The 72089-nt window shown below is 37.0% G+C and overlaps 3 protein-coding genes and 1 pseudogene across 3 annotated transcripts; all 4 read right to left on the bottom strand.

Moving 5' to 3' along the window:
• Positions 1-792, bottom strand: part of LOC133990099 (GTPase IMAP family member 9-like) — a 5949-nt pseudogene extending 5157 nt beyond the window's left edge.
• Positions 793-18048: 17256 nt separating this feature from the next.
• LOC133990098 (GTPase IMAP family member 8-like) lies at positions 18049-23892 on the bottom strand. The gene is made up of 3 exons (XM_062428275.1): positions 23791-23892; positions 23392-23485; positions 18049-19763 (listed from the first exon to the last, which is right to left on the bottom strand). Exons 1-3 carry the CDS (start codon positions 23890-23892, stop codon positions 18049-18051), a joined length of 1911 nt encoding a protein of 636 aa, XP_062284259.1.
• Positions 23893-31080: 7188 nt separating this feature from the next.
• LOC133990097 (GTPase IMAP family member 8-like) lies at positions 31081-36403 on the bottom strand. The gene is made up of 3 exons (XM_062428274.1): positions 36379-36403; positions 32349-33994; positions 31081-31101 (listed from the first exon to the last, which is right to left on the bottom strand). Exons 1-3 carry the CDS (start codon positions 36401-36403, stop codon positions 31081-31083), a joined length of 1692 nt encoding a protein of 563 aa, XP_062284258.1.
• A 7516-nt stretch (positions 36404-43919) lies between these two features.
• LOC133990096 (GTPase IMAP family member 8-like) lies at positions 43920-57734 on the bottom strand. Its single transcript, XM_062428273.1, has 4 exons — positions 57713-57734; positions 57087-57134; positions 54710-55501; positions 43920-45646 (listed from the first exon to the last, which is right to left on the bottom strand). The coding sequence occupies exons 1-4, from the start codon at positions 57732-57734 to the stop codon at positions 43920-43922; spliced, it is 2589 nt and encodes an 862-aa protein (XP_062284257.1).
• Between the last annotated feature and the right edge of the window lie 14355 nt (positions 57735-72089).

The following is a 72089-nucleotide window of genomic DNA, read 5'->3' as shown; positions in this document are numbered from 1 at the left end:
AGCACCTATGCAGTGAGTACTGTTCCTTGTATGTCCACCCAATAGACCTATCTGTTGTAATTGGCCTTTTGGAAGCTGCCCTTTAGTAGACTTCTGACGGCTCAGGCGGCCACATAATCAAACAATAGTAGCAACCTCAGCCAACAGAGCACAGCCTGTGGGCATATACAAACAATCTTTGTTATCACAAGGAGGAAGTACAGATTACTTTGCAAAGTAAGTGCTTGGGGCAAACTGAATCCATGGATTTAGACTTGCAGGGAACGTTTCATATATGTTCACCTCAGGTTTTTGACCATTTTAACATAATCATCATAACAGTTTGACATTACAGAAAATCACACGTATGTGCCCTTAAAAACTGCTGCCATTGACTCTATTCCCAGGTTCTAAATAATTGCCTTTGGCTGGGTGGAACATTGTAAATACAGAATATTTATATATATATATTAATAAAAATAAAGATGGGGTGAGAGGAGGAATTTTAAAGTTGTCATTTGTACACAATTTCAATGCATAGGTTATTGGAGATCAGATATTGTACAAATGTGTTCACTTCCTGAAAATATTTGCCTGTATATCAAGATAATCTGTTATTGCTGTTGTTCAAACTTCATCTCAGCAACATGTGATCTGATTACTATCACACTCCTCCCATCTCTTCACTGAAAACTTCCTCTCCTTTGATGCCAGCAAAGAGGCGTTTGCTGCAGTTCAGTTCAGGTGAACACAGATGAAGAAATGTAGAGAAAATAGTTTACTGACCTCTTGGAGAATTAATTGACTTACCATGTTTCGTTTCTTTGGTATTTCTGATCATGTTTGGTTCACAGAGGCAGGGCAGGTGTGCTGCTGAAGAGAAGAGTTACGTGTCTGCAAATACACTACACCTCTTATAAAAAAGACTTCATTTACAAAACCACACCCACATCACACTGTTAACAACTAGCACAGTGAAATCAAGGTGTGTATAGTTTGTGTATAGATCAGATCTAAAAGCAAATAAAAGGGCATCCATATTAATTATACATTTACTGTATTTATAGGTTGAAAACTAAATTACTGTAAAACACCTTTGTGAGTATTATTGTACAAAGATTACTGCAGGCACATACGAATATTGTAGTAGTAGTACTGTACTTAATATATCATAAGTATTTTTTCTTCTTTTTGTCAATATTTTCATTTTTGTAGATTCTAAACAACACAGGAATAACTGTATATACAAATGAGGGAAAGATTGGTAATAGCTAGTTAAGTTAAAGTCTGCATCAAGACAAAACCAGCAAACAGATACTGATATCAGCACAAAGGAAAGTAATGCAAACGGTGTTGCTCTTTGTCGCCATCTGGAGGTTAAAAAATGTTACTGTTCAGCTTTCACTGCGAAAAGAAATAAATAAAAGTCCTTCACTTCCTGGTCAATTCAAACAGATTACACCCAGAATTCAGGTTTTAATTTAGTTAGAGCAAAATGTATTTCCTTGTAAATGTCTTGTTTAATGTTTGTCATTAAATTTAATGTATGGGTCAAATATCTTCTTCATGTAGCTCTTTATAGTTTGTTTGTAAGGAAAATATAAACAGCAAACTAAGAGGTGGTTAGTATAAAAAGTCTCCATGGCTGAAGACAGAAAGAAAGTGCTGCCTGCAGAAACATAATGTCCTCTGACAGAAAGAGAAGGCACAGTCCCGCCCACACAGTGAGATTGACACGTGATCTCTGAAAGAGGTGCAGTGTAGAAACATGTAAAAATCATGTAATCAAATTTGTGCATCAGAACTTTGTTTTTTTTTTAGGTATTTCAGCTCCACCTCCAGCAGCTACATGCTGTAACATGCTGCTCTAACACTGATGCTTCACTATTAATAATCTAATGCTGTCATATATAATAATATATCACCACTTTTCTGCAAGACAAGCAACTTTCACTTTTAACACTTTATGTAGATTTAGCTGATAATACATCTGTACTTTTTCTTAATCATGCACACAGGACTTTTACTTGTAACAGAGTATTGTGTTGCATTGGTACTTTTATTTAAGTAAAGGATTTGAGTACTTCTTCCCAAAAGTGTGATTAGGTAAATGCTGCTTCTCAGTGGCGGCTGGTGACAAAAATGTTTGGGGGGGCGCAGTTTGATGGTTGGTGGTCCTAGGGTTAGTGTCAAATAAGCCGTAGCACCACTTCATACCGCAGCAAAAAAATATAAATAAGAAAGAAAAACTAATCTAAAAACAACACAACATACTATAATGTCCCCTGGTTTGTCCCAGTATGGTATCTCTGACCCACAGAGAGAGGAATAAAAAATTATAACCAGACATGATAAAATGCCCATTTCACTCACGTCACCTAAAGATACCAGCAGTTAAAGCAGAGTTACCAATAAGGTAATATGCTTAAAAAGAGACACCACCTATATTTTAGTTATTGTGTCTTCAGTCCTGATTTCACTGTAATCTGTTAGTTGTTGCAATACCTAAACATGACAATAGATGGCGCATTAAGCACTATACACTGCTGTGATTAGGCATAAATTATTTAACTTATTTTAATAATGAAATGTACCCAAATCAACTGTAATAGTCAAAATTACTTCCATCATTTCTTATCCTGAATTTATGCATTTTAGTTTTTTACAGTTCATAGTTATGTCTTTTATAAAGTATTTTTTTAACACTTTACAATATTAATAACAGCAATGCAGCTACTACCTGATCTTTTATATGTCCTGTTGGAGCTGCTGGATGCAGCCACTGACTGAATCTATGTTCCTCTTCTGGAGCTTGGCATAGCAGAGGTCTACATGTGGCCAGATGTGGTGAAACAGCTGCAGAAAGAGCTCAGCAATGCTAAGTCTGCTAAAAACAACTTAGCTCCATGCTATTGTCTCGATGGCTGCAGCTTTCTGTTTGATTTTTTTCAGAGAGATGTTTTAGGTCTCGTTCCCCTGTCGTTGTCCACAACGTTTCGGTGCTGACACTTTGAAACAGCAAACAGATAAAGCAATAAAAGGAATAACTCACACTGCATCCAGCTAGCCAGCTCCGTTTATCATAACAGCAGCAGGAGAAACTCTCAGCTCCTCCATCACCTGCTGCTGCTTTATCCTCTTTCTCTCTTCTAGTGAAAGTCTTGTGAAATTATGTTTTTGTAGAGAAATTACAAAATAATCTTCTTTAATTTCCGCGGCTCCACTTTAACGTCATCTCCTGAACCTACCGTCAGCAGGAGTTTGGGTGACAGCAGCTGACGGGAAGGCTTGAATGACAGCCGGAACTGTCCAATCACAGTAGATTAAAAAACATGAAACAACAACAATTCGCTGCCAATAAAAGTGGGAGTGTCCGGGGCGGACTGAGCTGCGCCCCGTGGGCAACGTGACGCAGGCCAATGAGAGAGCAGCCTCAGGTCACATGCTTGTCAAAAGTTTGAGGGCTTGCATTGACTTCCATTAGTCCGGCGCCCCGCATACAGGAAGTACATATAGAAATTAATAAAATACCATTTGGAATCGATTTAAAATGAATGATGACAGGTGCTTAGAGGCTAACAGGACCATCTTGCTAACAAATACTATTTATTTCATAATTATTTAGCATTTTCTAATTCATTTATGTTTAATATGTTTAAGTAGATTTTGGCCAGATATTTGATGGGGGCGGCGCCCCAGCGCCCCGCATTGACCGGCCGCCACTGCTGCTTCTGCTATAAGATCACACAAATTGCTTTGAGGAATCTGAAATAAATACACAATAAGTTGAAACAAATGTAATTAATTGTTCTATTTTGTTATTGTGACTTTAAATCATGTTTATATTCATACTTTGTCATAGATTAGATAAAGCTGTTTAACTTAACTTTCAGTTATTTGCTTCACAAATAAGTAATTTGTCTTCTACTGGATCATTTACAGGTCATAGTGATTCCTGGCCAGTAGAGGGGGCCATTGTACAATGTCAGTATCCATGCAGGAGTGCATCCTGGTAGCAGCCAAGAACAGCACCTCCCTCTCCTTTGTATTCAGTCTATTTTTTATACTGACATTCCCCTGCATGACATATACTTTTCATTTACTGCACTATAATTCATGACCATGTCAATCACAGATGAAGGGACCTGAACCAAAAAGATGTTCTCTCATGGTCACAGTTTGATGTTCCTCCATTTTCCTACAAAGTCTTGTATTTTTGCAACATGAAATCTGGCCTTACCACCAGTAAGACCGAAATGTTTTTAAAAGTCTAAAAAGATTTTATTCTAATGCAAAGCCAAAATGGCTGAATCTTTAGTATGTAGAAATCAATTTTCAACACAACTGATTCCAAGTCATTTATATTTATTAAAAATAATAAGGACCTAAAATGTTTCCCTGTGGTAACCCACATGTTACTTACATGTTCAGTAAATGACCTCAAACCACAACCTCAATGATGCCTTACATCCTTACATACATTAGATTTCTTAAAAACATCAGTATAACATTATCCATTAAAACATATTACATTTCAAACATTGAACATTTAAACAATACATAATCCAAACATTCTTTAAAAAGTATTTTGACCTAGAGCACAATAGTAAGCTCCTAGAAAGAGGGTAGATGTTGGAAGGAAAATATCAAACATCAAAATCTAAGAAAACTGCAATTTTTACAAATCATGTCCTATAATAAAAGACTCATCCTTCCCAAAGAGAACAAAAATCTCCCCAAAAATTCCCATTACTGAATTAAATGCTTCACCAGATGTTTAAAAGGTGCCATAGGTGCTTTAGTTTGCATCCAAATCTTTATAAAACTGTATATATATGATACAATTTGTTCCATTATTGTACTGGTTTCCTCAGCTTCTTCTCTGGCCTGCTCTTCCTGTTTTTCTTTGAGTTTTTTTATTTCCTCTTCCTGTTCTCTTTCACGAGCATCCATCAACTCATTCTGCCTCTCTTTGTCAGCCTTCTCCTCCCTTATCTGTCGCTCATACTTTTCCCCTATTTCCTTCCTCAGTTCCTCCTGCTCTTTGCGGTTTTGCTCTTCTCTCTCTTTCAGGATTTGTTGTTTCTCCTCTTCAATCGCTCTCTCTGCATTTTGGAACATTTCAGTGGTGTAATAGCTTCCTCCATTCTGTTCATTTATTTTTTTTATCTTCTCGAGCAGCTTGCTGACCTGAGAACGATCTTCCATCTCTTTATTGAACACGTGATACTGGCCCTTACATTTGGCCACAAGTTCCTGCAGATCTTTGCTGTTCTTCAAGAACTCATCGATAGGTTTCCCTTTGAGCTGGTCACCATGGGTAAAGAGAACCATGCTGTATTTGTTGGCTTCCTCACCAAAGATTTCCTGAATCTTCTGCACTGTTTGCTTTTCTTCCTCTGTGAATCTGCCCAGTTTGATGACGACCAGGAAGATATGAGGTCCAGGTGAAGCATAAGCAATGCTCTGGGAAATATCTTTAACTGTTTTCTCTTCAGTGTTCCTGGTGTCAAACAGACCCGGAGTGTCGATAACAGCAACCCATTGTCCGTCCACCTCACCAAAGGCCTTTTCACAGTGTGTAGTCAAAGATTCAGGGGAGAACTGAGATTTAAAACACTTTTGTCCCAGAATGGTGTTTCCTGAGGCGCTCTTCCCGACTCCAGTCTTCCCCACCATCACAATCCTGATCACCTCATCATTGTTGTTGACTGTGGGACGGGTACACCTGAGGGCCAAAAAAGAAGGACAAACTTCACTCAGCTGTTGCTGATACTTTTCCTCTATTTCCTTCCTCAGTTCCTCCTGCACTTTGCAGTTTTGCTCTTCTTTCTCTTTCAAGATTTGTTGTTTTTCCTCTTCAATCACTCTCTCTGCCTTTTGGAACATGTCAGTGGTGTAGTAGCTTCCTCCGTTCTGCACATTTATATTTCTAATTTTCTTGAGCAGCTCGCTGACCTGTGATGGATATTTTACGTCATTATTGAACACGTGGTACTGGCCGTTACATTTATCCACAAGTTCCTGCAGATCTTCACTTTCCTTCAAGAACTCTTCGATAGATTTCCCTTTGAGCTGGTCACCATGGGTAAAGAGAACCATGCTGTATTTGTTGGCTTCCTCACTAAAGATTTTCTGAATCTTCTGCACTGTTTGCTTTTCTTCCTCTGTGAATCTGCCCAGTCTGATGATGATCAGGAAGATTTGAGGTCCAGGAGAAGCATAAGAAATGCACTGGGCAATATCTTGAACTACTTCCTTTTCAGTGTTCCTGGTGTCAAACAGGCATGGAGTGTCAACAATTGCAATGCTTTGTCCATCCACCTCACCAACAGCCTTTTTACAGTGTTGTGTCAAAGATTTAGGGGAGAACTCGGATTTAAAGCACTTTTGTCCCAGAATGGTGTTTCCTGAGGCGCTCTTCCCAGCTCCAGTCTTCCCCAACATCACAATCCTGATAACCTCATCATTGTTGAAGACTGTGGGAGGTGTAGACTTGGAGGCTGAAAAAAAGGACAAACAATCAATGTATATTCAAAAAATGTGTTAAATGAGTCCACATCAGGGATGGATAACTATGGCTGGTAAGGCTCAAGTGCCTACACAGTACACAGTTTTAGGGTACATGAGAGTTTCACGAGCAAGGACCACACCACCAATGAGATACGTTTGACAAATTTATTAACAAGATTTGAATGAATTGTTTGTGCTCTTAATGCGGTGTGGGGAGGCCGTATGAAGGATCCGTTGCTGCGCCCGGGCAACGAGGACCCCCTTGGAACCTATGAGAAAGGAGAGAAGAACAGAAAGAGAGGGCAGGGGGGTGGGGGAACTCGAATACGAGAGCGAAAGAGGGGGAAGAGGGGTTAGGCTGGTTTATATAGGAGCCGGAAGGGGTGTAATTGGGGTGTTTTTCCCGCTCCTGAAACTGCGCTTCATAAGCTTCGATTCACGAGCAAGGACCACACCACCAATGAGATATGTTTGACAAATTTATTAACAAGATTTGAATGAATCGTTTGTGCTCTTAATGCGGTGTGGGGAGGCCGTATGAAGGATCCAACACCGAGCGGATCTTCAGAATGGTGCGACGATGATACGTGGAGAAAGTGCTGTGTGACAAGGAATGATTAGGCACTTGTCTGAATTCGGCAATGAAGAGAGGCTCTAAGAGGAATCGATAATGAAATAGTTATGGTGACGAACTAGGACAACATGTGTTACATTGAACTTGTGAAAGGGCGTTGCTGATGAAATGGTCGAAGTGACGAGATAGGACGATGTGTAGCTTACGTTGAACATATGAAAGGGACGTTTATAAGGAAATGATCGAAGTGACGAGATAGGACGACGTGTAGCTTAAGTTGAACGTATGAAAGGGACATTTATAAGGAAATTATCGAAGTGACGAGATAGGACGAGGTGTAGCTTACGTTGAACATATGAAAGGGACATTTATAAGGAAATTATCGAAGTGACGAGATAGGACGAGCTGTAGCTTACGTTGAACGTATGAAAGGGACGTTGATTATGAAATGGTCGAAGTGACAAGAAAAGACGACGTGTTGGATACGTTGAATGTATGAAAGGGTGTTGATAAGGAAATGGTCGAAGTGACGAGATAGGACAACGTGTAGCTTACGTTGAATGTATGAAAGGGAGTTGATAAGGAAATGGTCGAAGTGACGAGATAGGATGACGTGTAGCTTACGTTGAACGTATGAAAGGGACGTCAATAAGGAAATGGTTGAAATGACGAGATAGGATGACGTGTACGGGCTTTGATAAATGAACGGAGTGATGATAGAAAGAAATGTAGGTTACGTTGAACGTGTGAAAGGAGCTGGATAGTGAATGGTCGTAGTGACGGGATAGAACGACAGGTAGGTTACATTAAACGTTTGAAAGGGGGTGGTCTCAGCTGGCCATTTGGCGGAGAGCTATCATCCACCATGGAACCCCAAAATTGGCTTGCATGGTTCTGTCTGATGAAGTTGCAGGAGTAGCACTTAGTAGCAATGACATACCGGTGTCACTGCCCTGGAGAGATGACTTGCAGGGATCGGTGTAGTCGAATATGGGTGATCCTGGTACCTCGATAAGGAGACAGCGGGGGCGCTGGTATCCCGGTGGCGAATGTCCCGGTTAAAGCAGAGTGCTGGCAGCCTTCAGTGCCAGGAGCCTTGACTAGAGCAGGCTGCTGCGGCAACCAGAACCGGATGTCCCCGATAAAAGCTGCCTGCTGTCGAACTAGGCGAGGATCCATGGTTGGATTGAGTAAACGGCGGGGTCGTTGACATCGAACATCCTGGCCAAATTGAAGTGGTGTAGATACAGTGAAAAACGGCAGGGGTTGTGGGCATCCCGGTGCCCGATGTTCACGTTGGTACGAAGTTCTGTGGTTGGACATATAAACAGCAGGGGTTGCAGGCATCCCGGTGCCTGATGTCCATGACTAAGCGAAGCGCTGCTGTTGGATTTAAGGAAACAGCATGGGTCGCAGGCTTCCCGGTGCCTGATGTCCATGACTAAGCGAAGCGCTGCTGTTGGATTTAAGGAAACAGCATGGGTCGCAGGCTTCCCGGTGCCCGATGTCCACGAGTAAGCGAAACGCTGCGGTCCAAGTGGGGAGACGGCATGGGTCGCAGGCATCGTGGACCCCGATGTCCATGACTAAGCGAATGTTGCGGCTGGAGTAAGGAAACAGCATAGGTCGCTGGCATCGTGGACCCGATGTCCACGAGTAAGTGAAACTCTGCGGTCTGAGTGGGAAGACGGCGTGGGTTGCAGGCAGCGTGGTGCCCTATGTCCCTGTCTGAGCGAAACGCTGTGGTCGGAGTGAGGAAACTACATGGTCGCTGGCATCGTGGACCCCGATGTCCATGACTAAGCAAATGTTGTGGCTGGAGTAAGGAAAGTAAATGAGTAATGAGTAATTGAGTAAATGTAATAATCTGACATTTAACAATATAGAACAAAATTGATTTAAATTTAAAAAAACAAACCAATTATCAACATAAGAATATTAATTTGTAGTTCTAAACATATTTAGTTTTTTTTTTATGTTATTCCTCTCTCCTACAGCGTCCATTATAATTACACGCAAATCGAAAATTATGCAAATTAGGTGATGACGTCATTTAGCGACTTCTAGCGACTTTTAGTACAGCCAATAGCTACTTTCCTTACAGAGGAGTTGGCAACACTGGGCTGTTGTTGCCGCCGAGTAAACAATGAAGCTTTAGTTTAATGTAGCTGAGGTTGATAGGGAATGCATCCTATGCAGTAATCATTGAAGGCGGGCGGCGGTTCGGTCGCTGATGTCGGGTCCGTTTGTGGATGTAAAGGCGGCCGGACAGAGGCGTGTGAGTTTGGCGTGGTGGAGAAGTACCTGGACTGTTGAAGCAGCGGAGGAGGGGAGAGTTGAAGCAGCTGCTCCAGCGGCTATGCCCGTTGCTTCCCTGGTTTTTTACCCTCGCTGGTGGAGGAAAGGAGCCGCAGATCTACCTGGAGTGTCACGTCAGGGGAGCGCGAGTTTAAAAGCCCACGAGGCCGGTATGTGCACTACTTAGAGCCGGGACGCCCGGCTGCGGTCCGCTGCTGGGTGAGGAGAGGAGAACCGGTTTCACACGAATCTTCAGTCAAGTCGGACGGGTTGATCTGCAGTTCGTGATCCGTGGTGAGTTGGCTCTTGGAGTTGTAAACGTAGCGTTTGTTCAAGTTTTGTTAATGCAATTATGCGGGAGGTACGATCTGTTTCTGGGATGACCATGAAAGCTTGACTGAGACTGTCTGCACGTGAAACTCGAATACGAGAGCGAAAGAGGGGGAAGAGGAGTTAGGCTGGTTTATATAGGAGCCGGAAGGGGTGTAATTGGGGTGTTTTTCCCGCTCCTGAAACTGCGCTTCATAAGCTTCGATTAATCTTTTAGTTGCTGACTACTCTTAATTCATTTTTCATCTTTATTTTTTAAGTATGTGGTGTCTTTGAGTATGCGTACCAAATCTTGTAAAAATGTGGGAATTTCAGTTCATGATCCTGGAGAAAACTGTACAGACTGGTCCGTCCTCTAGGTATTAAACACAGTGGATTTGTTTGGACTTACTGTGTATTATCTGTTATCTACAAAAGGTTTGGTAGATAAAACTTGCTGCTACAAAGTAAGTCTAAATATGACTGAATTTTGATTTATAGGATAGTCTATAGGATTATATTTAACACTTTGAGTTTTCCTTTTGAAATGTAAAGTGCTTTATAAATAAAATATATAGTTATTATTATTGTACTCCTCTGGATATTTGAAAGTCATAATTAGTGTTTTGAAGTATATACAATAACCTAAAGCATATAGGATTTTGATGCAGGCCAAACAATGTATGGATGGATGGTGTTGGTATGAATCTTCCTTAGAAATTGTGTTTTGATTCTCGGTCTGCAGTAAATGAAAAAAACATGTAGCAAAACAAATATAAAACCTCCATAGTTCAAAATCAAGTGAATTTACCTAGTTTGAAGTGTCAGACATCCTTTTTACAATGGTGGTCTGTGAGGAAAATATTTTATGGAGCTACAATACCGCAAGTGGCCTCTGGGAAAAACTGGCTGAAAGGCTGAGTAGCAGTGCCATATCCAGCTCTTATAATACCTCAATGGAAGCTCCCGGTCTGAAAAAGGAAGGTGATATGGAAGTGTCTTAAACCTGCGTTCTTTCTAAAGACCAACAGAGGGCGACTCCATTGGGAAAAAAGAAAGAAAAAGAAAAAGAACTCTGATTGTATGGAAGTCTCTTTTTTTTGGACCCTACTTCTCAAACAATGTATTACCTTAGTAAACATATTAGCCACAGATTGTGGTGACTATGTTGATTATGTACGTTATGTTTTGCAGCCCCAGATGAGATTAGGAGTATAGATTTAGCTATTTCTATTTCTAATTATACATAATACTTACACATAAATATGATGATCATCATGAATACAATGAATGCAGTCAGACTCCACCACAGACACCTGCAGGGAAGAAGTTCATGACTCAATTAGATTTGAATTCTGAGGATGTGAAGTTTAATTCGAGCATTGACCACCTCACACATCAACTCTATCTTTTCCATGTTAATTTGACTTTGTTTCTGAACTCCTGGTTGGTTTTTAGTACCAAAAATCAAACGTTAATCAACATAACTGCTGCAGTTCATCTGACGGCCACTAGAAGGCGAAAGAAAACTCTGGCTATTGAAATGAACTGAAAAAACATAAACCTTTTTTTTTTAAGCATAAAAGTAATTCCCATAGAGATTTGTATCTTAATGGCTAATTAGTTGAATTTATAGATGTTCATATATAGCATTTAGATACTATTGCTACTACCACTACTACTATTACTCCTACTACTAATAATATATAATATTGATGATGATAATAATAATAATGGTGATTGTGATTAAAGAAAAATAAAAAATAAAAAGAAGAATCATAACAATAATGATACACTTTACATTGTTAAACATGGATTAAAACTTCAGGAGTGTAATCAAATCTTATATAAAATACCCAACAAGATAAGAAAAACAAGATCTGAGAAGTTATTTAAAAGATGTCACTGATGCCTCCGATCCTCAAGCAGGCTCACAGTTTTTATTAAATTGTATTAATTTTAATGAAAAGTGCCTGTTTAAATCAATAGAAATCCAGAGTTTTACCAGAGTATAGAGTCGTTAAGATGAAGATGAAAAGCAGAAGGGTCTCTGTGATGATCTCTGAAAACATGAACACAAACATGTCAGCTCTTGCGAAGTGCAAAAAGGACAAGGGGGTAGCCCGAGTTGTTTTAATGAAAGTTATTGCTTTACTTATTTAAGTGCGATGACAAAATAAAAAATGTCAACACCGGAAAACATTTTCAAACAATACAACCATTGAATTGAAGGTGGCATAAATTGTGGATTCTGTAAACCATCCTTTTCTTCTTCTTCCAACAGATACTGTACCTCTATAAATCAAAATGAGCGTTGTAACTTTCCCTACCCAGAGAAAACCAAACTCTAAGTATCCCTGTAAAAAAGGCTGTGACCCTGTGCACCATTTGCTCAAATCTCTCATGTCTGACACTGCCCTGTGCACATTGACGCATCATGCTCACTGCGTGCCTGTACCTACAGAGTGAGACAGATTAATCCATATGTAGCCATGAAAGCTAGCTGGCAGGTTGTCATAGGCTGCAATACTTTATGAATGTTATAGTAACATGCTAGTTAACGCTATTGTACAAACTCATTTGCGTGTTTAATTTTATTTCGGCCAACATTTTTTTACTCAGTAACGGATGTGATTTAAAATGTGACATACTTAAGTAAAAGTAAAAGATTACACAAAAAAGCTACTCAATTACAGTAACGCAAGTAAATGTAATTTGTTGCTTTCGAACTCTGATAAATCATTCAAGTGCATCTTGTTAGTGCGGTCCTTGCTAGTGATATTATTTTCAAGGAGTCTTTTAAATTTCATTAGTGATCCATGTTTTCATTTCTTCTCTGCAGTTGTCCCATACATTAACTCACAGAAGAGGAATAAGGCCACAGTTTAACATGTTATTTGAGTTCTGAGTGTGCTGTTTCCACATGCTTGCTCATTGGGGAATGTTGGCTGTCTTTCAATTAAATTAAAGACTACAGTCTACACTTTTTTTAGTGCTTTTAATAAATAAAAAGTGAGTTTGTTGGTTCTCTGTAAGTAAGTTTGTTTACCATTCTTATGACTTTTTTTTGAAGGATTGGGGTTTGTTATACAGTATGTGTATTTCCCCATACTTCCACATAGTAAGTTATAAATATAAATAAAGTATAAACCAGATCTTGGTTTAGTAGATCTTTGGCTTTACAGTATATAGTATTGCGATTGATTTTGATATTTTAACTTTAATATAATTGATATGTGGTTTTCAACATAAAAAGAAATTAACTTTCTACATCATTATCATGAGTTCCTTATTTGAACGATTACCAAAGATTATAAATATAATTGTACTTATTGACTGTTGGTTTATTTGCATCAATCCAACTCTGTATCCAATAGTTGTTCCATGTTGTCCCAACAACAAAGAACATTTATATTATCTACAAATATAATATTTTTTAGTATTTCGGACACATCACATATATTATTTATGTCCAAAATAAACAGCAATGGTCACTTATCCCTGATATAACGTACTTAATAATTAACCATTGTCTACCATATCAAATGTTTTTTGAGATCCAGACATACCCTTACAGCATATTATTTATTTTTTATTGCTGTTGTTTCTTCTACAAAGTGCAAACACAGTTGTCATATTAGCTCTAAAACCATTGTGTTGGTAATACAGTACATTTTGTTTTGTGATGATTTCTTGCATAGACTATTTTTTGCTATACATACATTCAATGCTATTTCTAACCATGGACATGTCAAATCCATATCACTCTGTGGATTTCTTAATTATTGAGACTTTTAGCAGTGTCAATACTTTTTCATCATCTGTTCCCCTTATAAACGTAGATGCTTTAACATATATGTATTTACTTTCCACTTTGTCTCTGCTAAAAATCTTTGCAATCTCTCGCCAAACTAGGCAAAAAAATAAAATACAATAAATTCCTCTGTTGTTCTTTGTCAGGAAATGGTATCCTGCCTTCCCAGTTTCATTAATGGCATTTAATATCCTCCATGTACTTTTAATATTGTTTTGTTTTCCTCCAGTAGTTCATTGTAGTAATCATTTTTGCTGCTACTCATAATTCTAGTCAGTTTCTTTTTATATATTTTACATGTGTGTTCAGCTTCTTTTGTTCTTGTCTTTAAAAGTTCTTTGTATACTTTCTGCTTGCATGCATCCAGTACTTTTAGTTGACCACAAGCTTTTCAGCAAATTTTTGTTTCACAACTTACCAAACTACACTTTTAAAAAATATATATAGATCTGTTGTAATGGCCAAAAATGATTCATAGGCTTCATCTACATCTACCACATAAACTTCATTCCAGTCTTGTTTCAATAGGTCTTTTATTACTTGCACCTTCAGTTTTCATTCTAGTTGGCCATGACATTGAGGAGGATAGACTTATAATGTACATTGAATTGATTAACTCTGCTGTTGCATTGTGTTCTTGTGGATTTAGCAAGTCAATATACTATACACTTTTGAATAGGCCCATTTTGACAAACTTTTCCAGTAGACTATTTTATTTGCCACTAGATCCTAAACCCCCCCCCCCCCCCCCCCCATTCTGTAGGGCTTACCTTGTTGGGATGTCACTGAATTCATTCGTCCTATCTGTGGAGTTCGTTGAAGTCCCTGAGTTTGAGACCTTTCGCTGCCTCTGGTGTTGATCCATTTAGCTTAATGAATAATTTGCAGCTTGTTGTCTTGAATTTCATTGTTCTTTTTATGCGTGCTCTTCTTGCGATGTCCACGTTCTTTTAATATTCATTCACTGATGTACACAATGGCACCCTTTAGTTTCCTTCCTTGTCTGAGGAGCTTAATTGGTGAAGCGGATAATTATGGCTGGTGGTGCTTTCTGTTTTCGTTGGTAAGGTGTGCCAAGTTTCAATGTCACTGCAGTCGACAGTAATGTCAGATGTGTGGACCGTGTGCCTGGTAGGCTGATTTTATAAACCCTGCAGCTGTGAAGAAACAGACACATAAAACTTTAGTTTGCATTCAACTCGGCTTAAGGACTTATTCTGCAGCGTTTGCGTCTAAAGGGTTTTGCGCCATCTTGTGACTTGTTTGAGTATTGCACTAACAACTTGGTTGTGCAATACTAAAGCAGAGTAGGCTACAATGAAATTAGCGTCTCTACTACACGCAAATAAAACTAAAGGGTTTAAAAACATAAAAAAAGGAAAAAAGCAAATATAAGGGTGTCAATATTTAATAATTGTTTAACGAATGAGCTGTACCATAGTCCCGTAATGAACTGTACAATAGACCCACTTTTCAACATTATGCCATTTGTAATATAGTGCAGTGCCTGTTCAAAGCGTGCATGTCGTATTATTTCTCATTATTTCTCAAGAACCACATATGTTCATCAAAAATGTCTCAATTAAAACATTAAGGATTTAATAAATTGTCAGAGTGCAAGAGCCCTGCCTTGCTGTGATGTGACAGTGTTCATATCAACCAGTCCCTGCTGCATTCACACATGGAGCTGCTGTTCACTTATTTATTAAACGTTCATTAAACAAGCTTTAACTCAGATCAAACTGTCAAACTAGGCAATGCTGGCCAAATATGAATCAAGATGCTGTTGCTGCATTGCATATTTCTAGCCTCACATATTTTATGTAGGCCTACTGTTCAGCTGTAATAGGCTATATGAAAATGGCCCCATTTTAAAAAAGGAAAAGCCAGAATCAAGCAGCAGTGCAACATAGATTATGATTTAAGATATCTAACTACATTTTAGATAAGAAGAATTAGGTTATCAATTAGGTTTCACAATATTTATTCACATGTTTACAGTTGTATTTTTGGACATTATCTCTTTTTGTTTGTTTGTTTTTTGGATGTATTAAATTACTCTGATTGGCTATTTATTCACAAAGTTTCTCATTCAAGTAACAAGTTAATTCTGTCTCTTCTTAGTCCACTAGATAAATTAATATTATGAGAACAATTATATATTGACTTACCTTGTTTTAATAGGTTGCTGATTATTTTTGTTTTAAACAGGGAAGAGCAGATCAGCTGCTGTAGTGAAGAAGTACATTTCAGAGTATATCTGTGACTCTGTCTCTTTTTAACTTCATGCAACAAACCACACCCATAAAGTACACCAACGTAGAATGGCATTTGTCCTCTGAGGTAATAGACCAAAGAACAATTCAGAGATATGGGTGCATAGAAACACAAGTGTGGAAATATTTAAATTCAGTTGTTTTTTTGTATAATTAAAATGCATAATGTCAAAATGACAAGGCGCCATGTGTCATCATATAATAATCCCAGTATGGCAGCATCATCAGAGTATTTGTAGTTTGTGGTAATGGGTTAAGGGCTCAAGCCGTTGTTTGCCTTTGTTGCCCGTGGTATGATGGCTTCAGATTTTCCACATTTTAGCAATATAGAGAAACATTAAAATGGTTTAAAATGTTTACAACCAGACAAACATTTTTCCCAACTATGTTTGACACGACACTCATCTTTGTAAAGTGGTTTACTTTACGTATTTCTTTTCTCACTCTCATATGTTTACAGCTGTTAAGTGAAACATTGTGATTCATACGTATGATTGTACCATTTTATTTTTAGCACAGCTTGAATATCCAGTCTTCCCTGTTCAGAGCTCTTCCTGATAAAGAGTACATGTTGTTTAGATCTACCATCAGCATTTACAAGAAATGGCACACCCTCTTTTAACATGCATGTAAAGGTTCAGCTGGCCTTTTCAATTCGAGTGCAGCCGGCCTCATCAACTAGGTTTAGGATCTAGTGGCAAACCTTACCATTCAGCAAAGTAGCCAACTTCCTGGAGATCCCTACTAATAGAGGCTCCAAACAGATATAGATGAATTATGATGTTTAGATATGAAACTGTGCTTGCAATTTCTGTAATAAAAGACTCACAAACCAGACAGTATGTTTCTGGTGTAGTATCACACTTTAAAGGGTAAAATACCAACAAAAATACAGTTGCAGCACAGTTGGACTCATCTCTACACACACAGTCGAAGAATAAAGTCATTGTTACTTATTCTCAATTGTACAAATATATTCATATATTTGCATCACCCATCTTTTGTGGTAGTTATATTTTATTATTTTGTTTAGATACTTGTTTTTTTCTCTTACCCTCTCATTTTCAGTTGTTATGCACCACAACACCAAGGCAACAGAGGCTACCAACAGAGCACAGCCTGTGGGAATACTCGGACTATGATGTCATCATAAGGAGCAAGTACAGGTAACTTTGCAAACAAAGTGTTTGGAGCAAACTGAGCTCCTGGATTAAGACTCGCAGGGAGCATTTACACATATGTTTACCTCAGGATTTGAAATTTTTGACCATTTTAACATAAACATCCAACACAACGACTGCATGAAATTACAGAAAATCACACTTATGCTACCTTAAAAATTGTTGCCATTGACTCTAATCCCAGGTTGTAAAGAATTGCCTTTGGCCAGGTAGATTTACACTCAAACAAACAAGGCTGGGTGGAACATTGTAAATACAGTTTGTTTGTTTATATAGATATTAATATAAATAAAGATGGAGTGAGAGGAGGAATTTTTAAAAAAGTTATAATTTGCACAGAAAATCAATGGAAAGGTTATAGGAAATCAAATTTTGTACAAGTAAATTCACCCCCTGGAATTATCTGAAAACATTTTGTCTGTGGATGAAGAAACTTAATCTCAGCAACATGTGATCTGATTACTATCAGACTCCTCCCATCTCTTCACGTCCCTCTCCTTTGATGCCAACAAAGACGTTTATGTATATATATTACATTCACTCTTTTCAACTTCCTCATAGTCATTTTATTTGTTGCAGTTATTGTTTCTCATTATCTCCAGATGCTTTGATACAATTTCTGAAATAAACACTTTACACTTTTTAATCTGTACAAAAGAAGCTGATTTTATTAATATTGCAAACATGCATCAACATTCAGAAAAACACTCCTGATCAAAGTTTTCATCTACAGATTAATTTCTATCACTCTGTTACACTATCATGTCAGCTCTTTGGAAGAAAATGATAAACGCTCTACTGACTTAAACAGTGATAATTACAACTGAATCAAAATTCACGTTTCTTAACATTTAAAAAGTGGTGTAAAAAGATTAAACATATTATCAGATGTGATGGAATAACAACTAGCCTCCATTTTGCTGTAGTAATTAATCACACCTGTTGATACCACCAGTAATACTAATGTATGTTTTATATAACTTTAAGTTTTCATTCTTATGCAAAGCTAAAATGGCTAAATCATCAATAAAAAAAAATCAATTTTCAACACATAAAAATATATCATCGCACTGCAGCAGTGAAACAGCTTGAGTTACAGATTTCTCACAAAGTCATGAAGTCCTTAACAAATTTAACACATTTTACAAAACCGTTAACTAACCACTGAATTATTGAGGGGCTTTCCTCAGCTTTTCGTCTGGCCTGCTCTTCCTGTTGTTTTTTTTTTTTTTTAATTTCTTCCTCCTTTTCTCTGTCATGAGTTTCCCTCAACTCTTTCCCCCTGCCTCTGTCAGCCTTCTCCTCCCTCATCTGTCGCTCATACTTTTCCTCTATTATCTTTAGAAGTTCCTCCTGCTCTTTGCGGTTTTGCTCTTCTCTCTCTTTCAGGATTTGTTGTTTCTCCTCTTCAATCGCTCTCTCTGCATTTTGGAACATTTCAGTGGTGTAGTAGCTTCCTCCATTCTGTTCATTTATTTTTTTTATCTTCTCGAGCAGCTTGCTGACCTGAGAACGATCCTCCATCTCTTTATTGAACACGTGATACTGGCCGTTGCATTTGGCAACAAGTTCCTGCAGATCTTTGCTGTTCTTCAAGAACTCCTCGATAGGTTTCCCTTTGAGCTGGTCACCATGGGTAAAGAGAACCATGCTGTATTTGTTGGCTTCCTCACCAAAGATTTCCTGAATCTTCTGCACTGTTTGCTTTTCTTCCTCTGTGAATCTGCCCAGTTTGATGACGACCAGGAAGATATGAGGTCCAGGAGAAGCATAGGCAATGCTCTGGGAAATGTCTTGAATTGTTTTCTCTTCAGTGTTCCTGGTGTCAAACATGCCCGGAGTGTCAATAACAGCAACCCATTGTCCATTCACCTCACCAACAGCCTTTTCGCAGTGTGTAGTCAAAGATTCAGGGGAGAACTGAGATTTAAAACACCTTTGTCCCAGAATGGTGTTTCCTGAGGCGCTCTTCCCAACTCCAGTTTTCCCCACCATCACAATCCTGATCAGCTCATCATTGTTGTAGATTGTGGGACGGGTACACCTGAGGGCCAAAAAAGAAGGACAAACTTCACTCAGCTGTTGCTGATACTTTTCCTCTATTTCCTTCCTCAGTTCCTCCTGCTCATTGCGGTGTTCCTCTTCTTTCTCTTTCAAGATTTGTTGTTTTTCCTCTTCAATCGCTCTCTCTGCATTTTGGAACATTTCAGTGGTGTAGTAGCTTCCTCCGTTCTGCACATTTATATTTCCGATTTTCTTGAGCAGCTCGCTGACCTGTAATGGATATTTTACGTCATTATTGAACACGTGGTACTGGTTGTTATATTTGGCCACAAGTTCCTGCAGATCTTCACTTTCCTTCAAGAACTCCTCAATAGATTTCCCTCTGAGCTGGTCACCATGGGTAAAGAGAACCATGCTGTATTTGTTGGCTTTCTCACCAAAGATTTTCTGAATTTTCTGCACTGTTTGCCTTTCTTCCTCTGTGAATCTGCCCAGTTTGATGACGACCAGGAAGATATGAGGTCCAGGTGAAGCATAAGAAATGCACTGGGCAATATCTTTAACTGTTTCCTTTTTAGTGTTCCTGGTGTAAAACCAGCCCGGAGTGTCAACAACTGCAATGCTTTGTCCATCCACCTCACCAACAGCCTTTTCACAGTGTTGTGTCAAAGATTTAGGGGAGAACCCAGATTTAAAGCACTTTTGTCCCAGAATGGTGTTTCCTGTGGCGCTCTTTCCAACTCCAGTCTTCCCCACCATCACAATCCTGATCACCTCATCATTGTTGAAGACTGTGGGAGGTGTAGACCTGAAGGCTGAAAAAAAGGACAATCAATGTATATCGAAATAGAGTCCACATCAGGGATGGATAACTGTGGCTGGGAAGGCTCAAGTTGTGTCTACACAGTACACAGTTTTAGGGTACATGAGTGTTTAATCTCTTTGTTGCTGAATATTTTTAATTCATTTTTCATCTTTATTTTTTAGTATGTGGTGTCTTTGAGTATGGGTACCAAATATTGTAAAATGGCCCTTAGAGACTTTTAACAACTATAATGGATAATTTGTACTATTTTAATATTTTGTAAATATTGTCAGTCTTTATGGTTCTAGTATCAAGTAATTTATCAACACAGCCAACTTATGCTGTATGTACAATGCGGGAATTTCAATGTACTGTATATGTTCGTGATCCTGGAGAAAACTGTACAGACTGGTCCTTCCTCTAGGTATTAAACACAATGGATTCGTTTGGACTTACTGTGTATTATCTGTTATCTACAAAAGGTTTGGTAGTTAAAACTTGCTGCTACAAAGTAAGTCTAAATATGGCTGAATTGTGATTTATAGGATAGTCTATAGGATTATATTTAAACTGTCGGTCTGTAGCAAACTGAGAGACTAAATATAACATAAAAATGTGTTTGATTTTGGAGAAGACTGTGTGTCCCCGCCTCTACCAAATTAAGCCATGGAAATACAGTAGTACTGTGTCTGCATGTGTGAGAAAAGGTGGTCTGAGCAGGTTAAATAGCTCCATTTATATAGTGTGTTTATCCAAAGGGCAAGCCCATGGATGTATGTTATGGAGGACCACAAGGGTCACTGAAAAAGTATAAAGCATTTCATTAATTAATAACTAATTTAATTACATTTTTAATTGTACAATTAGTTATTATGCTTGGGGTCCTCCACACAAGGACTGTTTAAAAATGTAAAACTTCCATGGTTAAAAATCAATCAAAAGTTCAAAGATAATTGACCTAGTTTGCAGTTTGAAGTGTCCAGTCAACAGACATCTTTTTTACAATGGTGGTCTATGAGGAAAATATTTTTGGACCGCAATACCACGAGTGGCCACTGGGGGGAATTGGCTGAAAGGCTGAGTAGCAGTGCCATATCCAGCTCTTATAATACCTCAATGGAAGCTCCAGGTCTGAAAAAGGAAGGTGATGTGGAAGTGTCTTCTTCTTTATAAGGACCAACAGAGGTGACTCCATTGGGAAAAAGGACTCTGATTGTATGGAAGTCTTTTTTTTGGAACCCTACTTCTCAAGTAATGTATTACTTCAGAAAAACATATTAGCCACAGATTGTGGTGACTACGTTGATTATGTACATTACGTACAGTCCCAGATGAGATTAGGAGTATAGATTTAGCTATTTCTATTTCAGTGTGTTTTCAGTTAATAAAGGTTAATTATAATATTTTGGTCACCTAAAAAAATCTTGTTCAGCTTTTGGTTGTATTAAAAGACCTTCTACCAAACAATTTATGTTCAGTCTGGTTCACTTTTTCCAGTAAATCAATGTTCTTTCAATACCAAACAATTTGGGGTACATAATCTTGCCCAGGGAGACAGGAATAGTTGGGGATTGAACTGCCACTTTCTAATTATACATAATACTTACACATAAATATGATGATCATCATGAATACAATGCATGCAACAGTCACACTCCACAACAGACACCTGCAGGGAAGAAATTCAAATTAGATTTGAAGTTTAATTTCGAGCATTGACCACCTCACACATCGACTCTGTGTCTTTTCCATGTTGAATTGATGTTGTTTCGGATCTCCTGGTTGGTTTTTAGTACGAAAGATCAAACATTAATTAACTTTATCTGCAGCAGTTCATCTGACAGCCACTAGAAGACAAAAGCAAACTGACTATTGAAATGAAAAACACAAACTGTCAATTGTAAACATAAAAGTAATTGCCATAGAGGTTTGGCTTTTAATGGTTAATTAGATGAATTTATAGATGTATCTTTTTGTTCAATTATTGTATTCAGATACTATTGCCAATACCACTACTCCTACTACTAGTGCTAATAATAATAATAACAATAATACTATAAATATATAATATTTATGATGGTAACAATAATAATAATAATACAAATAATAATAATAATAATAATAATAATAATAATAATAATAATAATAATACACTTTACATTGTTAAACAGGGATTAAAACTTCAGGAGTGTAATAAAATCTAACAATTAAAATTATACGAAATGGAGGAACTGAATAAAATACTCAACAATATAACAAAAAACAAGATTTGAGAAGCGATTTAAAGATGTCACTGATCCTCAAGCAGGCTCACAGTTTTTATTATATTATATCAATTTAATGAAACGTGCCTGTTTAACAGATTACTAGATTAAAGAGCTGTTAAGGGGAAGATGGTGAAGATGAAAAGCAGAAGGGTCTCTGCGGTGAACTCTGAAATATGAACATAAACATGTCAGAGACAATCCTCCAAGGTTTTTATCACAAATGCAATTTCACTAACCAAGACCACATCAACAAGAACATGAATTTGAGAATAACAGAAGAGAGCTGAGATATTGATTGATGGATTGGTTGGGGGACCAAAGGAAGGGATTAAGGATGGAGGGATTAAGGATGGAAGGGTGAAGAGTGAGGGTTGAGCAATGAGGGGATGATGGGATGAGAGGTGAAAGTAAAGGACCATGTGATGGACAGTTAAAGGGAAGAAGGGACGGTCAATGATGAATGTGTGGTAGTGTGGTAGTTTGTCAATGAGATGACGACAGCTATAAAAACATGTAGCAGTAATTGATTTTGATATTTTAATTTTAATATAATTAAGATGCGGTTTTCAACATAATGTATTATCTATTGTCATTCAGAAATGTACTGTCTACATCATTTATCATGAGTTTATTATTTGAACAATTACCAAAGATTATAAATATCATTGTACTTAAACTGAGTGTTGGCTTATTTGCATCAAACCAACTCTTTATCTTTTTCAAATCCTTTTTCACTCTATCCAATAGTTGTTCCCAGTTGTCCCAACAACAAAAAACATTTGTATTATCTGCAAATACAATAATCTTTAGTATTTTGGACACTTCACATATACACTGCCTGGCCAAAAAAAAAGTCGCCACCAAAAAAAAAGGTCACACACTCTAATATTTCGTTGGACCGCCTTTAGCTTTGATTACGACACGCATTCGCTGTGACATTGTTTCGATAAGCTTCTGCAATGTCACAAGATTTATTTCCATCCAGTGACTCCCATGATGCACTGAGCTCCTCTCTCCTCCTCTTTCTCTCTCTCTCTATCAATCAATCTATATCCATTAACATACTACTAACGCATTCAATAACCCACATCCAGTCCCGGACCTACTAGCTTCAATGTTTATTTTCAATGTGCTTTTCTCTCCTATCCTTCCTTTCTCTCCTCTCTACCCCAACCGGTTGAGGCAGATGGTTTTTCTTGCCACTGTCACCAAATACTTGCTCATGTGGGAATGTTGGGTCTCTTTAAAATTAAACTTGAAGAGTACGGTTTAGAACCTGCTCTATGTGTAAAGTGCCTTGAGATGACTTTGTTGTGATTCAGCACTATACAAATAAAGATTGATTGATTGATTGTTGCATTCATTTTTCACCAAGATCTTGTATTGATGATGGGAGAGTCGGACCACTGCGCAAAGCCTTCTCCAGCACATCCCAAAGATTCTCAATGGGGTTAAGGTCTGGACTCTGTGGTGGCCAATCCATGTGTGAAAATGATGTCTCATGCTCACTCTTTCACAAATTGAGCCTGATGAATCCTGGCATTGTCTTCTTAAAATATGCCTGTGCCATCAGAGTAGAAAAAATCCATTGATGGAATAATCTGGTCATTCAGTATATTCAGGTAGTCAGCTGACCTCATTCTTTCATAATGTTGCTGAACCTAGACCTGACCAACTGCCGCAACCCCAGATCATAGCACTGCCCCCACAGGCTTGTACAGTAGGCACTAGGCATGATGGGTGCATCACTTCATCTGCCTCTCTTCTTACCCTGATGCGCCCATCACTCTGGAACAGGGTAAATCTGGACTCATCAGACCACATGACCTTCTTCAATTGCTCCAGAGTCCAATCTTTATGGCAAATATCCATAGCAAATTGAAGCCTTTTTTTCCGATTAGCCTCAATGATTAGTGGTTTTCTTAAGGCTACACAGCTGTTCAGTCCCAATCCCTTGAGTTCCCTTCGCATTGTGCTTGTGGAAATGCTCTTACTTTGACTATTAAACATATCTCTTGTCAGGACCAATCCAGATAATAAACTAAATAAAATACAATAAATACCTCTGTTCTTTGTCAGGAAATGGTATCCCGCCATCCCAGTTTCATTAATTACATTTAATATCCTCCATGTATTGTAGTAGTCCTTTTTTGCTGCTAGTCATAATTTTAGGCAATTTGTTTTTATATATTTTATATGTGTGTTCAACTACTTTTGTTCTCGTCTTTAAAAGTTTTTCGGCTTACATGCATTCAGTACTTTTTCCTCCATAGAGATCTGTTGTAATGGTCAAAAATGATTCATAGGCTTCATCTACATCTACCACATAAACTTTATTCCAGTCTTCTTTTATTACTTGCACCTTGTGTACTGTTTAATTATTATCAAGGTTTACATATTTTTCTCGGTCAAAGTACAGGCCTGTATAATTGCAAAGACAGGCAGATGATCACTTATGTCATTTATATTATCAACACTTTGAGTTTTTAGTATAGACTCATAGATTAACTCTGCTGTAGCATTGTGTTCTTGTGGATTTAGCAAGTTAATGATGAAGTTACTCAAATACTATACACTTTTGAAAAGGCCCATTTTGACAAACTATTCCAGTAGATGATTTAACAGTTGAACAGTGGATGGACCACTTCTGACTGGGCCCTCCAAGTCAACTGTACCTCCCCCTGATCCAGGATCTGGGATAATTGACTGGTCTACCCCCCCACCCCTCTGTTTGTCTTACCTTCTTATTGTATTGTCACTGGATTCATTCGTCGTATTTATGCATTTCGGTGATGTCCTTTTTTTTGAGACCTTTCGCTGCCTCTGGTGTTGATCCATTTAGCTTAATGAATAATTTGCAGCTTGTTGTCTTGAATTTCGTTGTTCTTTTTATGCGTGCTCTTCTTGCGATGTCCACGTTCTTTTAATATTCATTCACTGATGTACACAATGGCACCCTTTAGTTTCCTTCCTTGTCTGAAGGAAAACTAACTAACTGTGCTTCCTTTCTCTTGGTGAAGCGGATAATTATGGCTGGTGGTGCTCTCTGTTTTTATTGGGCAAGATGTGCCAAGTTTCGATGTCACTGTTGTGCCTGGTAGGCTGATGTCATAAACCCTGCAGTTGTGAAGAAACAAAGATGCACAAAACTTGAGTTTGCATTCAACTCCACTGCAGGAATTATTCTGCAGCCCTTGCCTCTAAAGGGTTTTAAGTTTCTCCTAAGTGCTTTCTGCCATCTAGTGGTGTGTTTGAGTATTGCACTAACAAGTAGATTATAATGAAAGTAGCATTTCTACACACAATAAAATAAAAACAAGGTTGTCTATTAACACATTTAACTTATTGTTTAACCAATTACCTGTACCACAGTCCCACAAGGAACTGTACAATAGACCCACTTTTCAACATCTATTTATGCCATTTGTAATAATTAGTGCAGTGCCTGTTCAAAACGTTTGGAGTTGGCAGATTTCTTATTATTTCTAAAGAACCACTTATGTTTATCAATTAGTTTATCATTTAGCCCTGCCCACGCTGAAACAGAAGAAACTCAATGCGACCATAAATGACAGCAAAATGTAGTAGAGACGGTTTATTTATGTTATTCAAACAATTTATGTGCACTCAGTTCATTTCAGATTAGTGTGAGTGTCTATTTCATTTTGCTGCCATGTATGTGGGCGGAGCTGAGCACTCTGTGTGTGTGCTCTGGTGTGGCAAGAAGCCTACATGACCTTACCTGCTCCCTAGTTATCATTGGTAAGAATTGGACTGCAACTAGGTAAATGGGAGATTTTGTAGTAAGAGTTCTATTGCAAAAATGTAGTTGTAGATATCTGAAACTGCAAGACCAATACATGAATGACAAAAGTGATGTAATTTGTCTCAGGAAGAATGACGTGGTTATCTGAAACAATAGTTGAGGATAGGAAGAATGTCTTTATGGATATCTGAATTGTTGACTAGGAAGAACTGAATTAAAGATAATTGCAATTTTAAATCTCTCTCTCTCTAAAACTGAAAGAAAATAATATAATTTTTACCACTCATTTTTATGCATTCACAATTTAATAGCCTAGTGTCATTGCTGACTTATGCCTGATTTCAGTCAAAACATAACATCTAGTCCACTAGATCAATTAATATTATGAGAACAATTATATATTGACTTACCTTGTTTTAATATATTGATTATTTTTGTTTTAAACAGGGAAGAGCAGATCTTTGACACTGCCTCTTTCTAACTTCATGCAACAAACCACACCCACATGTTCAGTTGTTATGCACCACAACACCAAGGCAACAGAGGCTACCAACAGAGCACATCCTGTGGGAATACTCGGACTATCTGATGTCATCATAAGGAGCAAGTACAGGTAACTTTGCAAACAAAGTGTTTGGAGCAAACTGAACTCCTGGATTAAGACCTGCAGGGAGCATTTACACATATGTTTACCTCAGGACTTGGAATTTTTGGCCATTTTAACATAAACATCCAACACAACGACTTCATGAAATTACAGAAAATCACACTTTACCTTAAAAACTGTTGCCATTGACTCTAATCCCAGGTTGTAAAGAATTGCCTTTGGCCAGGTAGATTTACACTCAAACAAACAAGGCTGGGTGGAATATGGTAAATACAGTTTGTTTATATAGATATTAATAGAAATAAAGATGGAGTGAGAGGAGGAATTTTTTCAAAAAGTTAAAATTTGCACAGAAAACAAATGGAAAGGTTATAGGAAATCAAATTTTGTTGAGTAAATTCACCTCCTGGAATTATCTGAAAGCATTTTGTCTGTTGATGAAGAAACTTAATCTCAGCAACACCAGATCTGATTACTATCACACTCCTCCATCTGAACACAGATGAAGATATCACCCTGTGTTTTATACTAATTGTAAGTGTCTTATAATGTTTTAAATCTGTTTCTTGGTCTTGATTTTAGGCTGCCAACTCACACCTGGCCAGGGACAACAGATGAAAACTAGCCTTTGGGCTAATTCTGGCATATTTACAAATATGTTTATTAACATGCACTGTCCCTGACAAATAAACTAATAAAAAAAATTAAAAGAGAGAAAATAGTTTACTGGCCTCTTGGAGAATTAATTGACTTACCATGTTTGGTTTCTTTGGTATTTCTGATCATGTTTGGTTCACAAAAGCAGGGCAGGTGTGCTGCTGAAGAGAAGAGTTATGTGTCTGCAAATACACTACACCTCTTAATAAAAAGACTTCATTTACCAAAGCACACCCACATCACACTGTTAACAACTAGCACAGTGAAATCTAATGTAGGTGTGTATAGTTTGTTTATAGATCAGATCTAAAAGCCAATAAAAGGGCATCCATATTAATTATACATTTACTGTTTTTATAGATTGAAAACTAAATTACTGCAAAACTGCTTTGTGAGTATTATTGTACATAGATTACTGCAGGCACATACAAATATTGTAGTAGTAGTACTGTACTTTATATATCATAAGTATTTTTTCTTTTTTTTTTTTTAAACCTGCAGTATGCAGTGTCAATATTTTCATTTTTGTAGATTCTAAACAACACATTAATAACTGTATGTGTGAAGCAGCTGTAAGATGGTTGCTCACAGGCCGAAGAACACCAATCACACCAGGAATCAGGATCAGGGTGTTTATTCTAAAGGAGCAGCACAGGGCACAGTCAGCATACCCACACACTCTGTCTCCTGCAGCGAGTCACACAATATGCAATGAGAAGGACCGTCGTTAAATTTAAATAGTTACAGCCGTTTTTGGCGAGAAAATACAAAGGCAAAACACAATAACATGGTAATAAAGGTTTACTGTTATGTTACATGCAGTTTCGGCCAGAATAACTGACTCTTAAAGTGCTAGCTTAACAGAGAGCATCACAATACACTTCTTACCAGCACAATAGCTGTAGTGATTTTGCCGGGATTTTGGACTGATTTCACTCATGCATTCTTTGTGTTTCACTAATTAAGCCCCCCCATGCTACAACAGGTGAACCGGAACTTTAAAAACGCTCAACAACTCGCAACTAATATAAAACAATGCACAAAAATTCAAACTCTACAATAATGGAACACCACACTCAGGTTTTGACGAAGTTCACAAGAATAAAAAATAAAATAAAATGAACAAAATAACATAATACATATTGACACATGTGCAAATGAGGGACAGATTAGTAACAGCAAGTTAAGTTAAAGTCTGCACCAAAGCCTGCAAACAGATACTGATATCAGCACAAAGGAAAGTAATGCACACGGTGTTGCTCTTTGTCGCCATCTGGTGGTTAAAAAATGTTACTGTTAATCTTTCACTGCGAAAATAAATAAATAATGGTCCTTCACTTCCTGGTCAATTCAAACAGATTATACCCAGAATTCAGGTTTTAATTTAGTTAGAGCAAAATGTATTTCCTTGTAAATGTCTTGTTTAATGTTTCTCATTAAATTTAATGTATGGGTCAAATATTCTTCTTCATGTAGCTCTTTATTGTTTGTTTGTACGGAAAATATAAACAGAAAAACTAAGAGGTGGTTAGTATAAAAAGTCACCATGGCTGAAGAGAGAGAGAAAGTGCTGCCTGCAGAAACTTAATGTCCTCTGATGGAAAGAAAAGGCAGCACAGTCCGCCCACATAGTTTGATTGACGTGATCTCTGAAAGAGGTGCAGTGCAGAAACACCAATCTAAAAACAAGTAAACTGATCGTTCAAACTAGCTTCACCTCAAGCAGCTGCAACAGTAACATGCTGCTTACACACTGATGCTTCAGTAAAAATGCAATTTAACATATTTAATGTATCCCTTGTTAGCAAAACATTCACTTTTCACACTAGATTTAGCTTATAATGCGTCATTTTGATGTACTTCAACTTATAATGGAGTGGGGTTTTTTTTTACATACGGGGAGACTGGGGATGGTTGTAACAAAGGGATAGTTGTAAAAGTGTCAATTTCACTGATAAGGGATGAAATAACAGTCTTGTGATCAATTTAATTTATAACCTCTCCCTACCTGACCTTGCATGTGAATTTGCATGGCTGTGTGAAGAGATGTGCCGATTTTCCAGCAAAAATATAATAATATAATTATGTAACTTGTAGAATAGGTTCTTAGATAAAATGTGAGGCATTTTATCTATGCTAATTTCAAATCACCATGTTGCTGCATCCATTTCCGCAATGGCTGACAGGGTTGGGAATGGTTGTAATACATTTTAAGAAAGTGTTACAACCATCCCAAGTCTCAGATTTTTATCTATCCTACTCCATTTTTTCAGTATGCCCAGACAGTGGGAGAGGAAAACCAACAGGTGTGTGTCTGCACTGCAAATTGTCATTATGATCTGACAGTAGAATGAGATACAGATAAACTGTGAAAGAATCCACTGTCTCTGGGTCCATCCAGTGGTCGTAATGTGATTTGCAAGAATCCACGGCTCCGAAATCAAAATAACATCAATCATGCTTTTGCACACGCTGCTGGCAGGGAGGAAAAAGAAGGGACCTGGAAGTTGTACTTAATCATATTTTCTGGCTAAGTCCACTTTTTCTCATAACTACATACGGCAGCTTTAAGGTTGTATCAAATGACGTGTGGCAGGGAAAGTTATGGTGCATTCCAGTTGGTGATGGTTGGGCTGCATTTACACACAAACACACACACACACACACACACGTGCAGTCACTCTGTAGTGCGCGCTCTTGCTCACTCGCTCCAGATTCCGAGAGATTGGATCTCATTTGCGGGCGTCAGGGAGCCGCTATCAATATGCGGGAGACTCCCGGAACTTCCAGGATAGTTGGGATGTCTGCATCAGTGAGGTCAATCAGCAAAGACTACTCTATCTGGCATGTGGCACTGAGCAGATACTGCAAGAAATTGGCAAAACCTCAGAGATCAAGGTATCAAGAAAACTGCCGGCATGTACAGTACAATAATTAACTCAATAAAGTAATAATAACTTATAAAGTGTGATCATGTGGGCTATTGTAGCAGCCATAAAATCTTCAGTGCGCAGCAAGAGGAGGTGTTGACTGGTTGCTTGATTGAGGCAGCAGACTTGTACTATGGACTCACTCCACACTAGCATGGCCTACTGTGCATCTAATAGGTGCAATTTATTGTGTCCGAAATAGGAATTGGTTGCTACGGTCTGTATCAATTCCACTGCATTACACTGATTACTCTGATTAGATAAAACCAACACACACACACACACACACACACACACACACACACACACACACACACACACACACACACACACACACACACACAGAGATACACGCACACACACACACACACACACACACACACACACACACACACACAGATACACACACTCCAGTTCATGTTTTATAATTTCAGACAAACATACTGTGCAAACTTGTTGGTTCATTAATTATCAAACAACTTCCTGGAATTTGAAGGTGATTATGATGAGCTGCTTCTGACCTCCTGGTGAAGGTTTCAGTTCATATGTGTTTGTGTCAGTTGTTATTATTAGACGGTAGTGTTGTAGTACTTGAGATCGGTCTTGGTTTTGACTTGGTCTCGGATTAGGTGGTCTTGACTATGTACAACACTATCAGACGGTGGTCTCTAAGACAGCTCTTCTAATGTTACAAGGATCCACACCACTAACACTGTTCCACTGTTTTGGCACATGCACATTTAACTTATTTAGATGTGTATTTTGTAGGGTGGTCTCAATTTTTAATTCTTTAATTTTGCTGCCAGAATTTACCCCAGGTTGTGTTACAGCATACGCTGGTAGTGGGGTGGGTTGTAACAATGGCATATCAAATACTGAATATAGTGATATAGTTGGAGAAGTTGAAAACATTGCTATTTGCAGTATACAAATGAGGATAATGTTTGTTAACATTTGAGTGCTCGATCACAAAAATTCTGCAAGTTCTGAGTGCTGACACGAAAAGTGTTACAACCATCTCTGGTCTCCCCTACTATACTTTTACTAAAATTAAGGCTCTGAGTACTGCAGTTCAGGTAAATGCTGCTTCTGCTATAAGATCACACAAGTACACTGTTCATCTACAAACATGAGAAAAATTGTAATACTGAGTTTGATACAGAAAAATCCTGGTAACTCATTTATATAATCATAAACCTTTGAAGATATAAGTATATATTATAGTTAGTCACAGTTTCCAATCTTGATCCTCATGAAGGAATTTTATTTGTTGCAGTTGTTTCACATTATCCACTCCAGAGGAGTGATGTAATTTACCACTGACTGTGTTGAAATAACCACTGACCACTGTTTTCTTTTTATTGTTAAATTTTTTATCTGTACTTTGAAAGACAGATGAAATCAACTTCATTTTGTAAACATGCATCAACATTCCGAAAAACAGTCCTGATCAATGTTTTTATTCATGATTTATTATTAATTTCACAATTAATTTCAAGAGTGATGATTACGAAAAAATCACAATTCATGTTTCTTAATATTTAAAAAATGGTGTGAACAGATTAAACATATTAACAGCTACAATGAAATAAGAACTAGTCTTCGTTAAATTCCAAGAAACAACACAGTTAAGTATACAGGCCACACAACAGTTTAAATGTTTAATGAATTAATGTAATCTTTTATCTTATTTTATCTTGTCTTTCACTTTATGTCACAGTGGTTAAATACATTCTCGGCCATAAGGTAGATGATTTTGTTCACATTTTCGAATGGAAATTCAATATTAATTGATAAAAAGAGTTTGTGTTTGCAAGAGCTTAAATCTAATCAACCGATTGAAGGAAGAGAACATCACAATCCTGTCCACCATGTATAGTAATAAACATTAGAAAGTAATGGAGTTAGAATAGTCCTGTTAAATTAAGTGTTTCACATCTGTTTTCTCTAAGGCTTCCACCTGGTGATGTCTGACACTCAAGTTACTAGATGACAAAAAGGCCAATTATTGAATGACTTCTTCATTAGAAACATGTAAGTTTGTTTGATGCATTTTAAACAGATACACCATCTGCAAAGTGCAGTAGCAGTTGCAATTAATCACACCTGTTGATACAACCAGTAATACTGTCTTTTTGTCTTTTTTATTACTTTAAGTTTTCATTCTTCTGCAAAACTAAAATAGCTGAATCATCAGTATATAAAAATCACATTTCAACACATCAATGCAAGTCATTCACATATATTAAATATATATAATTGCACTGCAGCAGTGAAACATATTGTGTTATAGCTTTCTCAGTAAGTCAAAAATTACTTTACCAAATTTAACAACTTCTATAGTACTGTTAATTAACCACTGAATTACTGAGGGGCTTTCCTCAGCTTCTCGTCTGGCCTGCTCTTCCGGTTGTTTTTTTTTTTTTTTAATTTCTTCCTCCTTTTCTCTGTCATGAGCTTTCCTAAACTCTTTCTCCCTGCCTCTGTCAGCCTTCTCCTCCCTCATCTGTCGCTCATACTTTTCCTCTATTTCCTTCCTCAGTTCCTCCAGCTCTTTGCGGTTTTGCTCTTCTCTCTCTTTCAGGATTTGTTGTTTCTCCTCTTCAATCGCTCTCTCTGCATTTTGGAACATTTCAGTGGTGTAGTAGCTTCCTCCATTCTGTTCATTTATTTTTTTTATCTTCTTGAGCAGCTTGCTGACCTGAGAACGATCCTCCATCTCTTTATTGAACACGTGATACTGGCCGTTGCATTTGGCAACAAGTTCCTGCAGATCTTTGCTGTTCTTCAAGAACTCCTCGATAGGTTTCCCTTTGAGCTGGTCACCATGGGTAAAGAGAACCATGCTGTATTTGTCGGCTTCCTCACCAAAGATTTCCTGAATCTTCTGCACTGTTTGCTTTTCTTCCTCTGTGAATCTGCCCAGTTTGATGACGATCAGGAAGATATGAGGTCCAGGAGAAGCATAAGCAATGCTCTGGGAAATGTCTTGAATTGTTTTCTCTTCAGTGTTCCTGGTGTCAAACATGCCCGGAGTGTCAATAACAGCAACCCATTGTCCATCCACCTCACCAACAGCCTTTTCACAGTGTGTAGTCAAAGATTCAGGGGAGAACTGAGATTTAAAACACCTTTGTCCCAGAATGGTGTTTCCTGAGGCGCTCTTCCCAACTCCAGTCTTCCCCACCATCACAATCCTGATCAGCTCATCATTGTTGTAGATTGTGGGACGGGTACACCTGAGGGCCAAAAAAGAAGGACAAACTTCAATCAGCTGTTGCTGATACTTTTCCTCTATTTCCTTCCTCAGTTCCTCCTGCTCTTTGCGGTGTTCCTCTTCTTTCTCTTTCAAGATTTGTTGTTTCTCCTCTTCAATCGCTCTCTCTGCATTTTGGAACATTTCAGTGGTGTAGTAGCTTCCTCCGTTCTGCACATTTATATTTCTGATTTTCGTGAGCAGCTCGCTGACCTGTGATGGATATTTTACGTCATTATTGAACACGTGGTACTGGTTGTTATATTTCGCCACAAGTTCCTGCAGATCTTCACTTTCCTTCAAGAACTCCTCGATAGGTTTCCCTTTGAGCTTGTCACCATGGGTAAAGAGAACCATGCTGTATTTGTTGGCTTTCCCACCAAAGATTTTCTGAATTTTCTGCACTGTTTTCTTTTCTTCCTCTGTGAATCTGCCCAGTTTGATGACGACCAGGAAGATATGAGGTCCAGGAGAAACATAAGAAATGCACTGGGCAATATCTTGAACTGCTTCCTTTTCAGTGTTCCTGGTGTCAAACAGGTTCGGAGTGTCAACAACTGCAATGCTTTGTCCATCCACCTCACCAACAGCCTTTTCACAGTGTTGTGTCAAAGATTTAGGGGAGAACCCAGATTTAAAGCACTTTTGTCCCAGAATGGTGTTTCCTGAGGCGCTCCTCCCGACTCCAGTCTTCCCCACCATCACAATCCTGATCACCTCATCATTGTTGAAGACTGTTGGAGGTGTAGACCTGAAGGCTGAAAAAAGGACAATCAATGTATATCCAAAACAATTGTTAAATGAGTCCACATCAGGGATGGATAACTATGGCTGGGAAGGCTCAAGTTTTGCCTACACAGTACACAGTTTTAGGGTACATGAGTGTTTAATCTCTTTGTTGCTGAATATTCTTAATTCATTTTTCATCTTTATTTTTTAGTATGTGGTGTCTTTGAGTATGGGTACCAAATATTTTAAAATGGCCCTAGGAGACTTTTGACAACTATAATGTATACTTTGTACTATTTTAATATACTTTTGATTCATCTTTGATATTGTCAGTCTTTATGGTTCTAGTATCAAGTCATTTATCAACACACCCAACTTATTCTGTATGTACAATGTGGGAATTTCAGTTTGTATGTTCGTGATCCTGGAGAAAACTGTACACACTGGTCCTTCCTCTAGGTATTAAACACAGTGGATTTGTTTGGACTTACTGTGTATTATCTGTTATCTACAAAGTAATTGTACTCCTCTGGATATTTGAAAGTCATAATTAGTAGCATATAGGATTTTGATGCAGGCCAAACAAGTTATGGATGGATGGTGTTGGTAAGAATCTTCCTTAGAATTGTTCCTTGCCCATTGTTTCTAGGTCTGCAGTAAATGAATCAATACAAGGACTGTTTAAAAATGTAAAACTTCCATTGTTCTAAATCAATCAAAAGTTCAAAGATAATTGACAGTTTGAAGTGTCCAGTCAACAGACATCTTTTTTACAATGGTGGTCTATGAGGAAAATTATTTTTGGATGGGATTTTAACTGCAATACCACATGTGGCCACTGGGGAGAATTGGCTGAAAGGCTGAGTAGCAGTATCATATCCAGCTCTTATAATACCTCAATGGAAGCTCCAGGTCTGAAAAAGGAAGGTGATGTGGAAGTGTCTTCTTCTTTATAAGTACAAACAGAGGGCGACTCCATGAGGAAAATAGAACTCTGATTGTATGGAAGTCTTTTTTTTTTGGACCCTACATCTCAAGTAATGTATTACTTCAGAAAAACATATTAGCAACAGATTGTGGTGACTACGTTGTTTATTTACATTACGTACAGTCCCAGATGAGATTAGGAGTATAGATTTAGCTATTTCTATTTCAGTGTGTTTTCAGTTAATAAAAGTTAATTATAGCATTTTGGTCACCTAAATAAATCTTGTTCAGCATTTGGTTGTGTTAAAAAGACCTTCTACCAAACAATTTATGTTCAGTTCGGTTCACTTTTTCCAGTAAATCAATGTTCTTTCAATACCAAACAATTTGGGGTACATAATCTTGCCCAGGGAGACAGGAAGAGTTGGGGATTGAACTGCCACTTTCTAATTATACTGTACATAATACTTACACATAAATATGATGATCATCATGAATACAATGCATGCAACAGTCACACTCCACAACAGACACCTGCAGGGAAGAAATTCAAATTAGATTTGAATTTTGAATATGTGAAGTTTAATTCGAGCATTGACCAAATCACACATCGACTCTGTGTCTTTTCCATGTTGAATTGACATTGTTTCTGATCTCCTGGTTGGTTTTTAGTACGAAAGATCAAACATTAATTAACTTTATCTGCAGCAGTTCATCTGACAGCCACTACAAGACAAAAGCAAACTGACTATTGAAATGAAAAACACAAACTGTCAATTGTAAACATACAAGTAATTCCCATAGAGGTTCGGCTCTTAATGGCTGATTAGATGAATTTATAGATGTATCTTTTTGTTCAATTATTGTATTTAGATACTATAGTCCACTTCCACTACTACTACTCCTACTACTAGTGCTAATAATAATAATAATAATAACAATAATACTATAAATATATAATATTGATGATGATAAAAATAATAATGGTGATTGCGATAAAACAATTATAATAATAATACAAATAATAATAATAATAATGATACACTTTACATTGTTAAACAGGGATTAAAACTTCAGGAGTGTAATAAAATCTAACAATTACAAATAATATGAAATGGAGGAACTGAATAAAATACCCAACAATATAACAAAAAACAAGATTTGAGAAGCGATTTAAAGATGTCACTGATCCTCAAGCAGGCTCACAGTTTTTATTATATCAGTTTTATGAAAAGTGTCTGTTTAACAGATTACCAGATTAAAAAGCCGTTAAGAGGAAGATGGTGAAGATGAAAAGCAGAAGTGTCTCCATGGTGAACTCTGAAATATGAACATAAACATGTCAGAGACAAACTGCCAAACTTTCTGATTAGTGGATGAACCACAGTCACCTCCAAGGTTTTTATCACAAATGCAATTTCACTGACTGATCCTGCACCTGGGATAATTGACTCGTTTACCCCCCACACCCCTCTGTAGGTCTTACCTTGTTGTGTTGTCACTGGATTCATTCGTCGTATTTATGGAGTTCGTTGAAGTCCCTGATTTGGAGACCTTTCGCTGCCTCTGGTGTTGATCCATTTAGCTTAATGAATAACTTGCAGCTTGTTGTCTTGGATTTTGTTTTGTTTTCTTATTATACGTGCTCTTCTTGCGATGTCTTCGTTCTTTATATATTCACTGATGTACACAATGGCACCCTTTAGTTTCCTTCCTTGTCTGAAACGTATGTAATTCCTTTCTCTTGGTGAAGCGGATAATTATGGCTGGTGGTGCTCTCTGTTTTTATTGGGCAAGATGTGCCAAGTTTCGATGTCACTGTTGTGCCTGGTAGGCTGATGTCATAAACCCTGCAGTTGTGAAGAAACATAGATGCAAAACTTGAGTTTGCATTCAACTCCACTGCAGGAATTATTCTGCAGCCCTTGCCTCTAAAGGGTTTTAAATTTCTCCTAAATGCTTTTTGCCATCTAGTGATGTGTTTGAGTATTGCACTAACAAGTAGCTTACAATGAAGGTAGCATTTCTACACAAAATAAAATAAAAACAAGGTTGTCTATTAACACATTTAACTTATTGTTTAACCAATTACCTGTACCATAGTCCCATAATGAACTGTACAATAGACCCACTTTTCAACATCTATTTATGCCATTTGTAATAATTAGTGCAGTGCCTGTTCAAAACTTTTTGAATTGGCCGATTTCTTATTATTTCTAAAGAACCACATATGTTTATCAATTAGTTTAGCATTTAGCTCTGCCCACGCTGAAACAGAAGAAACTCAATGCGACCATAAATGACAGCAAAATGTAGTAGAGACGGTTTATTTATGTTATTCAAACAATTTATGTGCACTCAGTTCATTTCAGATTAGTGTGAGTGTCTATTTCATTTTGCTGCCATGTATGTGGGCGGAGCTGAGCACTCTGTGTGTGTGCTCTGGTGTGGCAAGAAGCCTACATGACCTTACCTGCTCCCTAGTTATCATTGGTAAGAATTCGACTGCAACTAGGTAAATGGGAGATTTTGTAGTAAGAGTTCTATTGCAAAGATTTAGTTGTAGATATCTGAAACTGCAAGACCAATACATGAATGTCAAAAGTGATGCAATTTGTCTCAGGAAGAATGACATGGTTATCTGAAACAATAGTTGAGGATAGGAAGAATGTCTTTATGGATATCTGAATTGTTGATTAGGAAGAACTGAATTACAGATAATTGCAATTTTAAATCTCTCTCTCTCTTTCCCTCTGTCTCTCTATACCTCTCTCTGTCTCTCTCTCTCTCTAAAACTGAAAGAAAACAATATCATTTTTACCACTCATTTTTATGCATTCACAATTTAATAGCCTAGTGTCATTGCTGCCTGATGTCAGTCAAAACATAACATCTAGTCCACTAGATCAATTAATATTATGAGAACAATTATATATTGACTTACCTTGTTTTAATATGTTGATTATGTATGTTTTAAACAGGGAAGAGCAAATCTTTGTCACTGCCTCTTTCTAACTTCATGCAACAAACCACACCCACATGTTCAGTTGTTATGCACCACAACACCAAGGCAACAGAGGCTACCAACAAAGCACAGCCTGTGGGAATACTCGGACTATCTGATGTCATCATAAGGAGCAAGTACAGGTAACTTTGCAAACAAAGTGTTTGGAGCAAACTGACCTCCTGGATTAAAACCTGCAGGGAGCATTTACACATATGTTTACCTCAGGACTTGGAATTTTTGGCCATTTTAACATAAACATCCAACACAAAGACTGCATGAAATTACAGAAAATCACAGTTATGCTACCTTAAAAATTGTTGCCATTGACTCTAATCCCAGGTTGTAAAGAATTGCCTTTGGCCAGGTAGATTTACACTCAAACAAACAAGGCTGGGTGGAACATTGTAAATACAGTTTGTTTATATAGATATTAATAGAAATAAAGATGGAGTGAGAGGAGGAATTTAAAAAAAGTTATAATTTGCACAGAAAATCAATGGAAAGGTTATAGGAAATCAAATTTTGAACAAGTAAATTCGCCTCCTGGAATTATCTGAAAGCATTTTGTCTGTTGATGAAGAAACTTAATCTCAGCAACATGATCTCTTTACTATCACACTCCTCCATCTAAACACAGATGAAGATATCACCCTGTGTTTTATACAGTACTTATTGTAACTAACTTGTCTTATAATGTTTTAAATCTGTTTCTTGGTCTTGATTTTAGGCTGCCAACTCACACCTGGCCAGGGACAACAGATGAAAACTAGCCTTTGGGCTAATTCTGGCATATTTACAGATATGTTTATTAACATGCACTGTCCCTGACAAATAAACTAATAAAAAAAATGAAAAGAGAGAAAATAGTTTACTGGCCTCTTGGAGAATTAATTGACTTACCATGTTTGGTTTCTTTGGTATTTCTGATCATGTTTGGTTCACAAAAGCAGGGCAGGTGTGCTGCTGAAGAGAAGAGTTATGTGTCTGCAAATACACTACACCTCTTAATAAAAAGACTTCATTTACCAAAGCACACCCACATCACACTGTTAACAACTAGCACAGTGAAATCTAATGTAGGTGTGTATAGTTTGTTTATAGATCAGATCTAAAAGCCAATAAAAGGGCATCCATATTAATTATACATTTACTGTTTTTATAGATTGAAAACTAAATTACTGCAAAACTGCTTTGTGAGTATTATTGTACATAGATTACTGCAGGCACATACAAATATTGTAGTAGTAGTACTGTACTTTATATATCATAAGTATTTTTTCTTTCTTTTTTTTTTTAAACCTGCAGTATGCAGTGTCAATATTTTCATTTTTGTAGATTCTAAACAACACATTAATAACTGTATGTGTGTAGCAGCTGTAAGATGGTTGCTCACAGGCCGAAGAACACCAATCACACCAGGAATCAGGATCAGGTGTTTATTCTGTAGGAGCAGCACAGGGCACAGTCAGCACACACACGCACACACACACACACACACACACACACACACACACACACACACACACACACACACGCTGTCTCCTGCAGCGAGTCACACAATATGCAATGAGAAGGACCGTCGTTAAATTTAAATAGTTACAGCCGTTTTTGGCGAGAAAATACAAAGGCAAAACACAATAATATGTTAATAAAGGTCTACTGTTATGTTACATGCAGTTTCGGCCAGAATAAAGGACTCTTAAAGTGCTAGCTTAACAGAGAGCATCACAATACACGTTTTACCAGCACAATTATTTGTAGTGGTTTTGCCGGGATTTAGGACTGACGTCACTCATGCATTCTTTGTGTGTTTCATTAATTAAGCCCCCCCATGCTACAACAGGTGAACCGGAACTTTAAAAACGCTCAACAACTCACAACTAATATAAAACAATGCACAAAAATTCAAACTCTACAATAATGGAACACCACACTCAGGATTTGACGAAGTTCACAAGAATAAAAAATAAAATAAAATGAACAAAATAACATAATACATATTGACACATGTGCAAATGAGGGACAGATTAGTAACAGCAAGTTAAGTTAAAGTCTGCACCAAAGCCTGCAAACAGATACTGATATCAGCACAAAGGAAAGTAATGCACACGGTGTTGCTCTTTGTCGCCTTCTGGTGGTTAAAAAATGTTACTGTTAAGCTTTCACTGCGAAAATAAATAAATAATGGTCCTTCACTTCCTGGTCAATTCAAACAGATTACACCCAGAATTCAGGTTTTAATTTAGTTAGAGCAAAATGTATTTCCTTGTAAATGTCTTGTTTAATGTTTCTCATTAAATTTAATGTATGGGTCAAATATTCTTCTTCATGTAGCTCTTTATTGTTTGTTTGTACGGAAAATATAAACAGAAAAACTAAGAGGTGGTTAGTATAAAAAGTCACCATGGCTGAAGAGAGAGAGAAAGTGCTGCCTGCAGAAACTTAATGTCCTCTGATGGAAAGAAAAGGCAGCACAGTCCGCCCACATAGTTTGATTGACGTGATCTCTGAAAGAGGTGCAGTGCAGAAACACCAATCTAAAAACAAGTAAACTGATCGTTCAAACTAGCTTCACCTCAAGCAGCTGCAACAGTAACATGCTGCTTACACACTGATGCTTCAGTAAAAATGCAATTTAACATATTTAATGTATCCCTTGTTAGCAAAACATTCACTTTTCACACTAGATTTAGCTTATAATGCGTCATTTTGATGTACTTCAACTTATAATGGAGTGGGTTTTTTTTTTTTACATACGGGGAGACTGGGGATGGTTGTAACAAAGGGATAGTTGTAAATGTGTCAATTTCACTGATAAGGGATGAAATAACAGTCTTCTGATCAATTTAATTTATAACCTCTCCCTACCTGACCTTGCATGTGAATTTGCATGGCTGTGTGAAGAGATGTGCCGATTTACCAGCAAAAATATAATAATATAATTATGTAACTTGTAGAATAGGTTCTTAGATAAAATGTGAGGCATTTTATCTATGCTAATTTCAAATCACCATGTTGCCGCATCCATTTCCGCAATGGCTGACAGGGTTGGGAATGGTTGTAATACATTTTAAGAAAGTGTTACAACCATCCCAAGTCTCAGATTTTTATCTATCCTACTCCATTTTTTCAGTATGCCCAGACAGTGGGAGAGGAAAACCAACAGGTGTGTGTCTGCACTGCAAATTGTCATTATGATCTGACAGTAGAATGAGATACAGATAAACTGTGAAAGGATCCACTGTCTCTGGGTCCATCCAGTGGTCGTAATGTGATTTGCAAGAATCCACGGCTCCGAAATCAAAATAACATCAATCATGCTTGTGCACACGCTGCTGGCAGGGAGGAAAAAGAAGGGACCTGGAAGTTGTACTTAATCATATTTTCTGGCTAAGTCCACTTTTTCTCATAACTACATACGGCAGCTTTAAGGTTGTATCAAATGACGTGTGGCAGGGAAAGTTATGGTGCATTCCAGTTGGTGATGGTTGGGCTGCATTTACACACAAACACACACACACACACACGTGCTGTCACTCTGTAGTGCGCGCTATTGCTCACTCGCTCCAGATTCCGGGAGATTGGATCTCATTTGCTGGCGTCAGGGAGCCGCTATCAATATGCGGGAGACTCCCGGAACTTCCAGGATAGTTGGGATGTCTGCATCAGTGAGGTCAATCACCAAAGACTACTCTATCTGACATGTGGCACTGAGCAGATACTGCAAGAAATTGGCAAAACCTCAGAGATCAAGGTATCAAGAAAACTGCCGGCATGTACAGTACAATGATTAACTCAATAAAGTAATAATAAGTTATAAAGTGTGATCATGTGGGCTATCGTAGCAGCCATAAAATCTTCAGTGCGCAGCAAGAGGAGGTGTTGACTGGTTGCTTGATTGAGGCAGCAGACTTGTACTATGGACTCACTCCACACTAGCATGGCCTACTGTGCATCTAACAGGTGCAATTTATTGTGTCCGAAATAGGAATTGGTTGCTACGGTCTGTATCAATTCCACTGCAACACTGATTACTCTGATTAGATAAAACCAACACACACACACACACACACACACACACACACACACACACACACACACACACACACACACACACACACACAGACACACACACACACACACACACACAGATACACACACTCCAGTTCATGTTTTATAATTTCAGACAAACATACTGTGCAAACTTGTTGGTTCGTTAATTATCAAACATCTTCCTGGAATTTGACAGTGATTATGATGAGCTGCTTCAGACCTCCTGGTGAAGGTTTCAGTTCATATGTGTTTGTGTCAGTTGTTATTATTAGACGGTAGTGTTGTAGTACTTGAGATCGGTCTTGGTTTTGACTTGGTCTCGGATTAGGTGGTCTTGACTATGTACAACACTATCAGACGGTGGTCTCTAAGACAGCTCTCCTAATGTTACAAGGATCCACACCACTAACACTGTTCCACTGTTTTTTCACATTTAACTTATTTAGATGTGTATTTTGTAGGGTGGTCTCAATTTTTAATTCTTTAATTTTGCTGCCAGAATTTACCCCAGGTTGTGTTACAGCATACGCTGGTAGTGGGGTGGGTTGTAACAATGGCATATCAAATACTGAATACAGTGATATAGTTGGAGAAGTTGAAAACATTGCTATTTTCAGTATACAAATGAGGATAATTTGTGTTAACATTTGAGTGCTCGATCACAAAAATTCTGCAAGTTCTGAGTGCTGACACGAAAAGTGTTACAACCATCTCTGGTCTCCCCTACTATACTTTTACTAAAATTAAGGATCTGAGTACTGCAGTTCAGGTAAATGCTGCTTCTGCTATAAGATCACACAAGTACACTGTTCATCTACAGACCTGAGAAAAATTGTAATACTGAGTTTGATACAGAAAAATCCTGGTAACTCATTTATATAATCATAAACCTTTGAAGATATAAGTATATATTATAGTTAGTCACAGTTTCCAATCTTGATCCTCATGAAGGAATTTTATTTGTTGCAGTTGTTTCACATTATCCACTCCAGAGGAGTGATGTAATTTACCACTGACTGTGTTGAAATAACCACTGACCACTGTTTTCTTTTTATTGTTAAATTTTTTATCTGTACTTTGAAAGACAGATGAAATCAACTTCATTTTGTAAACATGCATCAACATTCCGAAAAACACTCCTGATCAATGTTTTTATTCATGATTTATTATTAATTTCACAATTCATTTCAAGAGTGATGATTACGAAAAAATCACAATTTATGTTTCTTAATATTTAAAAAATGGTGTGAACAGATTAAACATATTAACAGCTACAATGAAATAAGAACTAGTCTTCGTTAAATTCCAAGAAACAACACAGTTAAGTATACAGGCCACACAACAGTTTAAATGTTTAATGAATTAATGTAATCTTTTATCTTATTTTATCTTGTCTTTCACTTTATGTCACAGTGGTTAAATACATTCTCGGCCATAAGGTAGATGATTTTGTTCATATTTCCGAATGGAAATTCAATATTAATTGATAAAAAGAGTTTGTGTTTGCAAGAGCTTAAATCTAATCAACCGATTGAAGGAAAAGAACATCACAATCCTGTCCACCATGTATAGTAATAAACATTAGAAAGTAATGGAGTTAGACCTTTGTGGATCTGCTAGTATGTAGAAAAATTGTCCTGTTAAATTAAGTGTACCACATCTGTTTTCTTTAAGGCTTCCACCTGGTGATGTCTGACACTCAAGTTACTAGATGACAAAAAGGCCAATTATTGAATGACTTCTTCATTAGAAACATGTAAGTTTGTTTGATGCATTTTAAACAGATACACCATCTGCAAAGTACAGTAGCAGTGGCAATTAATCACACCTTGATACAACCAGTAATACTGTCTTTTTGTCTTTTTTATTACGTTAAGTTTTCATTCTTCTGCAAAACTAAAATAGTCATAAGTCATTCACATATATTAAAAATATATAATCACACTGCAGCAGTGAAACATATTGTGTTATAGCTTTCTCAGTAAGTCAGAAATTACATTAACAAATTTAACAAATTCTATAGAACTGTTAATTAACCACTGAATTAATGAGGGGCTTTCCTCAGCTTCTCGTCTGGCCTGCTCTTCCTGTTGTTTTTTTTTTTTTTTAACTTCTTCCTCCTTTTCTCTGTCATGAGCTTCCCTAAACTCTTTCTCCCTGCCTCTGTCAGCCTTCTCCTCCCTCATCTGTCGCTCATACTTTTCCTCTATTTCCTTCCTCAGTTCCTCCAGCTCTTTGCGGTTTTGCTCTTCTCTCTCTTTCAGGATTTGTTGTTTCTCCTCTTCAATCACTCTCTCTGCATTTTGGAACATTTCAGTGGTGTAGTAGCTTCCTCCATTCTGTTCATTTATTTTTTTTATCTTCTCGAGCAGCTTCCTGACCTGAGAACGATCCTCCATCTCTTTATTGAACACGTGATACTGGCCGTTGCATTTGGCAACAAGTTCCTGCAGATCTTTGCTGTTCTTCAAGAACTCCTCGATAGGTTTCCCTTTGAGCTGGTCACCATGGGTAAAGAGAACCATGCTGTACTTGTCGGCTTCCTCACCAAAGATTTCCTGAATCTTCTGCACTGTTTGCTTTTCTTCCTCTGTGAATCTGCCCAGTTTGATGACGATCAGGAAGATATGAGGTCCAGGAGAAGCATAAGCAATGCTCTGGGAAATGTCTTGAATTGTTTTCTCTTCAGTGTTCCTGGTGTCAAACATGCCCGGAGTGTCAATAACAGCAACCCATTGTCCATCCACCTCACCAACAGCCTTTTCACAGTGTGTAGTCAAAGATTCAGGGGAGAACTGAGATTTAAAACACCTTTGTCCCAGAATGGTGTTTCCTGAGGCGCTCTTCCCAACTCCAGTCTTCCCCACCATCACAATCCTGATCAGCTCATCATTGTTGTAGATTGTGGGACGGGTACACCTGAGGGCCAAAAAAGAAGGACAAACTTCAATCAGCTGTTGCTGATACTTTTCCTCTATTTCCTTCCTCAGTTCCTCCTGCTCTTTGCGGTGTTCCTCTTCTTTCTCTTTCAAGATTTGTTGTTTCTCCTCTTCAATCGCTCTCTCTGCATTTTGGAACATTTCAGTGGTGTAGTAGCTTCCTCCGTTCTGCACATTTATATTTCTGATTTTCGTGAGCAGCTCGCTGACCTGTGATGGATATTTTGCGTCATTATTGAACACGTGGTACTGGTTGTTATATTTGGCCACAAGTTCCTGCAGATCTTCACTTTCCTTCAAGAACTCCTCGATAGGTTTCCCTTTGAGCTCGTCACCATGGGTAAAGAGAACCATGCTGTATTTGTTGGCTTTCTCACCAAAGATTTTCTGAATTTTCTGCACTGTTTGCTTTTCTTCCTCTGTGAATCTGCCCAGTTTGATGACGACCAGGAAGATATGAGGTCCTGGAGAAGCATAAGAAATGCTCTGGGCAATATCTTGAACTGCTTCCTTTTCAGTGTTCCTGGTGTCAAACAGGTTCGGAGTGTCAACAACTGCAATGCTTTGTCCATCCACCTCACTAACAGCCTTTTCACAGTGTTGTGTCAAAGATTTAGGGGAGAACCCAGATTTAAAGCACTTTTGTCCCAGAATGGTGTTTCCTGAGGCGCTCTTCCCAACTCCAGTCCTCCCCACCATCACAATCCTGATCACCTCATCATTGTTGAAGACTGTGGGAGGTGTAGACCTGAAGGCTGAAAAAAAGACAATCAATGTATATCCAAAACATTTTTCAAATGAGTCCATATCAGGGATGGATAACTATGGCTGGGAAGGTTCAAGTTGAGCCTACACAGTACACAGTTTTAGGGTACATGAGTGTTTAATCTCTTTGTTGCTGAATATTCTTAATTCATTTTTCATCTTTATTTTTTAGTATGAGTTTGAGTATGGGTACAAAATCTTGTAAAATGGCTCTAGGAGACTTTTAAGAACTATAATGGAAAATTTTGTACTATTTTAATATATTTTTGATTCATCTTTGATATTGTCAGTCTTTATGGTTCTAGTATCAAGTCATTTATCAACACACCCAACTTATTCTGTATGTACTGTACACACTGGTCCTTCTTCTAGGTATTAAACACAGTGGATTTGTTTGGACTTACTGTGTATTATCTGTTATCTACAAAAGGTTTGCTAGATAAAACTTGCTGCTACAAAGTCTAAATATGGCTGAAATGTGATTTATATGATAGTTATATTTAAACTCAGTAATTGTACTCCTATGGATATTTGAAAGTCATAATTAGTAGCATATAGGATTTTGATGCAGGCCAAACAAGTTATGGATGGATGGTGTTGGTAAGAATCTTCCTTAGAATTGTTCCTTGCCCATTGTTTCTAGGTCTGCAGTAAATGAATCAATAAAAGGACTGTTTAAAAATGTAAAACTTCCATTGTTCTAAATCAATCAAAAGTTCAAAGATAATTGACAGTTTGAAGTGTCCAGTCAACAGACATCTTTTTTATAATGGTGGTCTACGAGGAAAATATTTTTGGATGGGATTTTAACTGCAATACCACATGTGGCCACTGGGGGGAATTGGCTGAAAGGCTGAGTAGCAGTATCATATCCAGCTCTTATAATACCTCAATGGAAGCTCCAGGTCTGAAAAAGGAAGGTGATGTGGAAGTGTCTTCTTCCTGCGTTATTTATAAGGACCAACAGAGGGCGACTCCATGAGGAAAAAAGAACTCTGATTGTATGGAAGTCTCTTTTTTTTTGGACCCTACATCTCAAGTAATGTATTACTTCAGAAAAACATATTAGCAACAGATTGTGGTGACTACGTTGATTATGTACATTACGTAAAGTCCCAGATGAGATTAGGAGTATATATTTAGCTATTTCTATTTCAGTGTGTTTTCAGTTAATAAAAGTTAATTATAACATTTTGGTCACATAAAAAAATCTTGTTCAGCATTTGGTTGTGTTAAAAAGACCTTCTACCAAACAATTTATGTTCAGTTCGGTTCACTTTTTCCAGTAAATCAATGTTCTTTCAATACCAAACAATTTGGGGTACATAATCTTGCCCAGGGAGACAGGAATAGTTGGGGATTGAACTGCCACTTTCTAATTATACATAATACTTACACATAAATATGATGATCATCATGAATACAATGCATGCAGCAGTCACAATCCACAACAGACACCTGCAGGGAAGAAATTCAAATTAGATTTGAATTTTGAATATGTGAAGTTTAATTCGAGCATTGACCACCTCACACATCGACTCTGTGTCTTTTCCATGTTGAATTGACGTTGTTTCGGAACTCCTGGTTGGTTTTTAGTATGAAAGATCAAACATTAATTAACTTTATCTGCAGCAGTTCATCTGACAGCCACTAGAAGACAAAAGCAAACTGACTATTGAAATGAAAAACACAAACTGTCAATTGTAAACATAAAAGTAATTCCCATAGAGGCATATGTGGACTCATGGACACTGTGGTGGCCAATCCATGTGTGAAAATGATGTCTACGCAGAGCTCTCTGCGTCGACGCGGACCCCTACGCTGTCGTTCCGACGCAGAAGCCTAAATCAGCCTTTATATGTTGATTCGACTTCAGAGGTTTTCATTTTTCTTGGAAATACACCAGTTTGTACTGACAGGTTAAGGATATGTGCCAGAGGTTTTGCTATACATACATTCAATAATATTTTTAACAGTGGACATGTCAAATCCATTCCACTCTGTGGACTTCTTACTTATTGAGACTTTTAGCAGTGTCAATACTTTTTCTTTATCTGTTCCCCTTATAAACATAGATGCTTTAACATATATTTCTTTACTTTCCACTTTGTCTCTGCTAAAAATCTTTGCAATCTCTCGTCAGGACCAATCCAGATAAAAAACTAAATAAAATACAATAAATACCTCTCTTCTTTGTCAGGAAATGGTATCCTGCCTTCCCAGTTTCATTAATTACATTTAATATCCTCCATGTATTGTAGTAGTCCTTTTTTGCTGCTAGTCATAATTTTAGGCAATTTGTTTTTATATATTTTATATGTGTGTTCAACTACTTTTGTTCTCGTCTTTAAAAGTTTTTCGGCTTACATGCATTCAGTACTTTTTCCTCCATAGAGATCTGTTGTAATGGTCAAAAATGATTCATAGGCCTCATCTACATCTACCACATAAACTTTATTCCAGTCTTCTTTTATTACTTGCACATTGTGTACTGTTTAATTATTATCAAGGTTTACATATTTTTCTCGGTCAAAGTACAGGCCTGTATAATTGCAAAGACAGGCAGATGATCACTTGTGTCATTTATATTATCAACACTTTTAATTGTTATAGTATAGTATAGAGTATAGACTCATAGATTAACTCTGCTGTAGCATTGTGTTCCTGTGGATTTAGTAAGTTAATGATGAAGTTACTCAAGTACTATACACTTTTGAAAAGGCCCATTTTGACAAACTATTCCAGTAGATGATTTAACAGTTGAACAGTGGATGGACCACTTCTGACTGGGCCCTCCAAGTCAACTGTACCTCCCCCTGATCCAGGATCTGGGATAATTGACTGGTCTACCCCCCCACCCCTCTGTTTGTCTTACCTTCTTATTGTATTGTCACTGGATTCATTCGTCGTATTTATGCATTTCGGTGATGTCCTTTTTTTTGAGACCTTTCGCTGCCTCTGGTGTTGATCCATTTAGCTTAATGAATAATTTGCAGCTTGTTGTCTTGAATTTCGTTGTTCTTTTTATGCGTGCTCTTCTTGCGATGTCCACGTTCTTTTAATATTCATTCACTGATGTACACAATGGCACCCTTTAGTTTCCTTCCTTGTCTGAAGGAAAACTAACTAACTGTGCTTCCTTTCTCTTGGTGAAGCGGATAATTATGGCTGGTGGTGCTCTCTGTTTTTATTGGGCAAGATGTGCCAAGTTTCGATGTCACTGTTGTGCCTGGTAGGCTGAGGTCATAAACCCTGCAGTTGTGAAGAAACAAAGATGCACAAAACTTGAGTTTGCATTCAACTCCCCTGCAGGAATTATTCTGCAGCCCTTGCCTCTAAAGGGTTTTAAGTTTCTCCTAAGTGCTTTCTGCCATCTAGTGGTGTGTTTGAGTATTGCACTAACAAGTAGATTATAATGAAAGTAGCATTTCTACACACAATAAAATAAAAACAAGGTTGTCTATTAACACATTTAACTTATTGTTTAACCAATTACCTGTACCACAGTCCCACAAGGAACTGTACAATAGACCCACTTTTCAACATCTATTTATGCCATTTGTAATAATTAGTGCAGTTATTTCTAAAGAACCACATATGTTTATCAATTAGTTTATCATTTAGCCCTGCCCACGCTGAAACAGAAGAAACTCAATGCGACCATAAATGACAGCAAAATGTAGTAGAGACGGTTTATTTATGTTATTCAAACAATTTATGTGCACTCAGTTCATTTCAGATTAGTGTGAGTGTATATTTCATTTTGCTGCCATGTATGTGGGCGGAGCTGAGCACTCTGTGTGTGTGCTCTGGTGTGGCAAGAAGCCTACATGACCTTACCTGCTCCCTATAGTTATCATTGGTAAGAATTGGACTGCAACTAGGTAAATGGAAGCTTTTCTAGTAAGAGTTCTATTGCAAAAAATGTAGTTGTAGATATCTGAAACTGCAAGACCAATACATGAATGACAAAAGTGATGTAATTTGTCTCAGGAAGAATGACGTGGTTATCTGAAACAATAGTTGAGGATAGGAAGAATGTCTTTATGGATATCTGAATTGTTGACTAGGAAGAACTGAATTACAGATAATTGCAATTTTAAATCTCTCTCTCTCTAAAACTGAAAGAAAACAATATCATTTTTAACACTCATTTTTATGCATTCACAATTTAATAGCCTAGTGTCATTGCTGACTTATGCCTGATGTCAGTCAAAACATAACATCTAGTCCACTAGATCAATTAATATTATGAGAACAATTATATATTGACTTACCTTGTTTTAATATGTTGATTATTTATGTTTTAAACAGGGAAGAGCAAATCTTTGTCACTGCCTCTTTCTAACTTCATGCAACAAACCACACCCACATTTTCAGTTGTTATGCACCACAACACCAAGGCAACATAGGCTACCAACAAAGCACAGCCTGTGGGAATACTCGGACTATCTGATGTCATCATAAGGAGCAAGTACAGGTAACTTTGCAAACAAAGTGTTTGGAGCAAACTGACCTCCTGGATTAAAACCTGCAGGGAGCATTTACACATATGTTTACCTCAGGACTTGGAATTTTTGGCCATTTTAACATAAACATCCAACACAAAGACTGCATGAAATTACAGAAAATCACACTTATGCTACCTTAAAAATTGTTGCCATTGACTCTAATCCCAGGTTGTAAAGAATTGCCTTTGGCCAGGTAGATTTACACTCAAACAAACAAGGCTGGGTGGAACATTGTAAATACAGTTTGTTTATATAGATATTAATAGAAATAAAGATGGAGTGAGAGGAGGAATTTTTTTTAAAAGTTAAAATTTGCACAGAAAACCAATGGAAAGGTTATAGGAAATCTAATTTTGTTGAGTAAATTCACCTCCTGGAATTATCTGAAAGCATTTTGTCTGTTGATGAAGAAACTTAATCTCAGCAACACCAGATCTGATTACTATCACACTCCTCCATCTGAACACAGATGAAGATATCACCCTGTGTTTTATACTAATTGTAAGTGTCTTATAATGTTTTAAATCTGTTTCTTGGTCTTGATTTTAGACTGCCACTACTACTCACACCTGGCCAGGGACAACAGATGAAAAGTAGCCTTTGGTCTAATTCTGGCATATTTACAGATATGTTTATTAATACGCACTGTCCCTGACAAATAAACTTATTAAAAAATTAAGAAAGAAATGTAGAGAAAATAGTTTACTGACCTCTTAGAGAATTCATTGACTTACCATGTTTGGTTTCTTTGGTATTTCTGATCATGTTTGGTTCACAGAGGCAGGACAGGAGTGCTGCTGAAGAGAAGAGTTACGTGTCTGCAAATACACTACACCTCTTATAAAAAAGGCTTTATTTACCAAAGCACACCCACATCACACTGTTAACAACTAGCACAGTGAAATCTAGGTGTGTATAGTTTGTTTATAGATCAGATCTAAAAGCCAATAAAAGGGCATCCATATTAATTATACATTTACTGTATTTATAGGTTGAAAACTAAATTACTGTAAAACACCTTTGTGAGTATTATTGTACATATATTACTGCAGGCACACATAAAATATTGTAGTAGTAGTACTGTACTTTATATATCATAAGTATTTTTTCTTTTTTTTGTCAATATTTTCATTTTTGTAGATTCTAAACAACACTGGAATAACTGTATATACTGAGGGAAAGATTGGTAACAGCTAGTTAAGTTAAAGGCTGCACCGAGACAAAGCCTGCAAACAGATACTGATATCAGCACAAAGGAAAGTAATGTACACGGTGTTGCTCTTTGTCACCATCTGGTGGTTAAAAAATGTTCCTGTTCAGCTTTCACTGCGAAAAGAAATAAATAATGGTCCTTCACTTCCTGGTCAATTCAAACAGATTACACCCAGAACTCAGGTTTTAATCTAGCTAGAGCAAAATGTATTTCCTTGCAAATGTCTTGTTTAATGTTCGTAATTAAATTTAATGTATGGGTCAAATATTCTTCTTCATGTAGCTCTTTATTGTTTGTTTTTACGGAAAATATAAACAGCAAACTAAGAGGTGGTCAGTATAAAAAGTCACCATGGCTGAAGAGAGAGAGAAAGTGCTGCCTGCAGAAACATAATGTCCTCTGACAAAAAGAGAAGGCACAGTCCCGCCCACACAGTTTGATTGACACGTGATCTCTGAAAGACGTGCAGTGCAGAACCATGTAAAAATCATGTAAACACATTTGTGCATCAGAACTTTGTTTTTTCAGGTATTTCAGCTCCAGCTCCAGCAGCTAAAACAGTAACATGCTGCTCTAACACTGATGCTTCACTATTAATAATCTAATGATGTCATATATAATAATATATCACCACTTTTCCCCAAGACAAGCAACTTTCACTTTTACCACTGTAGATTTAGCTGATAATACATCTGTACTTTTACTTAATTATGAACACAGGACTTTTACTTGTAACAGAGTATTGTGTTGCATTGGTACTTTTATTTAAGGATTGGAGTACTTCTTCCCAAAAGTGCGATTAGGTAAATGCTTCTTCTGCTATAAGATCACACAAATTGCTTTGAGGAATTTGAAATAAATACACAATAAGTTGAAACAAATGTAATTAACTATTCTATTTTGTTATTGTGACTTTAAATCATGTTTATATTCATACTTTTTCATAGATTAGATAAAGCTGTTTAATTTAACTTCAGTTATTTGCTTCACAGATAAGTCATTTGTCTTCTACTGGATCATTTACAGGTCATAGTGATTCCTGGCCAGTAGAGGGGGCCATTGTACAATGTCAGTATCCATGCAGGAGTGCATCCTGGTAGCAGCCAGGAACAGCACCCCCCTCTCCTTTGTATTCAGTTTATTTTTTTATACTGACATTCTCCTGCATGACATATACTTTTCATTTACTTCATTATAATTCATGACCATGTCAATCACAGATGAAGGGACCTGAACCAAAAAGATGTTCTCTCGTGGTCCCAGATTGATGTTCCTCCATTTTCCTACAAAGTCTTGTATTTTTGCAACATGAAATCTGGCCTTAGGAAACACATCATTATTTAAATCACAGTGTCTCAATATTTTATTATTATTATTATTGTTTTATATTTGCCAATTATATCATTTCAATTACTGAAGCTTTAGAACCGTTTTTTGTTGTTGTTTGGTTTGTTTTTGTTTTTTATTAGATAATAAAATAAATAATAATATTTCCAAATGCATTGAGTCAAGAGTAGCCGAACCTGATTGTAGATTCTTGAAGGCATTTCAACTCTCATCCAAAAGGCTTTTTTTTCCATTTCTGACTGACTGGTGATGAATCCCAAGTTAGTAAGAAAAAAGGAAGAAGTGAACCACCTTCAATAATCTACACACAAGTGTAGTTGCTCTTAACTTTTTTCTTTTAAAAATGACCTGAATTTCCAGAGAAAAATAAATGTATATATTGTAATGACCATTAAAAAGTAAAGGAACTGGACCTCCCTGGATTGGCTAGTGAGAGGAAAAATAAGTCTGATAAATTAAATATACCACATCGATTTTCTTTTAAGGCTTCCACTTGACACTTTATATTTACTTTAGCATGAAACCAGTTATTCATGTCATGAGTTTGTTTGCTGCACACACAACTAAAAGTTGCACAGTAGCAGTGTTGCTCTAGTAATGAACTGCATCTGCTGATACCACCAGTAAGACCAAAATGTTTTTAAAAGTCTAAAAAGTTTTCATTCTAATGCAAAGACAAAATGGCTGAATCTTTAGTATGTAAAAATCAATTTTCAACACAACTGATTCCATGTCATTTATATTTATAAAAATAATAAGGACATTTCCCTGTGGTAACCCACATGTTACTTACATGTTCAGTAAATGACCTCAAACCACAACCTCAATGATGCCTTACATCCTTACATACATTAGATTTCTTAAAAACATCAGTATAACATCATCCATTAAAACATATTACATTTCAAACATTGAACATTTAAACAATACATACTCCAAACATTCTTTAAAAGTATTATGAGCTGGAGCACAATAGTAAGCTCCTACAAAGAGGGTAGATGTTGGAAGGAAAATATCAAACATCAAAATCTAAGAAAACTGCATTTTTTACAAATCATGTCCCATAATAAAAGACTCATCCTTCCTGAAAGAAAATATAAAAGACAGAATGTGAATATCAGTAAGTCATAGACTTGTAGACCAAGACACTACCAAGACCAGAGGGTATCAAGACCGAGACCAAGACGAGGCCAGGGCCAAGACAGACTGATTCAAGACCAAGACAAAGTCGAGACGAGACCGAGACGAGACCAAGACCGAGACCAAAAAAAAAAAAAACAGCTAGTGAGCTAGTGTTACACCATAACTTGCATCAATTGAATAAGAGCAGCATACTGGGGTAAGAGGTTGGGTCCCAGTTTAAATTAAATTTAAGAAGGTATTATTTCAACTACAGACAGAACAATGCAGAGACAGAGCATGTCATGAATGTGTGTGACTGGCAGTTTCATAATCACAACAAAATACATGTATGTCATTGATTGGTTGCATTTGAAAGGTTGCATTTGAAGGGCGTGAAAGGCGAAATAATTAAATGTTGCATTTTCGAATGTTATGTTTTGTATCATGGACATTATTTGTTGCAAATCTCCCGACCACTATGTCGACCTGAGACCGCAAGACCAAGACAAGACCGAGGGATCCGAGACCAAGACAAGACCAAGACCAAAGACGGTCGAGACTGTGACAAGACCGAGACCACGTAAAAGTGGTCTCGAGACCGGTCTCGAGACCAAGACCGGTCTCGAGACATCCAACTCTAGTAAGTCACTACAGTTTATTCTCCTGCAGTGCAATGCAAAATCAAAAATATACGTTCTTAATTAAATTCATCAGTCGTTGTGGGACAACTGTTAAAAGAATTTGCTTAAAAATCTCAACTATTTGTTGGAGTGGTGTTCCACTTTCCTCAGCTTCTCTTCTGGCCTGCACTTCCTGTTTTTCTTTCAGTTTTTTTATTTCTTCCTCTTTTTCTTTTTCACGAGCATCCCTCAACTCATTCTGCCTCTCCCTGTCAGCCCTCTCCTCCCTCAGCTGTTGCTGATACTTTTCCTCTATTTTCTTCCTCAGTTCCTCCTGCTCTTTGCAGTTTTGCTCTTCTCTCTCTTTCAGGATTCGTTGTTTCTCCTCTTCAATCGCTCTCTCTGCTTTTTGGAACATTTCAGTGGTGTAGTAGCTTCCTCCATTCTGCACATTTATTTTTTTTATCCTCTCGAGCAGCTTGCTGACCTGAGAACGATCCTCCACATCATTATTGAACACGTGATACTGGCTGTTGCATTTGGCAACAAGTTCCTTCAGATCTTTGTTGTCCTTCAAGGACTTTTTGATAGATTTCCCTTTGAGCTGGTCTCCATGGGTAAAGAGAATCATGCTGTATTTGTAGGCTTCCTCACCAAAGATTTCCTGAATCTTCTTCACTGTTTGCTTTTCTTCCTCTGTGAATCTGTCTAGTTTGATGAGGATCAGGAAGATATGAGGTCCAGGAGAAGCAAAAGCAATGCTCTGTGAAATGTCTTGAATTGTTTTCTCTTCAGTGTTCCTGGTGTCAAACAGGCCTGGAGTGTCAATAACTGCAACCCTTTGTCCATCCACCTCACCAAAGGCCTTTTCACAGTGTGTAGTCAAAGATGTAAAGGAGAATTGTGATTTAAAGGACTTTTGTCCCAGAATTGTGTTTCCTGAGGTGCTCTTCCCAACTCCAGTCTTCCCCAACATCACAATCCTGATCAGCTCATCATTGTTGAAGACTTTGAAAGGTGTAGACTTGGAGGCTGAAAAAAGGACAAACAATCAGTATGTACTGATAAAATGTTTTCAATTAGTCCTCATCAGGGATGAATGAATGTTTGGAAAGGCTCAGTTTGTGCCTACAGTCCACAGTTTTAGGGTGCACGAGTGTTTCATCCTTTAATTGCTGAAGATTCTTAATGCTTTCTTTCTTCCTTATTTTTTAATTATGTCGTTTTCTATCTTTTAAAGTTGTTTTTTAAGGATAATTTCAAGAACCATATGGAATTAGTTGTACTATTTTAATATGTTTGGTTTCATTTCTGATGTTTTCTGAATCATTACTATGAATCACCAATTGACACAACTTTTTTTTTTTTAATATTTTTTATTCTTATCTTATTTGTATTATTTATTTAAATCCCACCAGTTTAGTGTAAATACTAATAAACTGATTCTACTGTATTTATTTGACAGTCTACAATCTAGCCACTGGACACAGATGCTGATGTAACTAAAATGCTACTTCAAGGTCCTGAAAAACAACACGGACATTATGATGTTGTGGACCTTCACTTGAGGAAATGTTCACAAACTGGACTTCAGTGAATTTTAATTGAATGCTCCTGATATAGAATAAGTGTTAAATTTTAGTTCCACTCCTTTGCATATTTGAAAGTCCTCATTTGCGATTTTATAAAATATCTTAAACAAATAAACAGATTAAAAAATTGATTTGGAACTTTGCCAAAGCTTGAGTCCCATATTTTGTCAAAATATTTAAATTATGAAGGAAGGTGTCCATGTTGTGCCAGCTGCTGGGACAAACGTAACAAAAATTGCTATGTGTCTGCGTGTGTTAGAAGAGGTGATCTGAGCAGGTTAAATAACTGCATAGTGTTTTATTCAAAGTGCTTAACAATGTTTTAACAATTCCCCCATTCACACACACACCAAAAATGCAACCATTAGGTGCAATTTGGGGTTTAGTATCTTGTACAACAACACTTTTACATGGGAAAAGGTGTCTAATTCTGCATGATACTTACACATAACTGTTGTGATGATCATGAACATAGTTGATGCAACAGTCGCGCTCCACAACAGACACCTTTAGGGAGGAAACAGTGAAGTTTAACTAATTATTCTTGAAGATGTGAGGAATTAAAACACCTGAAACTGAAGGCAGACCAAAGATTGATCTTTAACCAACATTATCTGCATCTGTTTTTATTCCAGTTGCCAGATGGCAGCCACAAACTGTGACTGTATTGAAGTAAACAGGAAAAACTCAGAACATCTTTCAGGAAACTTGTTAAATTAATTAATTTCCACAACTAATGACTACTCATTTTTAGATTACATTTACTTTGTTTGGTTACTGTATTTACATAACAACAACAACAACAACATTGGACAAGTACAATACAAAATGGAGGAATTGAATAAATAAAATAAAAATAAAACAACGATAATAAAACAGACTTGAGAAGTGATTAAAAAGTTATCGCTGACAGCCTTAGATCCTTGAGCAGCATGCAGTTGACTGTTTTCATTATATTAGTTTTATGAAGTGACCCTGTTTAATCAGTAGAAAACCAGAGTTTTACCCTGAGTATAGAGCCGTACAGATCAAGAAGGTGATGTTGAAAAGCAGAAAGATCTTCATGGTCAACCCTGAAACATGAACACAAACATGTCAGAGAGAAACTGCCAGACTTAATGATTAGTGGACGACCTGCTGTGAGGAACAGCTGTCACCAAGGCCAAGGTTTTTATCGCAAATGCAATTTTGTTCCACAACGAACACCAAAATCACACTGCAGCACCTAATCTACATAAACACAGTTGTCATGTTGGTGAGTGAATCGTGGTGTTGCACCTGGCCCCATTATGTTAAAAAGGCCCTTCGTATATATAAAAGAAACATTGAAAAATGGAAAAAAAGACCTTGGCAGAATACATCACAGCTTTACTCTTGAACACACTGCATGCTGGTTACTAAATGAACACTTAAGCATGTCATTACCAGCCGACTTGCGTATTCTCAAACTGATCACTTATTCTTGATTACTATCTTTTCAAATTACCGAAGAGAGGAGTAATAGATTTATTAGAAATCTTCTGATACTGTGCACATATCATAATGTATGACATTTTCATATACTTCCATCATGCACACAGAGCACACTGGAGACATACATTTTTTCTTTCTCTCATGTTATGTGTGTTGTTGTGAAGATAAGACTCGTTACAGCGCTTTGCTCCCATTGCCATGTTGAGCAAATGCATTATTCACCTCAGGTTTATTGTACTACATGATCGTGATTCTAATGTTAGCCGATAGCTGTGGTCACCTATAAAAAACAGTGGTTGTGGGGAGGAATTATAAAGTATTCATTGCACTCAAGTAGTTATATTTCCTGGAATTATCTGATCTTACTTCTGTCATACTTCTCTTATCTTTTCACTGAAAACATTGTCTCAAACAATGCCAACAAAGAGATGTTGGTTGCAGATCAGCGATGAACACAGATAAAAAGATTTACGAAACGTATACAATGTCATACACAACTAGCACAGTGAAGTCTAGGTATGTATAATTTGTTTACAGATCACGTCCGAAATCCAAAGTCACAGAAAGACATCTAAGTTAATTCCACTCTTTACTGTAGTCAGAGGTATAATACTAAAGTGCTGTAGAACCACTTGAGTAGTATGTATGGTACAATGACTACTACCTATTTTTGGGGTACTTTTGGCAACTAGAATTGTGCTCTACTTTGGTATTGTATATATTTTATGCAGTATCAATACTTTAATATTTGAGTATTCTAAACTAACTAAAAATAGCAGTATAAACAAATTAGTTTAAGTTAAAGTGCACTCTTGTACCTTTTCTTCAAGAATGTTAACATTGTGTAATGCTGTATTCTGAAGTACAGTCCCCTGAGGGTTGCATGGTCGGCCAAAAAATGATTCAGAAATCTGTCTGCATGGACTGCTAAACAGTGTGTGTGGAAATATTTAAATTCAATTGTTTTTATGTTACTATAACTTATTTTGTGAAAAATTTCAAGCAGCGTGTGTCATCATTATGAGATATTTAAAGTTGGCATCAGTCAAGAGACTATGTTTAACTACACTGATTAAGTTTAATATAATGAAAACAGTTATATATTAATTTACCTTGTTTTGTTATGTTGTTTCAAAGAGAGAAGATCAGATCTGCTGCTGAAGTGTAATACATTCCATATAACAGCAGTCTATCGTTGACTCTGCCTCTTTATACTGTATGACTTTATGCAATAAACCACACCCATAAAGCACTGTTGACACTAAAGTATGATGTCATTCTTCTTTTATGAATAGAACAAAATAATATTTGTCCCACCATCATCACTGTGATATGAGAGCTTTTATAAGTGTTCAGACCCACTTATTCACTGTCTCTGCATTGTGGTGTGTCACAGACTTGTTTAAATGGTATGAAAATGTTTTAATAGTTTTTTGCCATCAATTTACAAACAACACAACAAAACTGGAAATGTATGCATTTACATACACCAATTAACATTTAACATAGATTCAAATTTATATTTACTTATATTTACCTTCTACTAACTTTAAGTGTGTTTTCATTCAATCCCTAAATGAAACACTGTGTTTAATTTTCTTTTTATAATCTAGATAGTGTAAGAATCTGGTCCTTCGGCATTTCAGGATTTCTTTAAATAGAAAACCATCTTCCCCCACCCATCAGCATTTACAAGAAGTGATACCAGTTATTTTCAATGGCCAAAACTAGTGTGCACACTTAATGTTTCCAGAAATGGAGTAGTCCACTAAAATGTTATGTTTTCACACGTGTCTTAAACAACTATGACCAGAGGATTTGAGACACAAATGTTTTTTTCTCTTTTTATTCCTCACAACAAATAACGTTTGCTTAGGATCATGGGTAGGCTAATAGCCACTCCTGCTATTGTCTGAAACAGCAAAAACAAAACATATTTCTCGCAATTGATGGTGAAATAATTAAAACTGATGGTCATAACATTTACCCAGCATTTTTTTGAGTTATCCAGGACACTGTCTTGTTTTAGTGTGAAGAAATGTTGAGGATATAAATAAAATCATCAGTGAATTATCCGGTCTTCCCGGGACTTATAAAGACACAACAGGGGTAAAATCTCCTGGTTAAATGTTGAATAATATAGTGTTTATACTTTCAAAGTACTATATAATATTTGTGGACATAAATCAATAGATTCAATTTGTGGGCCATTTTAAAAACTGCTGTGAGACTTGGTTGCACAGGCACTTATCATCCAGCCCACCCAGTAAATCAACATTTGCAACAAAATGTGATATTTTGAAACAGTTTGTATAGGTGATTTGCATTGGGGTCACAGGTGCATGTTTAGAGTTTTTTACAATGGCTTTGAACACAGCTCAGCCAATCATGATCAATGACCAGAGCAGTCTATTTTATATTGAACTACTAACAGCAGGTTGCAGACAGTATCGAATGTTTAGAGACATCAGTAATGGCTCAGTTAGCACAGTGTGATAAAGACGTCAGTGAATACAATCCAGTCAGTGGAGTTTCACTGCAGCCGTCCTCAAGGGTCAGAGGAGAGAAATACAAGAGGGCGAAAATGTCAATAAAGAGGCTCATGGCTATAAGCATGAAGCTTCTAAAAATCTTGGTACAAGCTGAAACAATGAAGAAATGAGGGTGCATCAATCTTATTTTTTAATAGTCAATGTTATTTTTTTCACATTTTTTTATAAACACAAACAAATAAATAAATAAAACTAATTGCATTAAACTTTATTTTGAGGAAGTGCCATATTGATATTTTTATACACATATATACATCAAGCCTCTATAGCCATAAAACTGAGAGAAGTGAACCTTTTTCCACTGACTTCTATACATTCTCAATTTAAGAGCCTAGTGTCATTGACTCATAACTGATATCTATCAGATCACAACAAGTTTTGCTCCACTAGATAAATTAATATTATGAAAACAGTTATATATTGACTAACCTTGTTTTAATATGTTGTTTTAAAGAGAGAAGAGCAGCTGCTGCAGTGTATAAGTGAACTTCTACTACTACTAAACCTCTCTATGTAACTTCATGCATGAAATCATCTTTGTTGATACAACATCCTCTGTTGACAAAGCAGCACGAGTTCTTTCGATTTGTCAGAACTACTGTTCACACGAATGCTTGTGTCAACAGTGACAACAATATTTTTTACACTAGATTATAAAACAGTCTTTAGTTTTTATTTAACTTAACAGATACTTACATACTTACGCTTCTTTGTACATGGTTTATATAGTTTTTTGAGTGGTAAAGCTGGAGTGAGGGAATGAATTATAACGTGCAAGTAGTGATTGGTACATAAAATACTGTAATGGACTTTGTTCATGTTAATGTTATAGTTACTGTAGGAAATGTTCAGTGCAGACAAAAGGACTGTTGAGTTGAAGTACTGAGGGGAGGAGGCTTTCTTTCTCTTGGACACTGGACAGGGACACAGAAGTTAGTCTTTTATGCTAGATGCTAGTGTAAAGCTTACAGCAAGTGTTTGCTATTTTAGTGGTGGCCTGTATAATTAATAACGTTGCAATTATCTGAAAATGTGATGTGGCTGAGCAGGATGTGATTGGTTCAGTGAGCAGTCACATCTTTAGTACACACTATCCCTTCAATAAAAAGAAGGAGAAATGAAGTGGAACCTTCCCCAGCTCCATCTGTGACACGAGAGAGCACAAAGAACTCCGGGGAAGAATACTGAAGTACTGTAAACACTTGAGTGTGGTATAAAGATGACTTTATAATATAGTTCTGGTGACTAGAATTGTGCTCTTTTTTGGTAGTATGAGGTTTTGTTTTTACCTGTACTAGTATGTATTATCAATATTTATTTAATTGGCTTTGATAGAAATCCTGAAATAAACCCTGACCACTGCGTTAATCTGTACTTGAAAAGACAGAAGAAACTGACTTTATTCATTTTGCAAACATGAATCAAGAAACACTCCTAGTCAATGTTTTCACACAGATTCATTACAATCACTCTTGTGCACCCACCTTCAAAATGCAGGACCGAAGGGGAGGGAACTAAGAAATATGTGGACAAAGCAGAGCTTGTCATTTGAGAACAAGAAGAAAAAGGGAGAGGTCATTCACCTGTGATCTATTCCAGGAAGAGGGGCAGTTTGAGAAAGATACTCTGTGTTTAAGCTATGTTTACAGTTTAAAGTGCAATTTGTGGCTGATAAATAAAAAAATAAAATAAAATAAGAAAAACAAAGCTAGACCAGGAAAGAAAATCTGCTGTTGGTAGATAAAGGACATCAGAAAAATCCTGTAATAAAGATAAATAAGCACCACATTGACACTTCAAATGATCAACATGCAGAATGTTACTGCAAAAAAAAAATCTGTTAGCAAAAAATAAATAATTATTATATATCATGACCAGTGATCTTTTTTTACAGTTACTCAAAAATATTTTGGTTCTCACATTTTTCACACCTTTGAAAAAAAAAGTTGTTGTGTCAAACACAAATGTAATTTATAATGTCCCATAAAGGAACAAAGTCATGTTTTTTCTATGTTTGTCTAAGATATTCTGTGTGAGTTAAACTTTCTATCATTGGTCTGTCAGTGAATCTAGAGAAATCATAGTTGATTTAAAAGCTTTTATTATAGTACCCTCTAGTGGCCAATCAATGTAGTTTTTAATACACTTGAAGTTGCTGGAGATGGAAAAGACACACACACACACACACACACACACACACACACACACACACACACACACACAAACACACACACACACACACACACACACACACACACACACACACACACACACACACACACACACACACACACAGCATTTACTGCAGCCACTACAAAGGGTCAAAGTTATGCTTATACAAGACATTACATTAATTAATTCAAGAGGATACATTATACATTTCTGTGTGTCTTTATGATAAAAACAGTATCTTTTAATGTACAACGCATGTTAAAGAAATACACATAGAAGGTGTGATACATCTTACCTAGAACAAAACAATGTGGTTGCTGCATATGAAAGGTCATAGTGTGTGTGTGTGTGTGCGTGTGTGTGTGTGTGTGTGTGTGTGTGTCTGTGTGTGTGTGCTTGTATGTGTGTGTGTTATGATACTCATGTCAATCTGCAGTAAATTAAAAAAAATAGTGTAGCAAACCAAAAGGGACTTAAATGAAATATCAACGTGTTACATACGTGATGTATGACGTGACATATTGTCTACGTGTGAAGAATCACATATTTTGGAGCTGCTACGCTCACCACAGAAGTGTTCTGTGATGTTGGAGATGTCTCTGTGTGTTTGCCTCTACAAAATGAAACCATACAAATGGCTCTGCTTCTGAAATTAGAGGAGGACTGAGCAGGTTAAATACACTTTTTAAAAGTACTGTTTCGGCCACGCTTGACTGGGTTGTACTTAGTCAGAACTGTCATTGCAGTTGAAATATCAGCTTGTCCAGTTAGTGAGAAAGGTAATTAAATACCAGAATCTAGCATATCAGTGGTCTTGCTTAGTGAAATTACTGTTACCGGGCTGATAAAAGCACTGTTTTTTGCATTATGTTTCTTAAGGGTCTATTTTGTAATTTTAGTCAATATCTTTTTTAGAGTTATGCCAATACAATACATTAAATGATTAATTAAAGAGGATACATTATACATTGCTGTATGTCAAAACAGTATTTTTCAATGTACAATGCGTGTTAAAGTCAACGGCAGCCTCAGTCATCTCCTGCTGCTTTTACTATCTTTTGTTCCCCAGGTCATAATTACTATGGCCACTAGGTGGCGCCTGTAACTCAGAAGTGAGAGTGGAGCCACACTGCCTCATATCTTTGGGTCCCAATGACAGCTGATAACGGTCATTTAATGGGCTGATTACAATATGTGACTTGAGCATATGGGATGATTTGATTTATTTTCTTAATGATTGTCATTAAATCTGACTTGTAACATAAAAATGTGGAATTTGTAGGTAGAAATAAGTACACATACAAAATAGGATAATGTTTGTATGTGTAAAACTTTTCAAACACAATAACGATGCAATTTTAAAAAGCCAGTAGAGAAATACATCAATCAAAGGCAAATGTATTTGTGTAATACATTTTATACATACATAATGCATTAAAACATTTTTAAATGCATTTTAAAAGAATAAAAACTTTAATATAAATGCAGAACATGAACATCATAGTTTCAAACTGGATTTAACCTTTACACACCAATCATATTTTCACCCTTCACACCTCCTCCTTCTCTTTACACCGAACTTCTGCTTCACTGTTTCCACAGGATGTGGTTGCTCGATGCGGACGAGCTGCACGTACACATCTGCAATAAAGATATCTTTGATGAGTTGGGCGTGTGTTCACATTCATCCCCCACAACAGAAAATACTGATGATGTGAAGATGAAAGGACAAAGCAGTGGTGTAAAGAAAAGACACAAAACGAATCTGGAGAATAAAATGTGTGAATATCAAGACATATTTTATTAAAGTATTTATTGAGCTGTTAACCTCAGCAGTCCTGCAGTCACAAGTTGCCTCATTGTTAAGAGTGTGAGTAATTAAAGATAATCAACAATGTAAATCTCCAGCAGTGATGTTATAGTTCTGTTTCATGCATTTCATTTCATTTCATAGTATAAAGACCATTATTGACTTAATCAGTGAATTCTCTGATCTCTCTCACATTGATCCAAAATACAACAATTTTCTCATTCTCGTAACATTCACATTATTGTCCCTCCGATGCCATGACCGGTGATTGAGTTCTTTTCTCAGGTCTTTCTACCTAGATTTTTTATCTATCATTTTTTATCTCAACTTGCCACACACTTCTCCTGTCTGCCATGCACTTCTTTGCTCCTCTATCCTAAATTCTTCCACTGCCACTAGGTGTGCAGAAGCCTATAGCGAGGCTCCCATCAGCACAAGTATTGAGGCCTCACCATCCCATGTGAGCACAGAGGAACTTGTCTCATTTTTTAACAGTACTGTTTCGGCCACGCTTGACTGAGTTGCACCAGTCAGAACAAAAATATGAAAGCATTTTTCCTCACTGTGGATTAATAACAGTAATATCAGATAAATAATGAGAGCATGTAAAAGAGCAGAGTGGATATGGAAGTGATATCTTATAGTGCAGCTCAAACAGAGGTTGTTGCAGTTGAAATATCAGCTTGTCTAGTTAAGTGAGCAAAATAATTAAATACCAGAGACATAGTATTCTTTTACAGTTCAACTGCCTTTAATGAATGAAGCATATGGGCTCACTGAGCTCTGCATCAAGGCGCCCCTTGAACAGCTCACATGAACATTTTATACTTTCAGATTCGGCCCAACACGACCTTCAGCACACCGAGTGTGCAGTTATACTTCTCATTCTGCAGACACCTGTTTCCTGCAAGATAACCATTAATAGTTCCATATATGGTGTCTTGACTGATTCAGCTCCCCCAGTCACTTCAGATAACCGTTTCTGCTTCTCCTTTCACAACAGACAAGAAACTCATTTTTTTTTTACACATAGAAGGTGTGATACATCTTACCTAGAACAAAACAATGTGGTTGCTGCATATGAAAGGTCATAGTGTGTGTGTGTGTGTGTGTGTGTGTGTGTGTGTGTGTGTGTGTGTGTGTGTGTGTGTGTGCTTGTATGTGTGTGTGTTATGATACTCATGTCAATCTGCAGTAAATTAAAAAAAATAGTGTAGCAAACCAAAAGGGACTTAAATGAAATATCAATGTGTTACATACGTGATGTATGACGTGACATATTGTCTACGTATGAAGAATCACATATTTTGGAGCTGCTACGCTCACCACAGAAGTGTTCTGTGATGTTGGAGATGTCTCTGTGTGTTTGCCTCTACAAAATGAAACCATACAAATGGTTCTGCTTCTGAAATTAGATGTGGTCTGAGGAGGTTAAATACACACACACACACATTATAGGCACTGATAGTCCTGATAAATACGTATTTTCTATTATCTTCTTTGAAGTTATGCTTATGCAAGACATTACATGGTTAATTCAATAGGATACATTATATATTGCTGTGTGTCCTTATGATAAAAACAGTAACCTTTTAATGTACAACGCATGCTAAAGAAAGTGAACGGTGGCCACTTTTCAGACACAAAAAAGATGCACTTTATAAAAGGCAGAAGAGAAATTCATCAATCAAAGGCAATTGTATTTGTGTAATACATTTTATACATACATAATGCATTAAAACTTTACACTTTTAACACATTTAAAAGGAGAAAAACCTTCATAAAAATGCTGAACCTTATTGTCTCAAACCTTAACACACCACTCATAATTACTCTTTATACCAAACTTCTGCTTCACTGTTTCCACACAGTGGTTGCTCGATGTGGACGATCTGCACGTAGACATCTGCAACAAAGATTTCCATTTGGTGTTGTGTTTTTCAGCTTAAAGCATTTTGGGTTAGGATGTGTGTATTAGTGTGTCAGCTCTCAGAGGCCTATAGCCACCAACACACCAGACAGGTGTCCTTTAAAACAATATCAACATACCCAGGCTTTCTTTGTGTGAACAGGCTCCTTTATCAGTGTATTGATCTGATCTCTCCCACATTGCTCCAAATCACAACAATATTATTTTTCTCGTTACATTCACATTATTGTCCCTCTGATGCCATGACAGTGATTTTCTAAATGTACTCCTTTGGACTTCCACAGTCACTGAATCAAACTGATGTTAAAGGCCACTCACAATATTTAGATCTTTCCTCAGGTCTTTCAATTTCTAAATATTCTTTATTGAAATTTCATAAGCATAAAGTGCAACATGTCAAAAGGCATCTCAAGGAAAGAGAAAAGAAAAAAAATCTATCCATCTGATCACAGGTTTATCATTTTTTATCTCAATTTGCCAAATGTTTCTCCTGTCCGACCTGCACTTCTTTTCTCCTCTATCTTAAATTCTTCCACTGCCACTAGGTGTGCAGAAGCCTATAGTGAAGCTCCCATCAGCACCAGTATTGAGGCTGCACCATCCCATGTGAGTACAGAGGAACTTGTCTCACTTTTTAAAAGTACTGTTTCGGCCACGCTTGACTGGGTTGTACTTAGTCAGAACTGTCATTGCAGTTGAAATATCAGCTTGTCCAGTTAGTGAGAAAGGTAATTAAATACCAGCATCTAGCATATCAGTGGTCTTGCTTAGTGAAATTACTGTTACCGGGCTGATAAAAGCACTGTTTTTTGCATGATGTTTCTTAAGGGTCTATTTTGTAATTTTAGCCAATATCTTTTTTAGAGTTATGCCAATACAATACATTAAATGATTAATTAAAGAGGATACATTATACATTGCTGTATGTCAAAACAATATTTTTCAATGTACAATGCGTGTTAAAGTCAACGGCAGCCTCAGTCATCTCCTGCTGCTTTTACTATCTTTTGTTCCCCAGGTCATAATAACTATGGCCACTAGTTGGCGCCTGTAACTCAGAAGTGAGAGTGGAGCCACACTGTCTCATATCTTTGGGTCCCGATGACAGTTTATAAAGGTCATTTCATGGGCTGATTACAATATCTGACTTGAGCATGGAATGATTTGATTTATTTTCTTAATGATTGTCATTAAATCTGACTTGTAACATAAAAATGTGGAATTTGTAGGTAGAAATAAGTATACATACAAAATAGGATAATGTTTGTATGTGTAAAACTTTTCAAACACAAAAACGATGCAATTTTAAAAAGTCAGTAGAGAAATACATCAATCAAAGACAAATGTATTTGTGTAATACATTTTATACATACATAATGCATTAAAACATTTTTAAATGCATTTTAAAAGAATAAAAACTTTAATATAAATGCAGAACATGAACATCATAGTTTCAAACTGGATTTAACCTTTACACACCAATCATATTTTCACCCTTCACACCTCCTCTTTCTCTTTACACCGAACTTCTGCTTCACTGTTTCCACAGGATGTGGTTGCTCGATGCGGACGAGCTGCACGTACACATCTGCAATAAAGATATCTTTGATGAGTTGGGCGTGTGTTCACATTCATCCCCCACAACAGAAAATACTGATGATGTGAAGATGAAAGGACAAAGCATTGGTGTAAAGAAAAGACACAAAACGAATCTGGAGAATAAAATGTTCGAATATCAAGACATATTTTATTAAAGTATTTATTCAGCTGTTAACCTCAGCAGTCCTGCAGTCACAAGTTGCCTCATTGTTAAGAGTGTGAGTAATTAAAGATAATCAACAATGTAAATCTCCAGCAGTGATGTTATAGTTCCGTTTTATGCATTTCATTTCATAGTATAAAGACCATTATTGACTTAATCAGTGAATTCTCTGATCTCTCTCACATTGATCCAAAATACAACAATTTTCTCATTCTCGTAACATTCACATTATTGTCCCTCCGATGCCATGACCGGTGATTGAGTTCTTTTCTCAGGTCTTTCTACCTAGATTTTTTATCTATCATTTTTTATCTCAATTTGCCACACACTTCTCCTGTCTGCCATGCACTTCTTTGCTCCTCTATCCTAAATTCTTCCACTGCCACTAGGTGTGCAGAAGCCTATAGCGAGGCTCCCATCAGCACAAGTATTGAGGCTGCACCATCCCATGTGAGCACAGAGGAACTTGTCTCATTTTTAACAGTACTGTTTCGGCCACGCTTGACTGAGTTGCACCAGTCAGAACAAAAATATGAAAGCATTTTTCCTCACTGTGGATTAATAACAGTAATATCAGATAAATAATGAGAGCATGTAAAAGAGCAGAGTGGATATGGAAGTGATATCTTATAGTGCAGCTCAAACAGAGGTTGTTGCAGTTGAAATATCAGCTTGTCTAGTTAAGTGAGCAAAATAATTAAATACCAGAGACATAGTATTCTTTTACAGTTCAACTGCCTTTAATGAATGAAGCATATGGGCTCACTGAGCTCTGCATCAAGGCGCCCCTTGAACAGCTCACATGAACATTTTATACTTTCAGATTCGGCCCAACACGACCTTCAGCACACCGAGTGTGCAGTTATACTTCTCATTCTGCAGACACCTGTTTCCTGCAAGATAACTATTAATAGTTCCATATATGGTGTCTTGACTGATTCAGCTCGCCCAGTCACTTCAGATAACCGTTTCTGCTTCTCCTTTCACAACAGACAAGAAACTCATTTTTTTTTTACACATAGAAGGTGTGATACATCTTACCTAGAACAAAACAATGTGGTTGCTGCATATGAAAGGTCATAGTGTGTGTGTGTGTGTGTGTGTGTGTGTGTGTGTGTGTGTGTGTGTGTGTGTGTGTGTGTGTGTGTGTGTGTGTGTGTGCTTGTATGTGTGTGTGTTATGATACTCATGTCAATCTGCAGTAAATTAAAAAAAAATAGTGTAGCAAACCAAAAGGGACTTAAATGAAATATCAATGTGTTACATACGTGATGTATGACGTGACATATTGTCTACGTATGAAGAATCACATATTTTGGAGCTGCTACGCTCACCACAGAAGTGTTCTGTGATGTTGGAGATGTCTCTGTGTGTTTGCCTCTACAAAATGAAACCATACAAATGGCTCTGCTTCTGAAATTAGATGTGGTCTGAGGAGGTTAAATACACACACACACACACACACAAACACACACTGAAGTCAAATTATAGGCACTGATAGTCCTGATAAATACGTATTTTCTATTATCTTCTTTGAAGTTATGCTTATGCAAGACATTACATGGTTAATTCAATAGGATACATTATATATTGCTGTGTGTCCTTACGATAAAAATGATAAAAACAGTAACTTTTTAATGTACAACGCATGTTAAAGAAAGTGAACGGTGGCCACTTTTCAGACACAAAAAATATGCACTTTATAAAAGGCAGAAGAGAAATTCATCAATCAAGGGCAATTGTATTTGTGTAATACATTTTATACATACATAATGCATTAAAACTTTACACTTTTAACAAATTTAAAAGAAGAAAAACCTTCATAAAAATGAAGAACATCATAGTCTCAAAACCTTTACACATCGATCATATTCTACACTTCACACCTCCTCCTGATAATTACTCTTTATACCAAACTTCTGCTTCACTGTTTCCACAAAGTGGTTTCTTAATGTAGACGAACTGCACGTAGACAAAGAGTTCTACGTGGTGTTGTGTTTTACAGCTTAAAGCATTTTGGGTTAGGATGTGTGTATTGGTGTGTCAGCTCTCAGAGGCTTATAGCCACCAACACACCAGACAGGTGTCCTTTCTTTGTGTGGACAGGCTTGGTAATCAGTGAATTCTCTGATCTCTCTGACATTGCTACAAAATACAACAATATTCTCATATTGTAACATTCACATTATTATTGTCCCTCTGATGCCATGACAGTGATTTTATAAATGTACTCCTTTGGTCTCCAGCAGTCAGTGAATCACACTGATGTTAAAGGACACAGACTAGATTTAGTTCTTTCCTCAAGTCTTTCTACCTCCAAACATTATCCATTGTGTCAAATCTTCATCTGAAAAGTCTCTAAAGCTGTCAAAGAAAAGCAGTGGAGTATAAAGAACAATTTTTCCCTCTGAAATGTAGAAAGTAGCATCACATGTAAATACTCAAGTGAAATACAAGTACCTAAGATGATTGTACAGTTAGTTACTTTCTTCCATGATTCATTTATTGTTTATTTCTTTTTTCTTCTTGTCTGGTAAACTTGAAAATGGGGATGAATATATTGGAGGCCCAACATTTAGTTATGTCCGAGTTTCTCAACCCAACTAAAAACCCTGTGATCCTGCAGCTGAGGTGAAATTATCACTTAAACACATTAAAATACGTGTTTAAATCATAAGAGTTGACAAGTATACCATTTACAGGGGTCAAAGGTCAAATGGGGACATCAGCCTTAAACATACTAATATTGGTCATGTATACATATAAACATCTCTATGATCTATCACATTGTATATAATAATGATATATATTTATTTGTGTGTAAATTATTTGTCATTCTGCAGAGATGTTTTTATTGTGATCTGATTGGCTGCTAGTGCTGGAAAATGTTCTGCTTCACTGTTTCCATGGTGTGGTTGCTCAATGTGGACGAGCTGCACGTAGAGATCTGTGATGCAGATGTATACGTGGTGTTTTTCAGCTTAAAGCATGTTGGGACAAAATGTGCAAGCGTGTGTATGTGTGTGTGTGTGTGTGTGTGTGTGTGTGTGTGTGTGTGTCAGGGCTCAATGGGCGCTGCATCAAGAGAAGCGTCCCTTGAACAGTTCACACAAACATTCGATACTTTCTGTTTCAGCCCAAACACCTCAGTTACACTTCTCATTCTGCAGACACCTGTTTCCTGTAAAAGATAACCAATAACAGTTTCATATGTGGGTTTTGCCTGTCTTGCATTCAGTTCAGATAACCTTTTCTACTTCTCCTTTTTACAACAGACACTAATATTGTCTACATAAACAAGAACTGAGACATCTCACTTAAAACAGAACAATATGGTTACAGCTTATAAAAGGTCATAGATAAGGTCAAGAGTGCATCATGTTCCTATAAAGGCAAACATGGTTAGTTGAATACACTTCTACACTGGATTAATCATTATCAAATTATTAATATAATAACATAGTTATTTCTCCACAGTGCAGTGCTGGAATAAATATTGTATTGGTAAAAAGTGATAATTAAATATATGGTACATGGTTGTGTACAGTGCAGCTCACTGTGATATGTAGTAATGAATTAATTGTAAACATGTTATTGCACATTTTGTATTTTAGACTATATATAAATTGTGGGTTGAAATAAGAAAAACTTTTCAAACAGTGCAGTAAAACATAAAACATTACCCAAATGCAATTAGAAAAAACCCGGCAGAAGTAAATGCAGAACATCATAGTTTTAAACTGGATTTAACCTTTATGAATATAAAACTAATGTGTGTAATGTGTAGCTCTCATCAAGAAACACACATGGTTATGTTCTTACTGGCTTTTATTTTGTTTCTTCTTCTTCTTCCATGCTGTTATGCCTTTCTGCATTTATGCCTTTATGACGTGAGAACTGTTAATACAAACATACAAATATATCAACTCACAACAAAGATTGTACATGAAGTAAATAAAACATAAATGTCACGTTGTGTAAACATAAACAAAATGCGTCACTAACACAAAGAAAAATACCTCGTTAGCCGCTAGTCATGAAGAGAAGTTCTTGAATCGCTTTAGGCCATGCTTAGCAGGCTAGCTTCACAGTGCAGCATCGATTAAGTCACTCAAGTAATAAACATTGGTTCCGGGCCGAAACACAACAGCACCAATTTTACTTTACTCAACTTAGAAAGCAAATTATGAAATGAACCCATGACTTTACTTATTTAACATTTTTATCTAAATTATTTAACTACATGAAATTATGAATTATTATCTTAATACAGATACAACAACACTTACATAATGAATTAAGGTATCCACGCTGTTCCAGCTGTAAATA

This window comes from Scomber scombrus, chromosome 11 (assembly GCF_963691925.1).
Source record: "Scomber scombrus chromosome 11, fScoSco1.1, whole genome shotgun sequence".
Taxonomy (NCBI): Eukaryota; Metazoa; Chordata; class Actinopteri; order Scombriformes; family Scombridae; genus Scomber; species Scomber scombrus.
The sequence above is the reverse complement of the archived record's forward strand: the minus strand, read 5'-3'. Positions and strand labels throughout refer to the sequence as shown.

Bases quoted from the DNA above. Each gene is read 5' to 3' on its own strand.
- LOC133990097 (XM_062428274.1), bottom strand. From the start codon at position 36,403: ATGAATCCAGTGACAACACAACAAG. The intron at 33,995-36,378 runs GTAAGACCTACA...TCCTTTTTTCAG, and splicing joins TCCAGTGACAACACAACAAG to CCTTCAGGTCTACACCTCCA. The intron at 31,102-32,348 runs GTAATTCAGTGG...TCATGTTTGTAG, and splicing joins AAGCTGAGGAAAGCCCCTCA to ATGAACAGTGTACTTGTGTG.
- LOC133990096 (XM_062428273.1), bottom strand. From the start codon at position 57,734: ATGGCAATGGGAGCAAAGCGCT. The intron at 57,135-57,712 runs GTAACGAGTCTT...TTCATGTTTCAG, and splicing joins GGCAATGGGAGCAAAGCGCT to GGTTGACCATGAAGATCTTT. The intron at 45,647-54,709 runs GTGAAAAAGAAA...TCTTTTTTTCAG, and splicing joins GAATGAGTTGAGGGATGCTC to CCTTCAGGTCTACACCTCCC.
- LOC133990098 (XM_062428275.1), bottom strand. From the start codon at position 23,892: ATGGATATTTGCCATAAAGATTGGACTCTGGAGCAATTGAAGAAGGTC. The intron at 23,486-23,790 runs GTAAGAAGAGAG...TGGCCACCACAG, and splicing joins AGAGTGATGGGCGCATCAGG to AGTCCAGACCTTAACCCCAT. The intron at 19,764-23,391 runs GTGAAAAATGAA...CCTTTTTTTCAG, and splicing joins ATCATCAATACAAGATCTTG to CCTTCAGGTCTACACCTCCC.